We start from the raw sequence: 63,651 nt of genomic DNA, 5'->3' as shown, positions 1-63,651 counted from the left end.
TAAACAAACCTGGTTTAACCGCTTGAGATGTAACTTGAAATAAATTTAAAGAAATGGTGTAATGAGGGCCCCCGACCACCAGGGGGACTTTCTTCCTGCCCAACACCCTGAAGAGGTGAACGTTCTGCAACATCATCCAGTATGAGGTGGAGAACGTTCTGCAGTAGCAACATCATCCAGCATCAGCCGTGTAGAACGTTCTGCAGTAGCAACATCATCCAGTATGAGAGGTGGAGAACGTTCTGCAGTGGCAACATCATCCAGCGTGAGCCGTGTAAAACGTTCTGCAGTGGCAACATCATCCGGTATGAGAGGTGGAGAACGTTCTGCAGTGGCAACATCATCCAGCGTGAGCCGTTTAGAACGTTCTGCAGTGGCAACATCATCCGGCATGAGAGGTGGAGAACGTTCTGCAGTGGCAACATCATCCAGCATGAGCCGTGTAGAACGTTCTGCAGTAGCAACATCATCCGGCATGAGAGGTGGAGAACATTCTACAGCGGCAACATCATCCGGCATGAGAGGTAGAGAACGTTCTGCAGTGGCGACATCATCCAGCATGAGAGGTGGAGAACGTTCTGCAGTAGCAACATCATCCAGCATGAGACGTGTAGAACGTTCTGCAGCGGCAACATCATCCGGCATGAGAGGTGGAGAACGTTCTGCGGTGGCAACATCATCCAGCATAAGACGTGTAGAACGTTCTGCAGTGACAACATCATCCAGCATAAGACATGTAGAACGTTCTGCAGTGGCAACATCATCCGGTATGAGAGGCATCAGCCGTGTACAACGTGCTCTACCTCTCATGCTGGATGATGTTGCCACTGCAGAACGTTATCCACCTCTCATGCCGGATGATGTTGCCACTGCAGAACGTTCACCACCTCTCATGCGGGATGATGTTGCCGCTGCAGAATGTTCTCCACCTCTCATGCCAGATGATGTTGCGACTACAGAACGTTCTACACGGCTCAGGCTGGATGATGTTGCCACTGCAGAACGTTCTCCACCTCTCATACCGGAAGATGTTGCTGCTGCAGAGCGTTCTCCACCTCTCATGCCGGATGATGTTGCTGCTGCAGAACGTTCTCCACCTCTCATGCTGGATGATGTTGCCACCGCAGAACGTTCTCTACCTCTCATGCCGGATGATGTTGCTGCTGCAGAACGTTCTACACGGCTCATACCGGATGATGTTGCCACTGCAGAACGTTCTCCACCTCTCACGCTGGATGATGTTGCCACCGCAGAACGTTCTCTACCTCTCATGCTGGATGATGTTGCCACCGCAGAACGTTCTCTACCTCTCATGCCGGATGATGTTGCTGCTGCAGAACGTTCTACACGGCTCATACCGGATGATGTTGCCACTGCAGAACGTTCTCCACCTCTCACGCTGGATGATGTTGCGACTGCAGAACGTTCTCCACCTCTCATGCTGGATGATGTTGCCACCGCAGAACGTTCTCTACCTCTCATGCTGGATGATGTTGCTACTGCAGAACGTTCTACACGGCTCATACCGGATGATGTTGCCACTGCAGAACGTTCTCCACCTCTCACGCTGGATGATGTTGCGACTGCAGAACGTTCTCCACCTCTCACGCTGGATGATGTTGCGACTGCAGAACGTTCGACACGGCTCACGCTGGCTGATGTTGCCGCTACAGAACGTTGTACATGGCTGATGCTGGATGATGTTGCCACTGCAGAACGTTCTCCACCTCTCATGCTGGATGATGTTGCCACTGCAGAACATTCTCCACCTCTCATGCCGGATGATGTTGCCACTGCAGAACATTCTCCACCGCTCAAGATGGATGATGTTGCCACTGCAGAGCGTTCTCCACCTCTCATGCTGGATGATGTTGCCACTGCAGAACGTTCTCCACCTCTCATGCTGGATGATGTTGCCACTGCAGAACATTCTCCACCTCTCATGCCGGATGATGTTGCCACTGCAGAACATTCTCCACCTCTCATGCCGGATCATGTTGCCACTGCAGAACGTTGTACATGGCTAATGCTGGATGATGTTGCCACTGCAGAACGTTCTCCACCTCTCATACCGGATGATGTTGCCACTGCAGAACATTGTACACGGCTCATACCGGATTATGTTGCCACTGCAGAACGTTCTCCACCTCTCATGCTGGATGATGTTGCTACTGCAGAATGTTCTACACGGCTCATGCTGGATGATGTTGCCACTGCAGAACATTCTCCACCTCTCATGCTGGATGATGTTGCCACCGCAGAACGTTCTCTACCTCTCATGCCGGATGATGTTGCTGCTGCAGAACGTTCTACACGGCTGATGCTGGATGATGTTGCTACTGCAGAACGTTCTACACGGCTCATACCGGATGATGTTGCCACTGCAGAACGTTCTCCACCTCTCACGCTGGATGATGTTGCGACTGCAGAACGTTCTCCACCTCTCACGCTGGATGATGTTGCGACTGCAGAACGTTCGACACGGCTCACGCTGGCTGATGTTGCCGCTACAGAACGTTGTACATGGCTGATGCTGGATGATGTTGCCACTGCAGAACGTTCTCCACCTCTCATGCTGGATGATGTTGCCACTGCAGAACATTCTCCACCTCTCATGCCGGATGATGTTGCCACTGCAGAACATTCTCCACCGCTCAAGATGGATGATGTTGCCACTGCAGAACATTCTCCACCTCTCATGCCGGATGATGTTGCCACTGCAGAACGTTCTCCACCTCTCATGCCGGATGATGTTGCCACTGCAGAACATTCTCCACCGCTCAAGATGGATGATGTTGCCACTGCAGAACATTCTCCACCTCTCATGCCGGATGATGTTGCCACTGCAGAACATTCTCCACCTCTCATGCCGGATGATGTTGCCACTGCAGAACATTCTCCACCGCTCAAGATGGATGATGTTGCCACTGCAGAGCGTTCTCCACCTCTCATGCTGGATGATGTTGCCACTGCAGAACGTTCTCCACCTCTCATGCTGGATGATGTTGCCACTGCAGAACATTCTCCACCTCTCATGCCGGATGATGTTGCCACTGCAGAACATTCTCCACCTCTCATGCCGGATCATGTTGCCACTGCAGAACGTTGTACATGGCTAATGCTGGATGATGTTGCCACTGCAGAACGTTCTCCACCTCTCATACCGGATGATGTTGCCACTGCAGAACATTGTACACGGCTCATACCGGATTATGTTGCCACTGCAGAACGTTCTCCACCTCTCATGCTGGATGATGTTGCTACTGCAGAATGTTCTACACGGCTCATGCTGGATGATGTTGCCACTGCAGAACATTCTCCACCTCTCATGCTGGATGATGTTGCCACCGCAGAACGTTCTCTACCTCTCATGCCGGATGATGTTGCTGCTGCAGAACGTTCTACACGGCTGATGCTGGATGATGTTGCTACTGCAGAACGTTCTACACGGCTCATACCGGATGATGTTGCCACTGCAGAACGTTCTCCACCTCTCACGCTGGATGATGTTGCGACTGCAGAACGTTCTCCACCTCTCACGCTGGATGATGTTGCGACTGCAGAACGTTCGACACGGCTCACGCTGGCTGATGTTGCCGCTACAGAACGTTGTACATGGCTGATGCTGGATGATGTTGCCACTGCAGAACGTTCTCCACCTCTCATGCTGGATGATGTTGCCACTGCAGAACATTCTCCACCTCTCATGCCGGATGATGTTGCCACTGCAGAACATTCTCCACCGCTCAAGATGGATGATGTTGCCACTGCAGAACATTCTCCACCTCTCATGCCGGATGATGTTGCCACTGCAGAACGTTCTCCACCTCTCATGCCGGATGATGTTGCCACTGCAGAACATTCTCCACCGCTCAAGATGGATGATGTTGCCACTGCAGAACATTCTCCACCTCTCATGCCGGATGATGTTGCCACTGCAGAACGTTCTCCACCTCTCATGCCGGATGATGTTGCCACTGCAGAACATTCTCCACCGCTCAAGATGGATGATGTTGCCACTGCAGAACATTCTCCACCTCTCATGCCGGATCATGTTGCCACTGCAGAACGTTGTACATGGCTAATGCTGGATGATGTTGCCACTGCAGAACGTTCTCCACCTCTCATACCGGATGATGTTGCCACTGCAGAACATTGTACACGGCTCATACCGGATTATGTTGCCACTGCAGAACGTTCTCCACCTCTCATGCTGGATGATGTTGCTACTGCAGAATGTTCTACACGGCTCATGCTGGATGATATTGCCACTGCAGAACGTTCTCCACCTCTCATACTGGATGATGTTGCCACTGCAGAACATTGTACACGGCTCATACCGGATTATGTTGCCACTGCAGAACGTTCTACACGGCTCATGCTGGATGATGTTGCCACTGCAGAACGTTCTACACGGCTCATGCTGGATGATGTTGCCCCTGTAGAACATTCTCCACCTCTCATGCCGGATGATGTTGCCACTGCAGAACGTTCTCCACCGCTCAAGATGGATGATGTTGCCACTGCAGAACGTTGAACATGGCTAATGCTGGATGATGTTGCCACTGCAGAACGTTCTCCACCTCTCATACCGGATGATGTTGCCACTGCAGAACATTGTACACGGCTCATACCGGATTATGTTGCCACTGCAGAACGTTCTACACGGCTGATGCTGGATGATGTTGCTACTGCAGAACGTTCTACACGGCTCATGCTGGATGATGTTGCCACTGCAGAACGTTGTACACGGCTCACGCTGGATGATGCTGCTACTGCAGAACGTTCGACACGGCTCATGCTGGCTGATGTTGCCGCTACAGAACGTTGTACATGGCTGATGCTGGATGATGTTGCCACTGCAGAACGTTCTCCACCTCTCATGCTGGATGATGTTGCCACTGCAGAACATTCTCCACCTCTCATGCCGGATGATGTTGCCACTGCAGAACGTTCTCCACCGCTCAAGATGGATGATGTTGCCACTGCAGAACGTTGTACATGGCTAATGCTGGATGATGTTGCCACTGCAGAACGTTCTCCACCTCTCATACCGGATGATGTTGCCACTGCAGAACATTGTACACGGCTCATACCGGATTATGTTGCCACTGCAGAACGTTCTCCACCTCTCATGCTGGATGATGTTGCTACTGCAGAACGTTCTACACGGCTCATGCTGGATGATGTTGCCACTGCAGAACGTTGTACACGGCTCACGCTGGATGATGCTGCTACTGCAGAATGTTCGACACGGCTCATGCTGGCTGATGTTGCCGCTACAGAACGTTGTACATGGCTGATGCTGGATGATGTTGCCACTGCAGAACGTTCTCCACCTCTCATGCTGGATGATGTTGCCACTGCAGAACATTCTCCACCTCTCATGCCGGATGATGTTGCCACTGCAGAACGTTCTCCACCGCTCAAGATGGATGATGTTGCCACTGCAGAACGTTGTACATGGCTAATGCTGGATGATGTTGCCACTGCAGAACGTTCTCCACCTCTCATACCGGATGATGTTGCCACTGCAGAACATTGTACACGGCTCATACCGGATTATGTTGCCACTGCAGAACGTTCTCCACCTCTCATGCTGGATGATGTTGCTACTGCAGAACGTTCTACACGGCTCATGCTGGATGATGTTGCCACTGCAGAACGTTGTACACGGCTCATGCTGGATGATGTTGCCACTGCAGAACGTTCTCCACCTCTCATGCTGGATGATGTTACCGCTGCAGAACGTTCTCCACCTCTCATATCGGATGATGTTGCCACTGCATAACGTTCTCCATCTCTCATGCTGGATGATGTTGCTACTGCAGAACGTTCTACACGGCTTATGCTGGATGATGTTGCCACTGCAGAGCGTTCTCCACCTCTCATGCCGGATGATGTTGCTGCTGCAGAACGTTCTCCACCTCTCATGCTGGATGATGTTGCCACCGCAGAACGTTCTCTACCTCTCATGCCGGATGATGTTGCTGCTGCAGAACGTTCTACACGGCTGATGCTGGATGATGTTGCCACTGCAGAACGTTGTACACGGCTCAAGCTGGATGATGCTGCTACTGCAGAACGTTCTCCACCTCTCACGCTGGATGATGTTGCGACTGCAGAACGTTCGACACGGCTCACGCTGGCTGATGTTGCCGCTACAGAACGTTGTACATGGCTGATGCTGGATGATGTTGCCACTGCAGAACGTTCTCCACCTCTCATGCTGGATGATGTTGCCACTGCAGAACATTCTCCACCTCTCATGCCGGATGATGTTGCCACTGCAGAACGTTCTCCACCGCTCAAGATGGATGATGTTGCCACTGCAGAACGTTGTACATGGCTAATGCTGGATGATGTTGCCACTGCAGAACGTTCTCCACCTCTCATACCGGATGATGTTGCCACTGCAGAACATTCTCCACCTCTCATATCGGATGATGTTGCCACTGCAGAACGTTCTCCACCTCTCATGCAGGATGATGTTGCTACTGCAGAACGTTCTACACGGCTCATGCTGGATGATGTTGCCACTGCAGAACGTTGTACACGGCTCATGCTGGATGATGTTGCCACTGCAAAACGTTCTCCACCTCTCATGCCGGATGATGTTACCGCTGCAGAACGTTCTCCACCTCTCATATCGGATGATGTTGCCACTGCATAACGTTCTCCATATCTCATGCTGGATGATGTTGCTACTGCAGAACGTTCTACACGGCTTATGCTGGATGATGTTGCCACTGCAGAGCGTTCTCCACCTCTCATGCTGGATGATGTTGCCACTGCAGAATGTTCTCCACCTCTCAGGCTGGATAATGTTGCCCCTGCAGAACATTCTCCACCTCTCATGCCGGATGATGTTGCCACTGCAGAACGTTCTCCACCGCTCAAGATGGATGATGTTGCCACTGCAGAACGTTGTACATGGCTAATGCTGGATGATGTTGCCACTGCAGAACGTTCTCCACCTCTCCTACCGGATGATGTTGCCACTGCAGAACATTGTACACGGCTCATACCGGATTATGTTGCCACTGCAGAACGTTCTCCACCTCTCATGCTGGATGATGTTGCTACTGCAGAACGTTCTACACGGCTCATGCTGGATGATGTTGCCACTGCAGAACGTTGTACACGGCTCATGCTGGATGATGTTGCCACTGCAGAACATTCTCCACCTCTCATGCCGGATGATGTTACCGCTGCAGAACGTTCTCCACCTCTCATATCGGATGATTTTGCCACTGCAGAACGTTCTCCACCGCTCAAGATGGATGATGTCGCCACTGCAGAACGTTGTACATGGCTAATGCTGGATGATGTTGCCACTGCAGAACGTTCTCCACCTCTCATACCGGATGATGTTGCCACTGCAGAACATTCTCCACCTCTCATATCGGATGATGTTGCCACTGCAGAACGTTCTCCACCTCTCATGCTGGATGATGTTGCTACTGCAGAACGTTCTACACGGCTCATGCTGGATGATGTTGCCACTGCAGAACGTTGTACACGGCTCATGCTGGATGATGTTGCCACTGCAAAACGTTCTCCACCTCTCATGCCGGATGATGTTACCGCTGCAGAACGTTCTCCACCTCTCATATCGGATGATGTTGCCACTGCATAACGTTCTCCATCTCTCATGCTGGATGATGTTGCTACTGCAGAACATTCTACACGGCTTATGCTGGATGATGTTGCTACTGCAGAACGTTCTACACGGCTCATGCTGAATGATGTTTCTACTGCAGAACATTGTACACGGCTCATGCTGGATGATGTTGCCACTGAAGAACGTTCTCCACCTCTCATACCGGATGATGTTGCTGCTGCAGAACGTTCTCCACCTCTCATGCCAGATGATGTTGCTACTGCAGAACGTTCTACACGGCTCAGGCTGGATGATGTTGCCACTGCAGAACGTTCTCCACCTCTCATACCGGATGATGTTGCCACTGCAGAACGTTGTACACGGCTCATACTGGATTATGTTGCCACTGCAGAACGTTCTCCACCTCTCATGCTGGATGATGTTGACACTGCAGAACATTCTCCACCTCTCACGCTGGATGATGTTGCCGCTGCAGAACGTTCTCCACCACTCAAGATGGATGATCTTGCCACTGCAGAACGTTGTACATGGCTGATGCTGGATGATGTTGCCACTGCAGAACGTTCTCCACCTCTCATGCTGGATGATGTTGCTACTGCAGAACATTCTCCACCTCTCATGCCGGAACATGTTGCTACTGCAGAACGTTCTACATGGCTGATGCTGGATGATGTTGCCACTGCAGAACGTTCTACAAGGCTCATGCTGGATGATGTTGCCACTGCAGAACATTCTACACGGCTCATGCCGGATGATGTTGCCACTGCAGAACGTTCTCCACCTCTCATGCTGGATGATGTTGCGACTACAGAACGTTGTACATGGCTGATGCTGGATTATGTTGCCACTGCAGAACGTTCTCCACCTCTCATGCTGGATGATGTTGACACTGCAGAACATTCTCCACCTCTCACGCTGGATGATGTTGCCGCTGCAGAACGTTCTCCACCACTCAAGATGGATGATGTTGCCACTGCAGAACGTTGTACATGGCTGATGCTGGATGATGTTGCCACTGCAGAACGTTCTCCACCTCTCATGCTGGATGATGTTGCTACTGCAGAACATTCTCCACCTCTCATGCCGGATCATGTTGCTACTGCAGAACGTTCTACATGGCTGATGCTGGACGATGTTGCCACTGCAGAACGTTCTACAAGGCTCATGCTGGATGATGTTGCCACTGCAGAACATTCTATACGGCTCATGCCGGATGATGTTGCCACTGCAGAACGTTCTCCACCTCTCATGCTGGATGATGTTGCGACTACAGAACGTTCTACACGGCTCATGTCGGATGATGTTGCCACTGCAGAACGTTCTCCACCTCTCATGCTGGATGATGTTGCCACTGCAGAACGTTCTCCACCTCTCATGCCGGATGATGTTGCTGCTGCAGAACGTTGTACATGGCTGATGCTGGATGATGTTGCCACTGCAGAACGTTCTCCACCTCTCATACCGGATGATGTTGCCACTGCAGAACATTGTACACGGCTCATACCGGATTATGTTGCCACTGCAGAACGTTCTCCACCTCTCATGCTGGATGATGTTGCTACTGCAGAACATTCTCCACCTCTCATGCCGGATCATGTTGCTACTGCAGAACGTTCTACATGGCTGATGCTGGATGATGTTGCCACTGCAGAACGTTCTACAAGGCTCATGCTGGATGATTTTGCCACTGCAGAACATTCTACACGGCTCATGCCGGATGATGTTGCTACTGCAGAACGTTCTCCACCTCTCATGCTGGATGATGTTGCGACTACAGAACGTTCTACACGGCTCATGTCGGATGATGTTGCCACTGCAGAACGTTCTCCACCTCTCATGCTGGATGATGTTGCCACTGCAGAACGTTCTCCACCTCTCATGCCGGATGATGTTGCTGCTGCAGAACGTTGTACATGGCTGATGCTGGATGATGTTGCCACTGCAGAACGTTCTCCACCTCTCATACCGGATGATGTTGCCACTGCAGAACATTGTACACGGCTCATACCGGATTATGTTGCCACTGCAGAACGTTCTCCACCTCTCATGCTGGATGATGTTGCTACTGCAGAACGTTCTACACGGCTCATGCTGGATGATGTTGCCACTGCAGAACGTTGTACACGGCTCATGCTGGATGATGTTGCCACTGCAGAACGTTCTCCACCTCTCATGCCGGATGATGTTACCGCTGCAGAACGTTCTCCACCTCTCATATCGGATGATTTTGCCACTGCAGAACGTTCTCCATCTCTCATGCTGGATGATGTTGCTACTGCAGAACATTCTACACGGCTTATGCTGGATGATGTTGCTACTGCAGAACGTTCTACACGGCTCATGCTGAATGATGTTTCTACTGCAGAACATTGTACACGGCTCATGCTGGATGATGTTGCCACTGCAGAACGTTCTCCACCTCTCATACCGGATGATGTTGCTGCTGCAGAACGTTCTCCACCTCTCATGCCAGATGATGTTGCTACTGCAGAATGTTCTACACGGCTCAGGCTGGATGATGTTGCCACTGCAGAACGTTCTCCACCTCTCATACCGGATGATGTTGCCACTGCAGAACGTTGTACACGGCTCATACTGGATTATGTTGCCACTGCAGAACGTTCTCCACCTCTCATGCTGGATGATGTTGACACTGCAGAACGTTCTCCACCACTCAAGATGGATGATGTTGCCACTGCAGAACGTTGTACATGGCTGATGCTGGATGATGTTGCCACTGCAGAACGTTCTCCACCTCTCATGCTGGATGATGTTGCTACTGCAGAACATTCTCCACCTCTCATGCCGGATCATGTTGCTACTGCAGAACGTTCTACATGGCTGATGCTGGATGATGTTGCCACTGCAGAACGTTCTACAAGGCTCATGCTGGATGATGTTGCCACTGCAGAACATTCTACACGGCTCATGCCGGATGATGTTGCCACTGCAGAACGTTCTCCACCTCTCATGCTGGATGATGTTGCGACTACAGAACGTTCTACACGGCTCATGTCGGATGATGTTGCCACTGCAGAACGTTCTCCACCTCTCATGCTGGATGATGTTGCCACTGCAGAACGTTCTCCACCTCTCATGCCGTATGATGTTGCTGCTGCAGAACGTTGTACATGGCTGATGCTGGATTATGTTGCCACTGCAGAACGTTCTCCACCTCTCCTGCTGGATGATGTTGACACTGCAGAACATTGTCCACCTCTCACGCTGGATGATGTTGCCGCTGCAGAACGTTCTCCACCACTCAAGATGGATGATGTTGCCACTGCAGAACGTTGTACATGGCTGATGCTGGATGATGTTGCCACTGCAGAACGTTCTCCACCTCTCATGCTGGATGATGTTGCTACTGCAGAACATTCTCCACCTCTCATGCCGGATCATGTTGCTACTGCAGAACGTTCTACATGGCTGATGCTGGATGATGTTGCCACTGCAGAACGTTCTACACGGCTCATGCCGGATGATGTTGCCACTGCAGAACGTTCTACACGGCTCATGCTGGATGATTTTGCCACTGCAGAACATTCTACACGGCTCATGCCGGATGATGTTGCCACTGCAGAACGTTCTCCACCTCTCATGCTGGATGATGTTGCGACTACAGAACGTTCTACACGGCTCATGTCGGATGATGTTGCCACTGCAGAACGTTCTCCACCTCTCATGCTGGATGATGTTGCCACTGCAGAACGTTCTCCACCTCTCATGCCGGATGATGTTGCCACTGCAGAACGTTCTCCACCTCTCATATCGGATGATGTTGCCACTGCAGTGGCAACATCATCCAGCATCAGCCATGTACAACGTTCTGCAGCAGCAACATCATCCGGCATGAGAGGTGGAGAACGTTCTGCAGTGGCAACATCATCCAGCATGAGAGGTGGAGAACGTTCTGCAGTGGCAACATCATCCGACATGAGCCGTGTAGAACGTTCTGTAGTCGCAACATCATCCAGCATGAGAGGTGGAGAACGTTCTGCAGTGGCAACATCATCCGGCATGAGCCGTGTAGAATGTTCTGCAGTGGCAAAATCATCCAGCATGAGCCGTGTACAACGTTCTGCAGTGGCAACATCATCCAGCATGAGAGGTGGAGAACGTTCTGCAGTGGCAACATCATCCAGCATGAGAGGTGGAGAACGTTCTGCAGTGGCAACATCATCCAGCATGAGAGGTGGAGAACGTTCTGCAGTGGCAACATCATCCAGCATGAGAGGTGGAGAACGTTCTGCAGTGGCAACATCATCCAGCATGAGCCATGTACAACGTTCTGCAGTGGCAACATCATCCAGCATGAGAGGTGGAGAACGTTCTGCAGTGGCAACATCATCCAGCATGAGAGGTGGAGAACGTTCTGCAGTGGCAACATCATCCAGCATGAGAGGTGGAGAACGTTCTGCAGTGGCAACATCATCCAGCATGAGCCATGTACAACGTTCTGCAGTGGCAACATCATCCGGCATGAGAGGTGGAGAACGTTCTGCAGTGGCAACATCATCCGGCATGAGCTGTGTACAACGTTCTGCAGTGGCAAAATCATCCAGCATGAGAGGTGGAGAACGTTCTGCAGTGGCAACATCATCCAGCATGAGCCGTGTACAACGTTCTGCAGTGGCAACATCATCCAGCGTGAGCCATGTAGAACGTTCTGCTGTGGCAACATCATCCAGCGTGAGAGGTGGAGAACGTTCTGCAGTGGCAACATCATCCAACATGAGCCATGTAGAACGTTCTGCTGTGGCAACATCATCCAGCGTGAGAGGTGTAAGACGTTCTGCAGTGGCAACATCATCCAACATGAGCCATGTAGAACATTCTGCTGTGGCAACATCATCCAGCGTGAGAGGTGGAGAATGTTCTGCAGTGGCAACATCATCCGGCGTGAGAGGTGTAGAACGTTCTGCAGTGGCAACATCATACAACATGAGCCGTGTAGAACGTTCTGCAGTGGCAACATCATCCGGCATGAGAGGTGGAGAACGTTCTGCAGTGGCAACATCATCCAGCATGAGAGGTGGAGAACGTTCTGCAGTGGCAACATCATCCGGCATGAGCTGTGTACAACGTTCTGCAGTGGCAAAATCATCCGGCATGAGAGGTGGAGAACGTTCTGCAGTGGCAACATCATCCAACATGAGCCATGTAGAACGTTCTGCTGTGGCAACATCATCCAGCGTGAGAGGTGTAAGACGTTCTGCAGTGGCAACATCATCCAACATGAGCCATGTAGAACATTCTGCTGTGGCAACATCATCCAGCGTGAGAGGTGGAGAATGTTCTGCAGTGGCAACATCATCCGGCGTGAGAGGTGTAGAACGTTCTGCAGTGGCAACATCATACAACATGAGCCGTGTAGAACGTTCTGCAGTGGCAACATCATCCGGCATGAGAGGTGGAGAACGTTCTGCAGTGGCAACATCATCCAGCATGAGAGGTGGAGAACGTTCTGCAGTGGCAACATCATCCGGCATGAGCTGTGTACAACGTTCTGCAGTGGCAAAATCATCCAGCGTGAGAGGTGGAGAACGTTCTGCAGTGGCGACATCATCCGGTAAGAGAGGTGGAGAACGTTCTGCAGCAGCAACATCATCCGGTAAGAGAGGTGGAGAACGTTCTGCAGCAGCAACATCATCCGGTATGAGAGGTGGAGAACGTTCTGCAGTGGCAACATCATCCAGCATGAGCCGTGTACAACGTTCTGCAGTGGCAACATCATCCAGCGTGAGCCATGTAGAACGTTCTGCTGTGGCAACATCATCCAGCGTGAGAGGTGGAGAACGTTCTGCAGTAGCAACATCATCCAGCGTGAGAGGTGGAGAACGTTCTGCAGTGGCAACATCATCTGGCGTGAGAGGTGGAGAACGTTCTGCAGTAGCAACATCATCCAGCGTGAGAGGTGGAGAACGTTCTGCAGTGGCAACATCATCCAGCGTGAGAGGTGGAGAACGTTCTGCAGTAGCAACATCATCTGGCGTGAGAGGTGTTATTTTAGTGTTTGTATATTTTAGTAGTTGTATCTTTATTAAAGGAACCAACAAAGCAATATTCTTTCTTTAATATTTGAAACAATCATGTCAATTTAGTTTTTAGCCTCCATGTGTTTGATCGTGTTGCAGCAACGCAGTTGCTCGGGAGCAAATTAAACACATTTGAAGACAACGGTCAGGATTTACTGCTGCAGTTCCTGGTTTGTCCTGCAGGAGGCGACAAGGTTCCAAAGTACATTTAACATTTAACAACACCCAGTGACTGAAGGTGTTTCAGGCTGTGGTGAAACTGGAACCTGATTTTTAATATATGGAAATGATGAATGAGTGAATGATTCTATTTTGTAAAGACTCAACAGATAAACGAAAGTCTGACACATAAAACCATGAGATTTCATTCAAACACTGAAACACACGAGTTCTCTTATATTTCATCATGTGCCAAAGTTCTTTACAATTTCTACTTTAATACATTGAGGAAACTTCTTGAATGAAGTTTAAACGTCATGGAGTCTGTTTGGTTCAGTTTTGACTGAAGGATGTCACTTGTTAAAAAGGTGCTTTTTAATCAGTAATAATATTAAATCATCGGATTTTAATAAATTCAGCTCATTGAATAAACTGAAAGTTGTGATTGTGGTTCTACTCCAATAAACTGATTTTATTGATATTAAAGGGACTGAAACTAAAGTGTTAGTTCAGTTTCTTATGATGAACGGAGGAGAAAAGAAGAAGGGAGGTTTGTCACTTTCATCCTTTTATTCAGAGAATTCACAGCCCTCGTGGGGTTTTGAAGCTCATCCCGACGGTCGGCTGAGTGACCTGAAGGTTTGAAAGACCCCCGAAGTCCTGCAGGCAGAAGGAAGGAAACACCATTAATCACTTATTAACCACAGAATCCACAGTTTTTACTAATGTGCTGCAACAAATTCATTCATTTATTTCACAGAATTATTTTAAAACCGAGATCATTTGTCGAAGCAGCAGCTTTCTCTTCGTCAAACTCAAAACAAGGACTGAAACTACAACATAGAGCCGAATCAAATAGAATCAGACCCTGCAGTGACATTCCGCCACCGTTTGCTATTGAAGTCCCACGAGTGTGAAAACCTGAGAACACAAATGTTTGTGAAGCGACAAACGTGAGGCTCGTCCTCCGAGGACCAACGTCCATGTGTCTCCATTCCTCTCCACCCGTCTCCACTAGTCTCAGCTTGTCTCAGCTCGTCTCCACCCGTCTCCGCTCGTCTCCACCCGTCTCCGCTCGTCTCCACTAGTCTCAGCTCGTCTCCACTAGTCTCACTCGTCTCCACTAGTCTCCACTAGTCTCAGCTCGTCTCCACTAGTCTCAGCTCGTCTTCACTAGTCTCAGCTCGTCTCCACCAGTCTCAGCTCATCTCCACCAGTCTCAGCTCGTCTCCACCAGTCTCAGCTCGTCTCAACTCGTCTCCACTAGTCTCAGCTCGTCTCCACTAGTCTCAGCTCGTCTCAACTCGTCTCCACTAGTCTCCACTAGTCTCAGCTCATCTCCACTAGTCTCAGCTCGTCTTCACTAGTCTCAGCTCGTCTCCACTAGTCTCAGCTCGTCTCAACTCGTCTTCACTAGTCTCAGCTCGTCTTCACTAGTCTCAGCTCGTCTTCACTAGTCTCAGCTCGTCTCAACTCGTCTCAGCTCGTCTCAACTCGTCTCAGCTCGTCTCCACTAGTCTCAGCTCGTCTCCACTAGTCTCAACTCGTCTCCACTCACCAGCATCTTCAGCATCTCCTTGGTGTCGGGGTCGACCTCGATAAGCTCCTGGTCCAGAGCAGAAATCTGCACAACAACAACAACAAGAAGAAGACAACGTCAGCAGAGGACGATGGAAACACCAGAGGAAGAAGAGGAGGAAGAGGAGGAGAGCACCGACCTCGGGGACGTAGTTGTCCCTCCTCTCTCGCTCCTCCTCCTGCAGCTTGATGGAGATTCCTCTGATGGGACCGCGCTGGATCCTCTTCATCAGGTGTGTGACGTAGCTGAGAAACAATCATCTGGTCATTCACATCGTTTATCTCAGCTTCCAAAAACATCCAAGCTTCAAAACAAGTATCGCATGTCGTGAGACCGGCACAGATCTGAAACATGGCGGAGGGAGCATCATGGCTCAGGGCTGCCTGGACAGGGGGTCGTTATGAAGAGGGGAAATTAATATGGAAGGTTCAACACCCAGAGGAGATTTTAACTGAACTCCGCGGCGCTTTGTGCCACTTATAGGAAGTTAGCATGTTGCTAATTAAACTCCTGAAGCTTTTTCCTTCAACAGAGTGGAAGCAGATGTTTTGAAATCGTTACGATGAGCCGCGTCATCTCCTCAGAACTGGCGGGAAAACAATGTTGACGTGTCAAATTAGCATTAGCACGGCTCGCTAGTCAGTTTCTGACATCAGAACCTGAACAAGCTTCAGTCCTTTAGCCACCGCCGTCTCTCAGTTTGAAAATAGATTCTAAAACATCTTTTCTTTCTTCGACATCATGGAAACACACACAGCTTCATTCACGTCTCGTGAAGAAATGCAAAATATCCGAAGCTCGATCCTCCTGAAGCAACAGTTTCAAAAAGTGAACCTGCAGAAATCCTCCGCTTCTCTTCAACTTCCTGCTTCCAACACGTCGACTGAGACGAAATCTTCCTCTCCTGCTTGATTGATTTATTTATTCCACCGAGTGACTCCAGGAAATACTTTTCTGTATTGGCGAGTTAAAACGAGCTACTGTACCTTTAAGAGTTAATTCACCTTTAAACGACAGGAACACTGAACCACTGCATTGATCTCTCTTTCTAACGAGATATTTCACTCCGTCATGCTGAAGGTCAAACTCACAGCAACCGGATCAAACTCCAGTCTCTCACACACACATACTAACACACACATACTAACACACACACACACACACTCACCCTGCGATCTTGTTGCGCAGCGGCTTGCTGGGGATGATGGCGATCTCCTCGCACACCCTCTTGTTGGTGTGGAAGTCATTGCCCAGGCGTGTGTAGTATTTCTCGATGATGACCCTGGCGGCCTTCTTGACGGTCTTTGTCCTGACGCGACCCTGCGGAGACGACGGAGACAGACACGACCTTCAGCGTCCACAAACGAGACGTCGTTACGGGTTCACAGACAAACGATCTGTTTTTCTCCTCACGAGTGGCTCCACTGTGATCACTGACTGCTAATGTGTGTCTGAGTGGTTGTATCGTTGGCTGTTACCGTGGCAACAATCAAACTGGGTGTCCTTTCCGACCTCGCCATTGTTGTTTGTGTGCATGTGTGTGCTTTTATTATCACAACAACTCGTGGACTGGCACATTGTGACTGTCGTTTATGTATAAATTGACAACTTAAATAAAAGTTTCCATGTAAATGCAAAACGTTTCTGAAATGAAAATCTCTGCATTGTTGTGTAAACAAGGTATGTGCAACAAGTCAGAATAGGACAAACTAGCAGACACTAAACCTGAAACAGGGAGGAAAACAAAAATGACATGTTTTGAGTTCAGTATTGCTAAATTCGTAACGGTGCAAACTGAAGTAGACAATTTAAATTATTGTTTTTCGCCACTCTGAAACTGAATCATAACTTACTCCAACTTTAAATGTGTGAACACGTTTAGAAAGTAAACTTTAAGGCAACAAATTCCAATGACACTGCTGAAAACCAGAGAAATAACTTGAAAGCTAAAAGAAAACGGATTTAAAAAGGGATGTCAAACAAATTCAATCCATAAAATCGCTGCAATATTGATCCTGATTAAAGCTTATCGGATTTTGAGGATTGCAAAGTTCGCGGCAGTGAAACTGGTAATTAAACTTCAGTCTCCTTGTGCAATTAACAAATATAAATCCTGTTGTTTTTTTTAAACGAATGACATTAAAGACAGTGTCCGGACTTCACTCTTAGCTCCGTTAGCCGGTGATACTTTCAAACTTCTGTACGTGAAACACTGTCATCGTTATTAAAAACTCACAGTTTGCGCACTTGTGAGTCGCCCTGGTGCAGATTAATGCTTCAACCCGCTGCGGGGACCGACGCAGCGGGAGGATTGAGAAGGATTGTGAGGGAAACTGAAGTGCAGCGTTCGGCTGAGTTACCCACCATGTTGGCTCGGACCGGTGGAAGAGAACCAGCATCCGGTCACACCGGAAGTTTATACAGCGGCAGGCGGCGGCGCGGCAGAGAGCGCCGCGGAGGGACGCGCCCTCCAGCGACCGGAGGACGGAACTGCACATGAAGAAACGCAGAATTTCCAGACCTCTGCTCACTTATAAATCATAAAATCTTAAAGGCAGGTGCTGATGGCAATAAAGTAAATTATAATAGATGCAAAAATACTTTTTACTTTTTTCACAAAACAAGAATCTAAAATTACTGACTGTGCAGTAGAGGAAAGCTCATATAAAGTCCTATCCATCAATAAACATTAACAAAACTAAAAATAATAAGAAATAACGTGCCGAGAAAACAACTGGGTGAATAAAAACGGTCACCTAAACCACAAATCCTGTCCTGATTCTCCTGCCCAGAATCAGTGGACATGAGATGATTGACTATTTTTTTTAGCAAAAAACACTATTTAAATGATTTGTCTCTGGAGTTCCAGAGTTTGGGTCCACTAAATTTAATAAAAAGTTGGTGCTTGGGGATTAACTTCCATATCTTTTAATAAAATCTTTATTCTGTATTAACAATTAAGCCCAGTTGGATGTTGATGTGAATATTTTGAAGAGTTTAAAGTCAAAACGTCATCAATAAATCATTTCTAATTAATAACTATAATCAGTTAAGATTTTTCATGGATTAATGTTTAATTGAACCATTTCAACAAAAAAATCCAAATCAAACCCCAGAATAAGTCACACAATCATCCCACAAGGTGGAGAGATTTTTTTTTTTTTATTGTACATAAAAAAGGGTGCAAACTGGAGTTTCCCTTTAGGTGTGGAGGGAATAAAAAGTGATTCTTATAAGGTTCATGATGTGTGACATATTGTATAATAATGAATCCAAGGAGGGGAGAGAAAAAACAAAACAAAAACAAAACTAACCGAGGCATCTCAGATTAAAAAAAAAGTAAAGAAAAAGGCCTTTTACCATCCTGCAACTTAAAAACATGAAACCATAAAAAGAAGAAATGTGGGACCTTCATTCTTGAAGCCCTTGAACTAACTCATTCAAATACATTTTCTGAAGTGACATTCATTTTGAACACAATAATATCTATTTACAGTTTTAAGATTCCTCTTAATCATAGCTCTAATAAAAACAATAATAATAAAAAAAAAAAACGCTGAGGGGAGGATAAACTTTTGGAGCTGTACAAAGTGATTTTCCACAGAAAAATAATCAAAAGAATACGTTTTTATACGGACACCCCCCCCCCCCCCCACAAAAAAAGAAAATAAAAACAAAAAAAACGAAAACCCAGGACAATTGTGAACTCTGTACAATTTACAGTTTTCAAATAATCATCACAATATTGCAGTAAAAGTCGCCCCACACCTCTCCCTCAAAGGAAAAGATACAGTAAATCCAACACAAGTCTACAGTACAGCAACCAGGAGGAAAAAGTGCCAGAGAACCCAGAAGAACTCGGGTTCCTCCAGAAAATAAAAAAAAAAAAACCCCAAAAACAAACCGACAGGGACGATTCAGGAAAAAAACAAAAAAACAAAAACACTTTTACTGAGACTCGGCAACACTTTCCCGGTACGAGCTTCTCCCACCAAATGACACAAAGTGGAATGGTCGGAAAGAAAGAGGAGAAGAAGTGAAGAACATTCAGGTCTTCCTGGCACAGGTGAAAGGCGAGAGTCTGGAGATCATTCCATCATTTCATCAAACCCGAGAGGGAAAGCTGGAGGCCGGCGGTGCTGCGTTCCAGCTGCCGGGAACTGGGAAATTCCCAGAACCGTGAAGTTCCTCCTCTCTAATGGAGGAAAATATAGATTTGTGTTGCAACGTCAAGCAAAGACGTGTTTTTTTTTTTTTTTATTTGAATTTTGACCGACGTCTCTACGGATCGAGAACATAAGAAAAGTGAAAATCTAATTTATATTTAATGTGATAATCATGGAGTGCTTATAAGAAAAGTAAAAACAGAAAATTTTTTTTTTTTTGTCAAGCTTCAGAGAAATTAAAAAAGTTTTTTTTTGAAATATGTATTTTTAAGGACATAAACATTACAGGCATTAAAATACACAAACGCTTTGAAGTCATTAAAAATGACTATACTACTTAAGCAGTTTTACCAATTTCTTCCATTTAATGCATGTTGGATAATTTAGTCATTTAAAGCTGCTGTGACAGTTAAAGCAGCTTTAGCTCCATTCACAATTTTAGTATTTTGACTGATTTCAGCCTTTTTCATGTATTTTCATAAAGTAGTTTTAACCATTTCAGCCTTTTTCACGTATTTTCATGGAGTGATTTTAACCGTTTCGTCCGTTCTTGCTGCAGCAGGGAGGGTTTGAGCGATTTAGCGTGATGCACTAAAAAAAAAAAAAAAAAAACGTAAACGATTTTCTGAACGTTCCCCGGAGCGACATGCAGCTTTCAGACTTTCAGCTCCGAGTGAAAGAGTCCAGAGGACAGAAGCAACTGGGAAGCAGCACCGCCTGCTGGCGAGACGTCTGGACGACGTCTGTCGGAGGCGAAGCGTCAAGAGAATCGGGCGCCGGCGGCTCGTCGCCCTCCGGCCCCACTCCGGCCCCACTCCGGCCCCACTCCGGCCCCACTCCGGCCCCACTCCGGCCCCACTCGCCCAACGACGAACCACCAAGGACATAAACAAGGAAACAAAAGGTCCCATAGAGTTTCATATTCAAGTACTTTTGAAAACACAATAACTTAAGACACGCCCCCTCCTCCTTCCTCCTCCTCCTCTTCCTCCTCCCCCGGGAAGGTGTGTGTGTATGTGTGTGTGTGTGTGTGTGTTTATGTGTGTGTGTGTGAGTGTGAAGAATAAACTATAAAGGCTATACAGTGTAAACACACAGAACAAGCAGGTTTACATACTGATTCATCGATAACTTGAAACATCTACAACACTGTGTTTCTAAAGATGAAGCCGAGCCGCTCAGACCCGTGTGTGTGTGTGTGTGTGTGTGTGTGTGTGTGTGTGTGCAGGGGTGGGGGAGGGGCAAATGGCACAATAAGGGTGTTTTTTTTTTTTAAGGGAGAAATCATTTGAGAGCGTGCTGCCCCCTGTAGGGAGGGCCGAGCACTGCAGGCAGCTACAAAATAAAGTCAGAAGCACGTTTAGAGTCCAGCACTAAGAAGGCGGGGTCTCGTCTGGGGGGGGGGGGGGGGGGGGGGGGGGGGGGAGGTGGAGGGGGGGGGGGGTGTAGTGCAGTCGTGGTGTCAAGCTTCTTTTTTTTCACACCTTCGCTTTCCCCACAAAAAAACATGGCTATTTGGAATGGAGAACAAAAAATGGAGAACAAAAAAAACACAAATTCACATTAGCAGTAAGACGTAAATTGAAATTTAAAAAAAAATAAAAAAATTCCTCTCAGTTTGGAGGAAAGGTGACGTATGGAGGAGATTGTTTCAAGGCGGTCCTCCGTGACACTGAAGAAAAGCTAAATGTTGTGGACATGGGAGGGGGAGGAGGAGGAAGAGGAAGAGGAGGAAGAGGAGGAGGAAGGGGACACACGAGGGAGAACAACATCTGGAACACATTAAATCACACCAAACTTCACATTTGGCATTGCTTTTCTCAAAGGAATACATCTTCAGTGTGCGAGTGGAAGTCATTAACTGCTCTGCGAGTGTCGCTGGGAACCTTTTGGCCTTTTAATATACAGGCGAGACCAAAACCCCCCCTATCCCCCCCCTCCCCCCACCCCCCCCCAGCCGCCATGCTGCTGGCTGGTCAGCCACTCGGGGTTAAGGCATCGGACAGAAGCGTTTCAGAGGCTCTCACACCGGCTCCTCCCGTCAGTCGTCCTCCATTATTATTATTATTATTAACATCATTATTATTACAGGATCACAAGCATTTACCCCCCCTCCCCCCCTCCCCCCCTCCTCCCCCACCCTCCCCAACACACCGCTCAAGTTTTGGTCATCCGGTTTAAAATCCCAAACTGCAATTTCCTTCCCATGCACATGACAGAATATAGAAATGCTCCTCCGTCCATACATTCAGTGTGTATGTCTTAGAATTAGTAGGAAAAACAAACAAAAAAAAACAAACTGGTGGCAAATAAAGAGATAAATAGCATAAATATCTTTTTTTTTTGTTGTTTTTGTTTTTTTCTTCTGCCGGGTTTCGACCCCGTTTGTAAGCATCAGGTCGCCGCTCATCATCACAAAGACAACAGGAGCCAAAAAAAAAAAAAAAAAAAAAGTCGAGTAGTGTGTGTGTGTGTGTGTGTGTGTGTGGAGCAGAGATCCTCCTCAGAGAGCAGTGCAGGAGGCGTCTGGTCCAGTCGGGCCTCGCCCAGGAGAAGAGGACAGAATGAAAAGTGCAGCAAGGCGGCTGGCGGCCCGGTGAGGGAGGAGGCGTGACGCCGCCGCCGCCGCCATGACGCCGCCTCCTCCTCCTCCTCCTCCTCCTCCTCCACCTCCTCCTCCGGGTTTACATTCAGTTCCACGGCAGGAAACACCGAGAGGAGGCTCCGCGTCAACATGAGTCAGCAAACCAACCCGGGGGGGCCGAAACCACTGGAGCTTCATAGGAGGAGAGATGGAAGGAAAAAAAACAAACAAACAAAAAAAAACGACTCGGCTCTTTGTGAAAAGAACCCGGAGCAAAAAAACAAAACAAAAACAAAAGCTTCTCCTCGGCGCAGCCGGAGTGAAAAGGTTCCCCGTCCGGCAGACGGAGCCGCCAAACGTCCCGCCGGAGGAGAGGTGGAGGGAAGAACAAAAAAAAAAAAAAAAGGGGGGGGGGGTCTCCTGTGGAAAGCGTCTTGTAACGGCGTCGACAATCCATTCCAACAGTCCAGTCCGGGTCTTGCCGCCTCCTCCTGAACCGGGACGTATGGATTAGTGAACCACGGTGGACAGAGCCGGACGCGCCAGGCTTCTCGCTGCGCCGGGATCATTTGTGCCTCGGCGTGTTCTTCTTCCGTTTTCGCTTGAAGAAGCAGCAGCACCTGCGGACAGAGGCGGAGGGTGGAAGTCAGCGGGCGGGCGAGAGAGAGAGAGAGAGAGAGAGAGAGAGAGAGAGAGGGGGAGGGAACAAACAAACACAAACGGCCTCCGATCGGCGAGTTAGAAACGACGACGTGTCACACGACAACGCTGCTCCGAGACGCTTAAAAAGTGTTAAAAGAAAAGAAAAAAAAAAGGCTACCATGGTGGAACGATTTTTTTTTTTTTTAAACGCGCAGACTCCGTCTCCATGGAAACGGGGATAACGCAACTTTTCGGAGACGCTCCGACTCCTCAGGAACGCTGCTGCTGCACACCAACCTAGTTACTAGTTACTAGTAGAGGAGACAGTAACGGTGACGTTTCCTCCGCAGCGTCGTGACGCACGCTTTATTTTATCGTTGACAGTCGCCGTAATAACAATAATAATAATAATAATAATAATAATAATTTAACTCGGTCATCTACTCATATTGTTAATGTTAATAATGTGTTATGTTACAAAAAACCCCACCAGCACTACCCGGTGGCCCGGCATGCTAACTACATCGTTTTCCTGCCGTTTCCATGGAAACCGATATAGTTTTGAAAACGTTGCCGTGTGAACGTGGAACTTTTTCTGAACTGGTGCTCTTTTTCACTTTAAACATGACGGTGTGAACGAGGTCTTGGTTCTTCTGACGGTGAGACTTTAGTAGAAGTGAAGCGACGGTCATGCTTCCTCACACACACACACACACAGACAACACACACACACACTTTTGTGTGTGTGTGTGTGGGGGGGGAACAAACAAAAAGATGGAGCAGTGCACACAGAGCACGGGACACGGTGAGTCTGGACGGGCCGTTAACACACACACACACACACACACACACACACACACACACACACACACACACACACACACACACACACACACACACACACACACACACACACACACACACACACACACACACACACACACACACACACACACACACACACACACACACACACACACTTGAAGGATGCACCATGCAGTCACAAGTTAAAACCTTCAAGGTAAACAAGTTAGATTTCAGCCATGAATTCTCCTGGAATTACAAGATTCAGACTTAAACTTAGCTTGTAATTCGTGTCTCTATCTAACTTTGCTTTAAAGCTTCATTATGTCTTGTTTCTGTTTGTTTTTCTCTGTCGAAAACAACTTAGAATAAATAGCCCGTCTTGTAAACACCACTGAAGTGAGGCTAATGAGTGAAAAACATGTGTAGCAATGAAACAACTACAGAAGTTGTGTTTTGGGCGACATTTCACTGTATTTTACATAATTAAAATTGGCATTGTGTTGAGATTATAGCTATTTTCATCAGTAATTGTTCAGTTTTGTAAAAAAAGACATTTTCCTCACAGAAAAACGTAAAAGTTTAAATGTAAATATAGATATTTCTGGCACTATTTGACCACTGGAGATAAAATCGGGCTTCATGTGGCTCCTGTACTATAAAGTGTCTGCTGCAGTGACTCACTACTGCCACCCGGTGCACAAAGTGTGCATTGTTTAAATCTCACACTGGTTCTGTTGCTGCTTGTTAAGGTAACATGAGTCAGTGGTGAAAAGGGCAGGGTGTTGATGGTGAAAGCAGCCGGCGGGGGGGGGGGGGGGGGGGGGGGGGGGGGGGTAAGACGGCTGTACCAGTGAGAGTCTGGTTAATCTGTTAAAACAAAACACAACTCCACCGGGCCCAGCCTCGGCTGGTCCGCTCCCTGTCCCATGAGACGGACGTGGACGAGCAGAGAGGGACTCACCACAGGTTGAGCATTTTCACGCAGCTACAGAAGAAGAAGAAGAGGAGGAGGAGGAGAAAGAGAGGGCGCAGAGAGAAAAGAGAGAGAGATAGATTAATACAGCGGGACCGAGGTGGCGGGGCTGGACTCATGCCGACAGACATGCAACACACAGACATGGACGACGGGACACGTGTGGACGGGGGGGGGGGGGGGGGGGTCAGAGGAGGACAGGGTCTCCTGGAATCACAGAGAAAAGAGGACGATGCAGCTCGCTGACATTTACTACAATCTGTGTTTTTAAAGGCGGGACGCTCGACATGTCCGAATGTGTTTTTTATTAACAGGTGCATTTTTTTTTTAACATTCCTCAGTGTCAAACTCGGAATAAATTAATCCTTTGAGGGAAACAGTGGAAAAAAAAACAACCATGAAAAGAAAGAAGCTGCAGTTAATCCTCCTACGGTTACTACCTTTAAACCAGCGCTCAAATAAAACTGAATGCACCAGATAAATGTTTTTTTTTTTTACCATCACAGCAACCGAGTGTTGAATATAAACAAGATTAACACATGAGATCATTGTCGCCTGTATCAGTGCGTCCCTACTACACACACACAAAGAGATTTTGTATTTTAGTGATTAATACGTTAGTGAATTAAAACTAGGTGGTGTGATCCCCGTTCCTGTGGCTCATTAAAGCTCAGTTATGTTCCACCATTAAATCTGCATTTCTGTTGAAACAACAAAGGAAGCAGTCCCACCAGTTGAGAAATTAAGAGCGTTGGAGGAGCGTCAGTGTGACGCCTCGAGGTGTCAAACAGCCTCTTTCTCAACATCGACGATGACGTGAGGACGAGGATGTGATTTATGCTGGAGAAACGAGCCTCATGTGGCTCAAGGGCTGGAATCAGTCGCTACATGTTTGAAGATGTGTGTCGACAATGTGAGTGTTTCTGTGTTCGTTGGGAAATCTACCTTTGTTTTTTATGTCAGATTTACATTTACAAATGCTTCATATGAAAACGTTGTACAAACGGAGCCTAAAACCACATTTGATCTATATTTAAATCCCGGATATGATTGAAGGAAGCGCTGATGCAAAGTGACTCGTCAGGGTTTCATTTAGCCGCTCTAATGCCCAGGGCACATGCTACAACCTTCTTCTTCTTTTTTTTTTTTTTTTAAATCTAGGTCTGCTTTACATTACAGCAACGTCTTAATATAGTTGTTTTTTTCTCTGATATGTGCAAATCTAATTTTAGAACCTCAGAGCAGAAGAGGCCCCGGGGCCTCAAGCTGATGTGTGGTGGTTCTCTGGAGGGCCTCCGCCCCGCAGGTTGGAAAACCACAGTTTGATGGCGTCACATTATATTCGATGATAGATTTTGAAACTGGACCTGATTTAGGGTACAACCACACCACGAAAAAAACAAAAACAAAACCCCGATCTCCCCAGCCCTTTCCCAAAAGATTCCGTCCACACGTCTCTATGAACTCGACTCAACACGAGGCTTCAGGACTTGTAGTACACATGCCTGGCCTCTAGAGGCGCTGTGACTCAACAAACACACCACAACTTTAGCAGTAGATTCATGCTCATAAACCTCTATATCAGGGGCGTCAAACTCATTTCAGTTGAGGGGCCACATCCACCTGATCTGACCTCTGGAGGCCAAACAAGTCAAATATAACATGTTAAACTGCAGATATGGACAAATGTCAAAGTCTTTCCTTCTTTTGATCCTTTTCTAACTGCAAGAATTTGCCAGTCTATTCTGAAATATACATATTAAAGGAAATCAGATATTATATTTGCAAAAAGAACCCCAATCAGCTGTATCTGCATATTGTATATTTATTCATGATTGAGTTTTCGTGTCTAAAGTATCACTTCACATAAGTTGGACTCATTGCTTTATTGTGAAAGGCATTGCATTATATGACCTCCACAGACGTATTAATGTCGGGGGTCAAATTCTGACCAAGGGCGGTTTTGAATGTCATTTTTGCCAATCTAGTGTTTTTAGATCAGCTTCTTGTCAGTTTTCATTTTTATACTTTAAAAAATAAAAATCACATGGCGGCCGGATTAGATCCTCTGGCGGGCCGCTGTTTGACACCCCTGCTCTATATAATTCTAGTTCTATAGGTCTATGGTCCTCCTGCTGCTAGCGGCAGTAGCTTCTGCAGCTCCACCGGAGCTTGTTGTCCCTGATTGTTGTGGTTATTTGATGACATCACAGACCGTGGTGGGGGGGGACGATTACCTCATCTTTTTTCCACAGATGATCGTTTTTGCCGACAAGCCGGGGTTTTAGAATTTCCCCAGTTTCCTGGTGTGGACGGACCCTTATTCATCAGACTGTTACTAAATCTGCCTCAAAATTCCACGTGTAAATCTTTTCTAACACCTCGTGCAACAGGCTCTAATGGGATTGTTAGTCTTGGTCTTTGCACGTGAAAGAGAAGACGAGGAGCCGCCCGATCGCGGCTCATTAAATTTAAAAGCGTTTGCCCGAAAGGCGAAACATGACGTGAATCACACCAGAGCAGCGATTTGTATTCATGACTTCACGTTCGTTCTCATCTCACGCCAGAATCAGACCTGCGTGTCCGAGTGTCGGAGCGACGAGGACGACGATCATCACACCGAGTAATGAAACGTCGAAACCAGCGGCCAAAAAAAACAGAAGCAGACTGAATATCGGCTTCAATGACAAAGTTTATGCGACAGAAAAACTCTACTTTACTGGCATTTAATGTGTAAAAATAGTTTAGATATTTTTTTGTATACATGTGGCAATAATCTGCTATTTTACATACATTTTGTATCATTGGCCGTATGAGATTTTTTCTTTCTCAGATTTTTTTTTTTTTTAAACATACGCTGATGTGAAAGAATAAACTGAATAAGATTACGGGGAGATGTGGAGGAAAACAGTGTTTGTGAGAAATAATCCAATTTCTAACGATGCGGTTTAGATCAGCGGTGTCAAACTCACTTCAGGTTCCACAATGTGACCCCAGGTGGGTAGACAATTACATTTTGATATAGAAATATAACTACGATTCTAAACATCCGTCTTTGTTTTAGCGCAACAAGGTTGGTAGTTTCCAGCCGACACATCAGTGGATTGGGATTCAAGTATTTGCGTCTTTAATCCTCCGTCTCAAAAATATAGTTCATATCGATTCCAGAAGTCAGAACACTTTATTTTTTTACGTCGATGCATATTTCCATGTGTAGTAATCCTCATAGCCTGAACTGACTCATCATGCAATACAGACTAAAGTGCGCCCCTGGTGGCCAAATAAAGACATTGCAGTTTATGTCATAATTCCATAACAGCTGGAAACGCAGGTTTAGATGGTCGCTTCATTTATCTGAAATTGGATCATTATTGAATGTTTAGTGTGTGGGTACTATGACTCGAGTTTCTATTCTACAAGAGATCGTATTTATTAAGACACTGAGTGAAATATGAAGCCTAAACCTTAAAAATGAAATTTTTAATAAAGTGACACTGGTGCAAAATTACCTTCAACTGGTTAGTTTTTGTGCTCAGGATCAAGGATCAAACCACCTCATTGTTTTTAATCAAAATTTAAGATTGTTTGATTGAAGAATGGCATCATCCAAAATATTAAAGGTTGTTTTTTTGTTTTTTTTTAAGTGTAAGCTACCTGACAAAGTTTAGACCTTTAACGTATCACAGAGGTCGAGTTTTAGAGGACAGTTAAAAGCACATCTGTACAGGCCGGCGTCTCATCTGCCCTCCGCTTCGCTATAACTCAGTCTGCTTTAATGCTCCTTTATTGCTCCGTCCATATATTCAGGTTTTATTGAGCTTTTATGGTTTTCATTTCCTCAGATTTTATTGGGTCTTTTATTCGACTTTGGTGTGTTCACTTTGTCGTTTCCATGGGACGCTGCAGCTTGTGGAGAAAACGTGTAGCACTTTCAACTGTTAACGCCGCCCGGCCAGAACATTACGACCACATGTCGACCACCGCTTTCTTTGGCAGTCGTGCGCACTGTGTGTTCTGGGCCGCCTTCTTTTTTTTTAAACGAGGGACAGCAACTTGACCTTCAAGACTCGACCTTCCACGGTTCATCGTTTATGGCAGATGCTGATCGCCGCAGGCCGGGAAACGACCCACATGAGCCGCAGTGGAACGCAGAGAAAGCAATTGTGGTCCTGGTTCCTATTTTATCTGGAGAAAAATAGTGGAAAGTCTAAACTCGGGTTGGATTCAGTTTGTGATTTTATCAATTAGGAACTTTTTTAAGTCATAGTTAATAAATTATTAATAATAATCATCCTTCTCATCCTGTGTTGGGTCTTAAGTCGAGGCTGTTTGGGTCCCAATAACATGACAAAGTTCCAGAACAATGCAAGTGGCATGCCAGGCCACAAGTTGGCGCTGTAGTTTTCATAATGAAGCCACACGCTGCAGAGAAGGATGTGTTATAAACATCCACAAAGGGAGTTCATGGACGTCATATCGACAGACGACCATGTTGGATTGCTGTTCAGACTAGTGAAATCAAAATAGTTACTTTTAATGGTTTTAATGGCATTTATGGGCAATCTTCTATTATTTCTATCATCTATTCCATTGTATCATTTTTTTTTAATTTGATTATCTTATTACCTCCTACACTGCACTCTTTAGATCTTGCTTTGATTGCAATTGTTGGTAATTATTATTATAGTCTTGCTTTACATGTACATTGGTTTTTTTTATGTATTACTATTTAGCATTTTTAAATCAATGCAGCGTCCAGTGGCAGCCATTTATATTTTCTCCATAACCAACATGTATGATGGAAATGAAGCTATTCTTTTCTTCTATTATGAGTGATTTAACTGTAAATCCGCCAGGTCCCAGGAGAACATGGACCAGGAGTCCCGACACTCTGGAGGACGCTCGGTTGTTATTGTCCATCTACTGAGCAGAAGAAGTATTTATTGGTGCTCAGCAGTATTTAACCTTCTCCTTAACCTTAACTCCTCCTTTATTCTTCAAACTGGCTCACGCCTCGTCTCAGCCTCCACGTATTGCGATTCAGAGCGACAGTGACAGGATCAAAACACCTGATGGAAACGTTTGTCGACACTGAAGCAGCAAAAAGGAGACGAATTTAAGAGCGACGAGCTTAACAACAACAATAGTTATAGTACATGTGATCGCACCGTCATCACAGAAAATATTTTTGCATTTCTGCACTTTGGCACATTTCGGAATCTGTATTCTTTTACTTTTACTTACTGACATTACGTATACACTCAAATTAATTCACCAACTTTGGAAATATTCACCAATTTGTTAACGTCATCATGTGAATTTCATTTATTGGGATTATTTGTGATCCATTTATTTAAACGTGCGCAGCGTCAGGACTCGCCTTGGAGATAAATACACCTATTGAAGCGTCAGTGCTGGATATTGGGAGTATTTCGTCTCGTCGAAGCTCCTCCACCATGTGATGCTGATCTTTCACTACAGCGGGCAGATCTGAGATAAACTGATCAAAATCAGAGCTATTAACAGTGGTTTCAATGTGGTTATTTATTTTTAAAGCCCCATGAGCAGCGAGAGACGTGACGCACGCTGTGACATCACGCCCATAATATTAATACGTGTGACTCAGAAGAACACGCGGACGGTCAGCTGCCTCTTACTACACTGGAAGATTCAGCGTCGCCATGGCGAGAAGGTACAAGTGCAGCTAATGTGTAGTGACATTCTGTCGTTCCAGTAATGAAATTGAGAGGAAGAAGCAGCGCCGGGATCGAAAGCCCACAGAGCGAGACAGATAGGAGGGTCTGGGTGACAGCTGGAGGTGGGTGCTGTCACAACTCTGCACCATGTGGGGGGGGGGGGGGGGGCAGCAGTGGGGGGGGAGGAGGAAGCCACAGATGGACATGAGGAAAAGAAGCGTGCTCGGTGTTTGACACATACTTGGCCTCGTCAACCACTTCCACCTCGGCCTGGGCGGTGATGGGCGCGTTGGAATGAGCCGCCAGCGGGTCGTCGGCGTTCAGCTCCCCGTTGGTCGAGCTGACCACCTGCGGCACAGAGCGGCGTTACTTCACACCCGCCCCACGTTCCGTATCCATCCGCACCACGGAGACGACACGGCAAGTAGAGCGGCGAAGACCTCGACGCGTCACTGCCATTAAAGCTGCGTTTGTTTCTCGGGGCCCGTCGACGCGACGCTTCGTGTGAAAACTCGTTTTTTTTTTTTTTCCCCATCTCAGAAAAGTTTTGCGTTTACACGGCAACGTTTTTATAAAACCATGTACGTTTACACAGAAGCGACAGGAATGCTGGATATTCTTCTGTTCTCGTGTAGAGCCACTAGTAGTTTTGTAATGGAACCACAAAAACAACGTGCATTCAGAGAACAACACATTATAAACATCAACAATGATCGTTACCACAGAACTGGGAAAACAAAGATAAGTGTTTGTTTAGTGCCTTGCTGGTAGCAAGCAAAAAAAAACTATAACTAAGAAATGGTCATCCTCGGACATACCAACTTTAACATTATGGTGGGAAACCACAGTGGAAATCTATAGGATGGAAGAGTTGACTGCTTTGGTTCATGATAAACATGGTTGGTTTGATGCATGTTGAGGTAAGAGGGCGACACACACTAATGCAAAAAGGCCCAATTACATACTCAAAATGTAGACTATAGCTAGTCTTTCTGTTTCTCTCTCTCATCTTTACTGCTGATATCTTTTCTCTAATTGAGAATTAATGGTTATCTACCATTCACTCCCTGTTCTACAATGTTCTGTATGTTTTATTGTGTCAAAATATAAAAACTCAAAGAATTAAAAAAACAAAAAAAAACAATGGTCGTACACGGACGACGACCAAGTTGGATTGTTATTATGACGACTGTCAAAATAAAACAACAAAGTCCAGGAGAATCTGGAAGTCGTGACGTTCTGGAGAGAAAACGTTGTCATTTTTCTCCATTAACTTGCGATTATGCAGAAGAACCATTCATGATGGACGAGGTGTGCAAGTCCGTAGTTAATATTTCTTCTGCACATGCTCAGTAGATGGAAAATAACAACATTTGCCATGTGTGTGTGTGTGTGTGTGTGTGTGTGTGTGTGTGTGTGTGTGTGTGTGTGTGTGTGTGTGTGTGTGTGTGTGTGTGTGGGGTTAAATTACAAAAACAACCAACAGCACCCCCTATTGGCCGACTATCATTTTCAGCGTTTGTGTCATTTTTGTGGAAACGAACGTAGTTTTCAAAACGTTGCCGTGTAAATTCAAAACCTTCCTGAAACGAAAATGCAACAACGATGCGTTTCAGTTGAAACGCCGTTGGAAAACCACCAAAAAATTCTCTATTCTCTGTAAAAGTGCTAAGAAATGACAGTGTTGTGTTTGCCGTTATAAAAATCAAATTCAATTGAATGCTTTTGTTTTCAAGTCATTTTTTAAAAATGAGATAATAACAGACTCTTTTTAAAGAGTAAAAAAAATAGTAATTTCCAATAGAAATGTCCTTAAATTGGCTTCCCGGGGTCTAAAGACTAAAAGCCGTGCCTAACAAATCTAAGCAGCGCTCTCTGTGATGTCGGCCGGCCGCCACTTCATTTCTTCCTGCATCCTCCGAGAAGCGACACACTCGTGCCAGGAGCAAACCCAGGAAGTGGATCCAGACGCGACGATGTTCGCGATGCCTGGAACTGCTCACATTCGTCATATTGTCTCAACATGGACGGCATCCAAAAACACATTTTCAAACAGACACAGATAAACCTTTGTGAGGAACAGTACAACCTTTTAGTGGTGGCAAGAGAGTCACAACACCACTCCGGGATGTTTCTGTGTGTGTGTGTGTGTGTGTGTGTGTGTGTGTGTGTGTGTGTGTGGACTCTTTACGGCTTAAGAGCATGCACTTAGCCGGGTCACCCCGCCATGCAAGAGGCGTCTTGTTCTCTCAAGGCATGTCCAAGCGTCATGGAGAGTCGGAGGAACCGGAGATCGACTCGCTGCAACCAGAGCCGCTGTTTACAGAGCTGAGGAGTCACTGGTTTACCATCTGGGGTGGGGAGCACCAGATGACATGCATGTGGCGGAGCAGAAAAATAACATTTCCCAGCCAGGGGGGTAACGGGGGTGGGGGAGGCGTGTGGCTGTAGATCTGTCTCACAAACAAGGCTGCGTTACTCAAAAACAACGGTAAAATGTGCTAAAATCTATTCTATATTTACGCTGGGACCAGAGATGTGAACTGTAATCAGGGAAGAAGACTACAAAATGACTTCAACATTTACTGCATTAAAGCATGTTGTGGTTAAAAACTGGTTTTTAACACCGCAGAGCTTTAAGCCTCTGATTACCGGTAGCAGGGGAAGTCGCTAGCATGACGTGTTGTAAAAATGGTGGTTTAGATCAGTGTTTTTCAACCACTGTGCTGCGGCACACTGGTGTTTCCGTGAGATCTAGTCAGGTGTGCTGTGGGAAATTATCCAATTTCACATTTTTTTCTAAAAAAACATTTGCTCTCACAGCCGCTGTCAGCTGTGAGAGCAGTGTGTTGCAGAGTAATCATGTATAAATAATCTTCACCACTAGAGGGCAGCACAGAACTTTGCAGGTGAAATGTAAAGTGACAGACGTCAGTCTGGTTCATCTCCACCTCCTGCTACCATCTTGTATCAAAGCACTGTGTCAGGGACAGTGATGGAGAAGTTTTTGAAAAGGAAGAATGTGAACCAGGAGGTTTTTTTCTGTATTTATTTGATTCCTGTTGATAAAACGTTGATGAGAATGACTTTATATTGTTAATATAGGCTATAGAGTTCCACATTTTAACATTTTTGGGTGGTGGTGTGCCTCCAGATTTGCCTCCAGAAGAAAAAAGTGCGCCTTGGCTCAAAAAAAGGTTGAAAAACACTGGTCTAGACAAGCGACTGTGGGATGCAGCGACACCGTTGCTAGCACTGGATCCGATACTGCACCGTATTACGTACCAGCAACGCGGCGAGTGCTCCGTGAATCAGCAACGTCTTGGAGATTCTTTAATATTGATGAGAAAAGTAAGAGACTGTAAATCCTGTGGCGAAAGCCAGTTCACACCAGAAACTTTAACTTTAACTATCAGTGGATCAGGAGGATTTTACTCTGAGCCGCGGTACATGCTATTATAATTCAAGGCTCACGCACCAGTAACGCTCCATGCTAAACTCCAATTGTTTTAACTTTTTATGTTTTGTTTATTGTTTTACCATCTGATTGTTTTTATTGCTTTAACTTTTTCAATTGTTTTTATTGTTTTAATGTTTTTATGTTGCCTCTTATATTTTTATTTCAATGTACAGCACTTTGTCTCAGCTACGGCTGCTTAAAACGCTTTATGAATAAAGTTGAGTCGAGTTAAACGTGATTAAATTGGGCGCGATCCGGAGCGCGTGGCGGCACACGGCAAGTTCGAGGTCTTGGTGTCGGTACTTGTATGGAGTACGGATTACTTTCGTTATTGAAAGACTCACTATCGGTATCGATGCATCCCCACAAACACCCTCCTCGTTCAGGAATCTTTTTTTAATCTCCGTATAACTGGACACTACAAACTAAGCTGATCGACTCAAACTGACCTGAGGAACCTGCAGACAAGCTCATTGTCTTCTTCTGTCAACAGACACCGAGAGGAGAGTTCCTCCTGGACTAGACGCTATGAGACAGATCTGACTCCATGGAGACCAGGGGGTGGGGGGGGGGGGGGGGGGGGGTGAGGGGGTGAGGGGGTGTATACCTGCACTGAGCCTCCGTGCCTGTCCGCCGCCAGGTGGGAGGTCAGGTAGGAGGAGTTTGCTTGGCGTGTGGGCTGCACCTCCCATGCTCCTCGTCGGTCTGAGACTGCTGTCTGCTCGCGCGTCACGGGGGGGGAGGGGGGGGGGGGGGGCGGCGTCGGTGAGGTGAGGGGAGGCGGGGTTAGGGGGTGCGATGGGAGAGGGAGTGATGGAATAATGGCGTTAGGAGAGATGGGCATTTGGGGTGTGCGAGGCAAGGTACCATGCAAAGCGGCATGAGGCAATGAAGAAAACAAAAACGTAAACAAAATAAAGGGAGTGAATTAAAATCAAAAGCAAGGCTCCAGCCAAGAACTCAAACAGAAACTGATGAGTTAGAAGCCAAACTGCGGCCTCAGTCTCATTATAGTCAAATAAAAAAGCTTAGCCTTTTAGAAAAGAAAAGAAATATGGTGGTCGTATTCATTGCAGCATTTAACGGCAGCAATCGACCTGTGAACCCGCTTCAAGACTTTTCACCGGGACAAGAACCTCCTGAAGCAAAGAACTACTGAGACACAAGCTGGAGCGTCAGATCACAAATATCATCACGACAAACCTGCACCTGCAAAGTCAGCACATTTCCTCGTGACAAAGAAAAATAACCTGCTTTTTTTAGAACTCGTTTCAATGTCATACAGTTAAATTAATCACGCCTCCATCACCTTTATGCCATTTCACTTATTTCAGAACCGAAACGACAATCAGGCCGCAATAACTAGTTCAGAGGTGTCAACATCATTATAAAGACGGTAACGTCTCTGCTTCTGAATTTTCCGAATGCAAAAATTAAACCCGAACAAATTTCAGTGGCTTCAAACAAGGATTTTTTAAATGATTTTCTTTCATTTACAGTAAAATACAAAGCAGATATCAATGGAAAATGTCATTATGAAGAAGAACGAGGCAAATCGCTGCAGCAATTTGACTTTGTGTGTGATTTTTCTGCCGTTCAGCTCTCAAACTGAAAACTGTCACGACTTCTCTTATTCCAATAGTGAACAAATCAGGAACGGCAGTTGCTTTTATCAAATATTTCAGTTAGAACTTTCCGTGGCGAGCCTTTTTGGGTCAGCAGGCCACATGTTTGACACCTCTAAACTGGATTGTACGGCACAGAACGGCAAATCTAATCAAAGGTTTTACAAGAGCCATGATACCCAATTTAAAGAAAAGCAAATTGAGGGCCCAATTTTTAAATTCATTGAGATAAACCCAATAGTAAAGTAATTTGGACTCATTTCAACTCATAACAAGTTCAAATGTGCTTGAAATGAACGTCCTGCTCCCAACGTGAACCAATAATCTATTAGTGTTTTAACGTTTGCAGACAAAAGACCAACTGCATGTGCAGTTTTGTCCCAAAGATACCTGGAATTGATTTAAACAATGTTTTATGTGGGGGTTTATTTCGGAACTAAAACAATAGAAATGGCACAAATGACAAAAAAAAAACCTTTTTCTTTTCAAAGATTCATCCAATATAAATATATATATATATATTAACCCTTGTGTGGCATTGGGGGGAAAAAACGTTCACTAGGTGTCATTTTTCCTCTTAATTTGACCATAACTTTCACTGTTTTGGCTCAAATGGCATGATTTTTGCCAAGGAAACTTACTTTTACATGCAATTTAAAAATGTTGTTTTAAATTTTTCACTCGGTCAATAATACACTGTCGGCAAAAAAACTTCCTCATGTGGCGTTGGTGGCTGTTTTCATCCACTAACTTTGACCCCTGTAAAAATATATCAGATAAATATTTTATAAAAATTTTTTTTTACATAAATCTGTTAATCAACCTCAGTCCTGATACCAAAGAGTATTACTTTTTTAAAATTAACCTTTTAAATGCCAATTTAGAAGATAAAGTCACTGATATGGGAAAAATACACTTTTACAAAATTTTACAATTTTGTGTTTTTTCCCTCCCAAAATCAGTGACTTCATCTTCTAAATGGGCATTTAAAGGGTTAATTAAAAAAACATATATTTTTTAATATTTGGTAGTTTTGATCAGGACTGAGGTTGATTAACAGATTTATGCAAAAAAAAAAGTTGAAAAAAATATTCTTCTGATATAATTTTACGGCTGTCAAAGTGAGTGGATGAAAACAGCCACCAACGTTAAGGAACGTTTTTTTTGGACGCCACACAAGGGTTAAAAAAAAATACCCGACTGTCATACAACTCCAAAAAATCCCTGAATAAACAACAACAACTTCCAGTTGATAAAAAGTGTTCCACTGTGCTGAACCGGACCGACCTGGTTCCTGATGGGTTGGTGCTGGGAGGGCCGGTCCCTGTGCTGATGACTCTCTCTGGTGACGGCCGACGCTCCCGAGTCTATGTGGACGGATCCCACCGGCGTCGGCTGAAGGGGAGGGATAATCAGGTGGCGTCCAATAACAAGAGAAGCTCTCAATAAGATAAGCGAGTCGGGCTCCGTCTCTTACGATCTGCCTGCCGACCCAGTCGTAGGTGTAGTCGAAGGTGTAGCCTTTCCTCTCGAACAGCTCGGTGAACAGCGTCCGCAGATACTCGTAGTCGGGCTTTTCGAAGAAGTCCAGCCGCCTCACGTATCGCAAGTAGGTGGCCATCTCCTCTGAAGCACACAAGAAACAAGAGAGGGATTTAACAAAGAAATACTTGATCTGTTGTTCATTTTGATCAGAGCAGTGGTGTCGTGGTCCCGGGAAACGAGGGCATTTACTCCATTTCTGCCTTTTTTTTTATTAATTAATATCCGGCCTGTTTTGCGGTCGTGTGAAAGCGCCATTGTGATTTTTTTCACGCCAGATCCAGGCTTCGTTCCAATTCCCGTATCTTTCTACATGTGACTGCTTCATCACTGACGTCACGGAGAAGTGCTGGCTCCTCCTTTTCCTCGTCACGTTGCCAAGATTTTGTCGCTCCTATTTAACAACCACTGGAAAATGAATCTACACACTGACCCGCGTTGCCAGATATGTCGGTATCCCCCTATTGGGGAGCCAAACTCTCATTTTCTAACTTATCTTTTTTTTTTCCCTTAACTTCTTTACATTTTAACTTTTGTGCGTTTACAGCACGTTATTTAGCACATATTTAAACATTTTTTTTTTATTATTATTAAAAAAAAGACATTTTTAAATACATTACAGTCATTCCAATTTGCTTTTATAGATAAAAAAAAAAAAAGAAAAGAAGAAAAACTCCCCAACAGGGAGAAACTTTGCAGAAACCAGACTCAGAGGTGGAGGAATTCTGAGGAACGGTTGGGGTGAAAGGATGGAGGAGAGGAGAGGAGAGGAGAGGAAAGACAGAGAAAGACTTGGTGGGGAGAAACATACAATACCCTTGTTAGTGCTAGATAAATTTTTTTTTTTTTTTTAATAATACAGTAATCACAGTGATCTACATATTTTCCAACTGCCATGAGATTAAACCAGCCTGAGCAACAACAGAGCAAAAACTAAAATAATCACAACAATTATAACAAAAGCAAAAACAAAAGGACACAAAACAAAGAAAGAAAAAATGTATCAAAAAAAAGAAGAGAAAAACAAACAGAACAAAACAAAAAACAAAACAAAAGCAAAAACAAACAAAAACGGAAAAAAACCAAAAAATATTTATAGTTTTAACAGTTTTATCATGATTTCTACACAGGCTGAGTTTTGGCCTGGTTTTTATTGAGGTGTGTGAGTTTTACAGTGTTTGGGCTGGAAACTGTGAGTCACATCTGGCAACCCGGGTGTTGACCCTGTTGATTGGCGAGTTCTAAAAAGGACAGGTTGTGTTTGAAATGATCCCAGCAAGAAAAATGTGGAATCGAGCATCAAGACCTGCGGTGTGGGCGGAGACCTGCGGTGTGGGCGGAGCCTGAGAGCAGCACAGAAAGGACTTTTTTTTTTCCCCTCCAGTTATTGAAAATAGAGAGAGTAGAGTAGAGAGCTTTATTCCTTCCCGGGGGGAAACACAAACTTGCAAGAGCTCAAGGTAAAAAGGTGCAGAACTTATAAAGTTAAGGAATTAAAATATGTAAACATATGTAAAAATCTAAACAAGAGCAAAAAAGAGCACAAAAAATTAAAAAATTAAAATCCAGTAAAAAAAAATACATCCATAGTATTTGATCATTATCATTATTCATGGGTTGGTCAGTATCTATTAATACTGACGGGAGGAAGATGAACCTGGAGACCAGGTCAAGGTCTTCCAGGAGTGACGCTGGTTTATTATCTACAAGTGGCAGAAATAGACTTGCAGTGTAAAACTATGCGTTGTGGGCGTACCTGGGAAGTTTTCACAGAGCACCTCGATGGGAGTGTTTCGTTTCGTGTCCCCAATCTTCTGGTATCGTTCTTTCAACGTGTCGGCCTGCAGAGTCCAAACAAGACGCGTCACAAACAGTTTGTGGAGTCGAGATCAACGACCCTGATCAGACTTTCTGCTCCTCGTGACAAGTTGCTCATGAACGGAAATTAAAGCAGGGGTTTTCCAACAGTCTGGTTGAGCTCTACAGACGAGGAAGAAGGAAGTATAATAAGCTATAAATAACTCACATTTTTTTAAACGAGAGATACAAGAAAGTTCAGAAAAGGTCGTATTCAACACGACAACAGTGCTCATGGTTTCTGGTGTTTCTGTGGAGACGGACATCGTTCTTCAGGACGTTGGCGCATAAATGTTAAACTTTTTTGTTTTCACTGCGGTATTGCCGCGTTGTGTGAGTAATTAGAAAATGTGATCATTTTTACTGGGAACCTGCAGTTAAGATCTTCTGTCGTTTACATGTCACACACACGGTTTGACACCCCTGCTGTAAATACAATTAAAATACACTTAAAGCGACTGAATTTGACCTTATTTTCTACATTTAGCTGTTGTCATTTCTTTCCTTTACAAACCTGAAGAGCACGAATGAAGACAGAAAAACACACTGGAAAACCATCGACATGTTTACTCATTTCCAAGATTACACACATTTGTTTTCACTTATCAAAGTACTTCAATATAGCCTCTTCGGAACGCGCCAGAGTATCGGTCTCACCTTCAGTCCTTGCCACGGTAGACTCCCACGAAGGAAGTACATGAACATGTGGCCCAAGGCCTCCAGGTCATCTCGCCGGCTTTGCTCTGCAGCAGACGATTTAACAAGCTTTTACCTTGAAAAGCTTCTGAGAACAAAACGCCAGCAGAGCCGAGGCGCTGAGGTTTCCCCTTACCTTTGCCTAAGTGTGTGTTGATGGACATGTACCGGGCGGTGCCGGTCAAGCTCTTGTGCTCCCGGTACGGAATGTGTTTTTTGGTCTCGGGGTCGATGTACTCTTTGGCCAGGCCAAAGTCGATGATGTGAATGATGTGCTCCTTTTTGTTCCCTTGCCGCCCGATGAGAAAGTTTTCGGGCTTCACGTCTCTGTAGATGAGGTTTTTAGAGTGCACGTACTCCATCCGGGAAATCTGGCGAGGAAGGGGAAAAAAATACAATTAAATAAAATCAATTACCGTATTTTCCGCCCTATAAGGCGCACCTAAATACCTCACATTTTCTCAATAGCTGCCAGTGCGCCTTACAGCCCGGTGCACCTTATATATGGAAGAATTGCTCTACTGGAGACTGCTATTTGACAGCTGAACAACCAGAAGCTTTTATTTTGACAACTCTAACTTCGCAACCGGATCTTCAGAGCGGACGACACTCCACACAACACATTCATCACTCATGGTTGCACACCAACATTCTAACAAACCAAAATAAACTAGATGAAATAATTACTCCCTAAACTGGGGAACAAAAACACAACATAAACACAATCAACACAACACCTCCTCCAACAACACAAAACATGAATTTGTCGCTGCGACAAATTCATCCTGAGCTCCTCAGTGCAGCCGATAGAAACTCCCATAATTCATTGCAGCTGTTTGTGGTGTTTTAAGTGCAATTATTGGGGGTTATATTTGGTTTGTGGTGTCGGTAATAATTGTGTTGTGTTGTGTTTTTGTTGCTTAGTTCATGTAGTTTAGTTTATTAGCGGTAGTTGTAAGTTGTCAACCAGCAGTGAAGAAGGTTTTGTGTGTAGTGTCCTCCTGGCATAGGCTGCAGGTAGGACTATCAAAATAAAGCGTGTGCACCTCTCTGGGTGTTAGAATCAGTGGAAAATGTAACCTAATGGCTTTGAGCTATAAAGGTTGCTGACCACTGGTCTATTCCATGCGCCTTATAATCCGGTGCACCTTATAGTGCGGAAAATACGGTAGATTTAATCAAACGTGGAAATCAACACGGCAAACTTGAGCGATTTTGTGTTGAATTCGTAACACTGTGAGCGAATTGGGATGGTTCACCCTCGCAGTGTCGTATCTAACAAAAACAGTATTAAACGCCAGATTTCAAGCCCCCGTGAAGCGGAGCCAGCCTGCTGAGACTTAAAGCTACAAGCACCATCAAAACAACTGTGTTTTTATAGTAGTCAACCTTTAACCAAGTACTTAACAGTTGCTAAGAGGTTTGTGGCGGACTAGAAAAACAGCATAAAGAGCCAGTGAGTATATAAAAAAAGATTAATGAAATCCTGTATTTGAGGTTACAGCAGCGCTAAAAGCAGAGTCATTCATTTGTGCTCTAAACTAAAAAAAAGAAAAGAAGAAGATTCACACGTGCAGAGACACCGGGACGCTGAGTCGCAGTGTGCACCGGACACTTTGTGGGCCGGAACGCTTCGCTCACGTTTGTGCTGCTTTGTGGGTTTTCTTGACAAACTTGCAGAAGCGCTCCAGATTACAGGAGCTCTGCAAATTTTTTTTATGCTGACAAAATGAAATGCTAGAAAATTTTCGAGATGTGCGAGGGGAGCCCGCGGGGGCCGGGGGCCGGGGCCCAGCCGCCGGGCTCGCAATTAATGAGATTCACTGGCAACTTGGCTCTTTTTGACAGGTTCCAGCCTCCCTGGCCGCCGATCAGAGGGAGGCTGATGAGGACAGATCGCTCGTCTGGTAGACCGTGAGAGGAGAGTCATGTTGGGTGACTTCCCCCCCCACCCACCCCCCACCCTCACCCGACCTGCTCTCCGGGGTGTGTGGTTTGCTGGAACTTTTACATGTCTGACTGTATTCATAACTGTATTCGTAAAGGAAAGTTGTCCAACAGACAGACGGACAGTTTATCCAGCGTCAACACAGCGAAGTCAACGTAAGAGCCAAGGGGTCGTCATCGGGTGGAGGCTGTGGGGGGGGGGGGGGGGGGGGGGACAAGCACCACCCAATTGTTTTTGCATTTTTGTTTGTTTGTCATTAACAAACGAGCCTCAAAGCTTTTTTTTGGACATTTCATTGCATTTTGCATCATTAAAACTCGTCTTAAAACCCATTTTTATTCTTTGGCTTTTACCTCAGCGTGACACTCTGCCCTGGTTTTACTGCCTTCGGGTTTTTTTTTTTATTATTATTATTATTATTTATTGATTTAACTTTTTATGTTTTGTTTATTGTTTTACCATCTGATTGTTTTTATTGCTTTAACTTTTTTATTGTTTTAATGTTTTTATTTTGCCTCTTATATTTTTATTTCAATGTACAGCACTTCGTCTCAGCTACGGCTGCTTAAAGCGCTTTATAAATAAAGTTGAGTTGAGATTGTACTCGTTTTCTAGTAGTAATTGGCTTTGAGAAAATCTATACATTTTTATCACATATACTCTGTGTAAAAACTATCACGGCACCATTTTACCAGTTCGGCCCACAGAAGATGTAGTTTGGGTGGAGGTGACCGCTGAACTACAATGCGTTTGACAATCCACCTCTATTATGTGCAAAACTGCAGCGATCGCGGAAACACGTGGGACAGTCGGTCATTATTGATTAAAAACACCTGGTCTGGTTAATATCCTCTTAAAACTGGCCTCTAAAAAAAAAGCCAAGTATCTCCTCCCAGTCTTTCATATCGATGGGCGCCGCCATTTTGAATGGTGACGTCACGGGACTCGGCGACTTTTTTACATTATGTTTCACGTCTGTTCTGACAGTTTGTGATGTTTTTTTTATTTTTTTTTTTATTAAAAAAAAGACATTTTTAAATACATTACAGTCATTCCAATGTGCTTTTATAGAGAATAGAGACAGTTTGTGATGTTAATAAACTTCATTTGACCGTAAACCCGTCCGATTCACCATAGTTTTGCAAATAAACAATATCTTGGGGAGAAGTTAAACATTTTCATCACACTTTGCTTTGCTCCAGTAAAAACTGCGGGATTACTGGACCGGTGTCTGGTAATTTTGGCATTTTGCATTTTGCCATGTTGAGTTTTCATTCTATCCAAGTGGATCCTACTTGTGATCGGTGTGAATCTGCAGAGGCCACCTTAAATCCCACGTTCTGTTCTTGTCCCAACATCTTTGGCGAAGATGTCGGCGAAGCCTTTGACTGTACACTCGGGATCCGAATACCTTTAAACCCACTCGTGTTTCTTTTTGGGATCACTGCTGAGGGTTTAACGTCGCCTGCTGGGGGCCAAAGGCTTATTGCTTGTCGCCTCTGTTGGCGTGACGCCTGATCCTCCCGAAGAGGAAGGACGCCGCCCCGCCCACAGCGTCACAGTGGATTAAAGACCTGCGATTCCATCGCAAACTGGAGAAAATGTGATTCGGCTCCAGAGGATCAGAAAAGACGTTTGACCAGGTGTGGAGGCCTTTCCTGAACTTTACTGATCAACCATCTCCCGAGGAGCGAGAATGATTGTGTTATACATTATATCCTGGTCGACTCAAGGTCTATTCTCTTTGTATTTAGAATTTACTTTTATTTCTGTAATTGGTTTTGTTTTGTTGTTTTTCTCACATCTTTCCAAAATGCTTTTTTTGCATTTGGGACCAACGTTGTTGGCTTTTATTTAAAGAGGCATTGATTAAATACAAGCAAAGATAACAAACACGACTGAATGAATGGATTTGCAACTTGAGTACTTTAATCTAAGATGTATTAAAACTTAAACCCAACTAACTAGTGTTGAATTATGAATCTTTTTTTTTTTATTATTTATTTATTTTTTGTTATTAAAAAAAAATACATTTTTTAATACATTACAGTCATTCCAATGTGCTTTTATATATTGTGTTATACACTATATCCTGGTTGACTAAAGGTCTATTCTCTTTGTATTTAGAATTTACTTTTCTTACTGTAATTGACAGTGGTTATTGGTTTTGTTTTCTGTGTGTGGAGAGTTTTAAGTTTGTTTTGGTTTTTTTGTAACCTTGTTCACATGGCATTTTCATTAATACATTAAACACATCTGCTGTTTTATAAGCACTATAAAGCTGGACTGCACTTTAGCTGTGAAGTTAAGGTTTTGTATGGTTTTACCTCAAAAAAATTCTAAAGTATTTTTAGATGAACGTATCACACATGTTTCTCCCTGGACTCACCAGCTGAATGGCGATCATGAGGACGGTCTTCAGTGAAAACGTCCGGTCGCACAGGTCAAACAGGTCTTCTAGACTGGGGCCCAGCAGCTCCAGGACCATGGCGTTGTATTTCCCACACGGACCGAAGTAGAACACCTGGGGAACGCCTTCAGCTGCAACACAAGGAATCACAAAACCAGAAAAAGTTGAAAAAATGCGAAGGAAAATTTAAATTATCAATAAGTGAACTGGGTCAAACGCCACTCAGATGAAGAGATAAGTGTTTTTTTTTGCTTTTTTTAGTTGAATAAACGACAGGAAATGAAATAGCCGGAGGTGGCAAACGTGTTTGTTTTCCCCCGTCTCCCTTAACTGATGATACATCAAACCGAGGTTCAAGGTGAACTACACAAGGACTCGGAGCCGTGCCGACGGGGGGGGGGGGGGGGGAGGGGCACCTCGAGGTCGCCGAGGACACGGAGCGCTGCTCAGTGAACGTTAACCCTTGAGGAGTGCCAGGAGGACGAGTCCCGGCCGCCGCTTGCCGCAGAGCAATGGTCACACGGCTTCGTGTCCCGAACCTCCCCGACGGAATCACCGACTCGCCGCTCACTCGCTCTTAATTGCTCCAAAATCCCGTCCCATCTGTCACCTTGGCTCGTGTTGTGCTCCTCGTCGCCGTGCGGCTCAGCGTTTCGTGGTCAGTCCCGTGCGGTCGGGGCTGGACGATTGGCCGCTGCCCTTTATACCACAGGTGGACAATTAATTATCCTGCAAACCTGCGGAGGGGCCGACTTCTTTTGATAGAGGGTCGTCTGATGCACGGTTCTGAACAGTGCGTTTTGTCTCTTAACCGTGATTCAAATCCATTTCTTCAACATGGCGTCTGGAAAGAAATCCACATTTGACATTCAGCGTCTTGTTTTTACGGCCCGAGGCTCAGGCAGCCTTCTCGCTCCCAGGTTGACCTCTTGTAAAGGGAAGCGGGTCGCTGGCAGGTGGTTAGAAACGCAGCGCCGTCTTATTCTCCCTCTGTGTGGTTTGGTGATTTGTCAATTAAAAGCGCAGAGTTGAACTTGAGCCTTCAGCATTAACGCCACTGTTGGACTAGATTAGTGATTAGAGAGGAAAAGGTTCCTCTCGGACCTCAGCTCACTTCACACTCACGTCACATTCATACATTTTGCAAAGTGAAAACGGGAAACTTCAGTTACGTTTTGTCGGCACGTCGACACGACGCTGCTCGGAGGGACAGTAAAAAACAACCTTTTGAAAATCCTCAGACTCCCTGAAATGGGGGGGAGAATACAACTTTTCTGATGCACACATGCCAACAATGTGTTCCTCCAGATCAGGGGTGCTCAATACGTCGATCGCGATCTACCGGTCGATCGCAAAGGTAGCAATAGCAGATCGCATGACATTAGAAAAAAATAGACGCTGGTGTAATGAAACTGATTTACCTTTCTGAGCTACGAGTACGATCGAACGCAGCGTCAGATGACGGCTGAGTTTTTCTGACCTATAGGTCACCGCACATGTGCAAACGACGACGCTAAGTGTGGCTAAGCTAACAAGCTAGTCAAGCGAGTTAACGCAAATTTGAAGCCCTCGCTTTTTTCTTTTAAACTACAAAAAGCTTTGGTCGTCAAAAATGAGTGGGGGAGCTTTCACGAGGAATGGGAGCTGGACTTTTTTTTCACGATGTCATTTTCGAAGTGCGTTTGTCTCGTCTGCCAGTCGACCGTCGCAATACCAAAGAAGTAAACTCGGGTAATTACAAAAAATTTTCATAGTTAATTATGTTGTGTTGCACAAAATTGGCTCATACGGTTTTGCAAGGTACATCATTATACATTGTACATATAAAGAATCCTCAATATATTTGAAAATAAATATATGTTTTGCATTTTTGTAGTTTTGCACTTTGACTTGGTCATTTTATAAGTAGCTCGCATGCTGAAAAAGTGTGGGCACCCCTGCTCCAGACTGTCCTGACCCTCAGGGAAGATTCTCCTGGATTTGGGAGGTTTATAGTCGACAGTCACCGCATCAACAATGCAACTGGGTCGTCTGTCAATATGGATGTCCCTGTACTCGCCATTGTTAAGGCTTATAACGTGTTTTCATTACAATATTTAGTTTTTACCAGAAGCACTGTTGTGTAAACGGGGGTGAGGTGTGCGAACAGTTTGAACTAAACCGGAAAAGCTCAATTCAAAGGGGTGCTTACTTCTGGAACTCAGTCCACCTCAGTAGTTCACTGGTGAGAGAAACATTTTGGATTCCAGGTTAATATCGGGGTTGGAAGTCGGGATGGAGTTTGTGAAACTCACGGGGGGCAGGGACTTCCAACACTTCATAATTAAATGCTTATTCTTCAACTTCACCTGGACACTGAGTTCAATGGAGGTTATACTCGCGCAAACAGCACTTTGGGACCCTTCATTGTTATTATGTGCAGACAAAGTGTAACCATGGTGCAAATGCAAGGAACTGCATTTAATAGAAAGTTGTGTTTCCCTTCTTCAGGTGAGTCAGAGGCAGTTCGTGAGCTATACAGTTTTAGTTTAGTGTGTTTATGTTATTAATAAAGGTTTTGAGTGACATGTGATTCAATTTTTGAGTAAAAAGTTGACGTTTTTACTTGGTCGGTGCTTATATGAATATTTCAAAATCTGTTTATTCCTCTGGAATGATCGCTTGTGAAAAACAGGCAATATCGCGTGCAGGGTAAAAAAACGTACACATAGAAATCTCATCTCAGAACGAAACAAGAGGATAAACTATTATTATGCGAGGACAGAATGATGAGGAAAGCTCAATTTTACTTTACCCGCAAGAGTTTTAAAAGAAAACTTCTGAATTTATTAATCGCCAAAAAAAAACCCTCCCCATCCAAACCAACGACGTATAATATCTGTAATTTGTTTCTGGATCTCAGCTCGATCTCCAGTTTAATTGTTTGTTATTGGCCATATCTGTATGCTTTGTTGTCTCCATGACCACATCCTGAACTCCAGTTTCAAAGAAGAGGAAATCAGGTCAAACTTCCCCGGAGGCAATTAACAAAGTTTGCCTTCGCTCACTGCGAGTCAGAGTCCTATTAAAAAGGGTCCTCAAAGAATCTTCAAAGAAAGCTTCAATCATACAGACCTCGCTTTATCAGGCCCCTTAAACTGTGCTCAGTCCAGGAAATATATAATTGCATGCAAGAAAAAAAAATAAAAATAGACATGTATAGAAGAGCTTTATGTCCGTCCCTAATTCTGCATTCAATCACTCCAATATGTAGCTGCTTTTTTGTAAGTTCTGGTTTTAATGGTCGTCTGTATAGGTTGTTTTTACACATCGATTTAGGCCCCGTTCATACGACAACGTTCCAAGTGAAAACGCATGTTTTTTTGGTGGGTTTTTTGTGTGTTTTGGGTTCAGAAAAGATTTTTTTTGTTGTTTAAACTGCAACGTTTTGAAAACAATGTCAGTTTACGGCTGAAAACGATGTTCGCATGTCAGGCCACGGGTTGGTGCTGTTGGTTGTTTTTGTAATGAAACCAAACACATATGTGGGCAGACAACAACACGAATTGGCAGAGAATCTGTAAAGTCACATTTTCCGCGATTTCCAAGGGGTCAGAATTTATTTTATTTTTTTTAAGTTCCACCTTGGGAGCTGCTCATCATGTAAATGGACTCCCAAAACACATTTAATAAAATAACAGTGACACCATATTTGTATCTATGTGCTAAAGACGTTGGGATTTTTCTTCTCGCCTCTCAGTTTAAAGACGAAAGGTTATTGAAAATTTGGACTCGTGTTCTACTACTATGCAATTACTTAAAATAGTGTTCAATCAAAAGAATATCATGTCGTTGGAATATTGTAATAATTACCTATAATACACAGAGTATGTCCACAAATTGCAGACAAACTGAGACGTATGATCTTTAAAGGAGGAAACTAGATTGTGCTTAAGAGTAAAATTCCACATGAGAAAAATGAGGGAAGAAAGCACAAGTACTGGAAAGCACTCCCTAATCACAACTGGGGAAGTATTTGGAGTGATTGCTTCCACCCCCGGCACCCCCCCCCCCTTGCGCTTGGTTGGTGTTTTATAAAGCATGAAGACGTAGACCGAAGAAATCAGCCTGAACACTGAAGTGATCGAAGTGTCATCGTAAACCCATTACACTCTGCGCCTCCAATTTAACCAGACACCGACAATAAGGCTGAATACGAACCCCTGAATCCTAATGTGGAGGAACTCGTCACATGTTCATGCTGAATATGTTGCCGGAGACGTCGGCCTTGCCAGCCGGGTACTGGGAATCAGACTGCAGCAGGGAAAAAGTGGCGTGGACACCGTCAGCCAAGCATATGGGCACGTAGGAGTCCCGCTGTGCTCCATCCTGCCTTTCTGGACACCATTATGTAGTTCTGTGGGTTGCTAATTGTACCATAGGAATGAGTGCTTTGAATCCCTGGGTGGCTGTGGGAGGCCTGAAAACGTGTCAGATTGGAGACGTGCTGTAAATAAGTCCATAAACAGGAGCTTTTCTGCAGGGAAAGGAACTCTGGGTGTTGGTGAACCACGCGGCACCACAGCAAAAAAATACCCATGAGACACTGGATCTGTGTGTCCTGTGCTGCAGAGTATACTTTATCTCAACGGCAGGCCTCAAATTTTGATGGAAGCTACCAATTTCGGAGGCACTTTTAACTTATCACGTCCAATTTTCTCAATCATCACGAGGGTAGAGCCTGGGTGGAGCACCACACCGGTGTGTAAAACTTTACTGGCAGTTCTGGATTTGTATGAAACACACGTGGCGAAGATGAAGGTGGACATTTCAACAAAATGACTGAAGCAGGGGCGAAGGGCAAATTTATTCAGGAGTAGCGGATACAATACTACACTTGAAGCAAAACTAAAATATTGGAACGGTAGAGCAGAGTGTCGTCTGCATAGCAGTGAAACGCTGCATTGTATCTATAGAAAATATGGCCAAGGGCGGGTGAGACCATGAAGCGGATGGGACCTAGAACGGAGCCTTGGGGGACACCGGAGCTTAAAGATCTTTACTGAGTGCGACCAGAGACGTACGACTTGTCCAGGAGTGTGTTTGATAGTCCGATGGATGCCGAGGACGGAGGAGGAGGAGTATGAATAAAAATCCGAAGTCAGTTGCAATCAGTAGGTTGGTGACTAAAAACAAATATTCATCATCTCAAACATTTTTTTTTAGACCTGGATTTATTGCAAATTTAATGGAGAATTGTGTGAATTATAATAATGTTTCAAACAACATTATTCAAAATAACCTTGTGGTTGGAAAGATACTCTTTTTAATTTGAATATCTCAAAAAAATATAAAAATACATTAAAAAAAAAAATATATATATATGTATATATACTAAAAGTTTAGTGTTGCCTTATGCATCGCTGCAACTGAGTAAACCAACCGGGATACATTTTCCTTTGCATTACTGTAATCTCATAACGCTTCTGGCAGCTGCTCTTTAGAACAAAGAAGATTAGATGAATGAATATGAGGTTCTGAGCCAGACTGAAAGACACATTACCTCATTTGTCCTGTACACTGATAAGCATGAGAAAAATAAAACTGTGTCCCGTGCACAGCCTGGATGACTTGAACTGGAAATGTATTTTATTATTATTTTTGCCATAATCAATCAGACGTGTTGTGGAAAAACAAGCTCATTTAGTCAAAGCCACGTCTGATTGTCTCCATTCTGCAGTTTCCGCACTGTGAATGTGTGTCGGCGTCCATGTGGTCAATACTTCAATCCATACGAGGCGAAAGCTCCCACTCACCCGGAGCATGCTGGGAAAGCCCGGCTCCCCGCGGAGATTGATGGGTGGAGAAATATTTGCGTTTGGAATTCACAGCGTGTCGTACACCATCGCGTGACGGAGGCAGAGACGTAGAGTGTGGGAGAGGTGGAGGTGGGAGTCTGCGACCAAAAGCACTTTAAAGATTCCTCAAGTGGCCAAATGCTTCTCGATAGGAAGTCCATTTACCAATTCACTGTTTTTAAATGCCGCCGAGCCCCGGCTGACATCAGGTTTCACACCGAGCTGCTGGTTTGACTCACGCCGGACATGATGAGAGCTAAAACTGTGCTGATCGCCATCATTCTCATCATTTGCTGGATCATTTACTTGACTAGTGAGCCATTTTCTTACAGCCTCTAACATCCTCTGGTTTACAGACTTGTAAAACCAAGCAATTAGGGTTTTTTTTTTTTATTCTTTATTATCGTCACAAAATAATTAAAACAAAAGCAATGAATTCATTGACATTTTTTAAGACTGGAGGTTTTCAGTCACTGCAGCAAAACGGTAACTGAAAAGGTTGCTGCACTTCAAAGAGACATAAAAACAGCATTTATAATCACGTCGTCTGGTGTTTGCGTTTTCCTTTTTGGAAGAAAATAGTCACTCAAACTCTCTTCCTTCGACTCAAACGGCTCAAACATGAAGCGCTTTCATTTCTAAATGCACATTTAAAAACTTGCTTTCTTGTTTCCATGGCCCAGATCCAAAAAACAAAACAACTGAGAAGTTAATTTTCTTCTACAATGATCATGAATTGATGTGTGAATGAACAGACAGTGGCGCCAGCAGAATCAACATGGAGAGCCTCTTCAGGCCGCCACCGCTTTTCCAAAGTGATTCTTAAGAGAAGAAATCATAATTTAAAAAAAAAGGAAAAGCTAACAGACTTCATACAATTATCTTTTGGAACTCAATGTAACGTTTGCAATGTAACGACAAATTTCAAACTATATGTTGAACTATAGCGAAAAAAAGAGTCACGGGTGAGGAAATATTCATAACGTTTCCGCCACATTTCATAAGAGAACGCGTCGTTTTTCTTTCAGAAAGGTTTTGCACTGGCCTGAGGAGCACAGAAAACATTATAACACATTGACAATGGCGAGTGCAGACATTCGTATGGAAAATCTGCATTTTCCCCACTTCCAATTAGACTAATTCACATCCACACGATTACATTTTTTTTCGTTTTTCCTCCCAAAAAGGAGGTTTCAGAGCGTGTAGTACACCTGCCAGGCCTTTAGGGGCGCTGTGACTCACCAAACACACCGAAAATACAGAAGAAGACAGAGCACATAGAAATTTAGAAGTAGATTCTTGTTCTATAGCTCTATGGCCCTGCGCCACCTGCTGCTAGCGGCAGTAGCTTCTGATTGTTGTGGTTATTTGATGACATCACGGACCGCGGCGGGGGATGACATCATCTTTCTTTCCATCCACACCTGGGAGAATATTTCAAAGCAAAACCTCTTAACTCCTCATCATGCGGCTGTGTGACGACCTGCCTGGCTCCTCTGCGAGCCGGCAGGATGTAGAATCATTTACTTGATTCACTGTGACTTTCCTGCTTTTCCTGGCAGAGCCGGCGAGCAAAGTGATGAGCCACTTCTCCATTTTGAACGTTTCTCTCACCGGTAGCATGCTGCTCATGCAACCTGGCGTGAGATAAACAAAAAGGTGCGGTTTCAACAAAGCCGTCGGCCTGGACGCTGAAGGGAACGACTATAAAGAACAATGAGGCTGGTTTTCTTTTACGCGTCTGGGAAATCCAGCAGGCCGTGTCACTGTTTACTCCTCGGGGCTGCAGAGGCTACAGGGACGGTGTCACGTTTCACCGCGTCCGTCCACCCTTGAACAAATCGTCCTTCTCTTGGGGAAAAAAAAAAACTAAAAATTCTTGTCGTTTTCACAAGCTAATCTCTCCTGTAAAGCCGACACACGACTCCTCCCGCCCCGCGCGATAAAAGTGGAAGGAGAAGCTTGATTTGTTGAATTGAATCATCCTCATTAATATCCAGTGACAAGCTGGTTATGCATCGGACAACAACACCTGCCTGAGCATCTGAGTCAAGCCGCATTAATTCCACAAAAAAAAAAAAAAAAAAGACCCCCGTGACCAAAAACCACGTCGGCTGGGAGGAATGTGGCGCCGCACGCAGCCGGGAAAGAAATGAGGCCACGTTATCCCATCTGGAGGAGAGAGGACGGCGGCAGGTTAGCACCGAGAGAGAGGCAGACCCACTCGCTAAATATTTAATGAGTTTCCGCACAGTTGGCCTCTTCCAGCCCTTGCCTTTGCAAAACAATAGCCATTATACTCTCGGTCAGCCGGTCTCTCTCTCTCTCTCTCTCTCTGTCACACACACACACACGCACGCGTGCGCGGATCCAAAAAGCACATCAAGGATCACGTGTTACAAAAGAGGCCTTTAGATTCTGCAACCGTGACCGGAGTGTATAAATGTGAATTAAAGTACAGGCGGCCGCAGACGTTCAGGTTTTCTCGCGGCAGCATTAGATAACTATTTCAAAACTCTGCTCCATTGTCTGCGGCGCTCCCGCCCATTTCCTCTAACGCCAGGACGAAAATAAACCGGCACTGATTCGATTCTCAGCAGTGGTCATCGAATCGTCACAAGGTTCTCGTCATCAGCAGACCCTGACTAATCTCTTTATGACAAACTGGGAAGTTTTCAGAGGCACGCAAGTGGAGGGATGGAAAAGTCAAGCGGCGAGTGATTAATGCATTGTCTTTTTATTCCCCCCCCCCCCCCCCCCGAATACTGGAGAGTGAGGTTTACAAGGACACTTTGGGGAAGAAAACGACATTCGAGGCAGTGTGGGAGGATTAAATGCAGCCTTTGTTTGTTGTGTTCAACAAAAGGTTTTAAAAGTTAAAAGTGCCAAAAAAAAAAAGGAAAGGAAAACAGGAAACACTGGACGTGGAAGAAGCTCCAAGTCAAAGTCTTAAAAGTGGCAGATAAAACAAAACACTGCGAATCCAGATGAGATGTCGGTGACGCCAACTCACTGATATAGTTTGTAAAAACACGCATAATGCAACAACTATAGGAAAAGTTTTGGGTTTTTTTTTACAGTTCACACCAGAAGGTTTCATTAAAATTGGCATCATGTTCAAATTGTAGTCAGTAATTTTCGTCATGTAAAGTAAAAACGTCAAAGTTTAATTTTAAAAGGTTATTAAGGCACTATATTAATGGTTCGGCCCACTCAAGGATGTAAATGGGCCATAAAACTAAAATAGGGTTGAAATTTTTTCTTTGATGGAAGTATAGGTTATAACTTATATTGAGACTATTATTATTCATCATTAATGTCAATGAGTATTTTCATTTATGTATGTACTGATTTATTTATTTTCTCTTCATTTATTGCTTAGAATTTAGTGAATATTTGTTGGTGTATTTTCTTATTTTTTCAATAATGCCATATTTTTAAATTGTTCAAATTGCTGGTTGCTGTATTGTTGTACGAATATTAAAATAATAAAGGTATGCTTTAAAAAAAAATAGGGTTGACACCTGTTTTTAATAATATGGAATATTGACTTTGTATTATACGTGCTGGTAAAATCTATATAATGGTTTGTTTTGTTCAAATACTACAACTTAATGTGGAGTCCAGAGAAGTGCTGGAAAGTGCTTGTGGGACTTCAATGTGCTGCAAGTATAGAAAGATGAGTCAGTATGAATGCTGATATTTGTGTGTGTGCTGGATGTGTAAACTGTGTTTCAGTGTGTCGGCCTCGAAATACACATCAGTGCTGTGTTCAGTTTGTTTCCACTGAAGACACTGAAAACCATTCATGGCTGAAAATAGTGAAGTGTTCTCCACACCCTAATCGACGTCTCCATTGGAGAAGTCGTTTGATTTTCAGCGAAGGGAGAAACACTGGCCCGACGGAGCAAACAGACGTACGTCAACATGAATCCAGTGTAGCAAACATAGGAGGTTGTGAACGACATCACCGACCCTGCTGACCTTCTCTCCATCACACACGATCTCTTTTCCTCACACAAACACTCGAGCCCACCATAATCGACTCGGAACTTCTTAACAAACTCATGAACGTCCACCTTCACCCTCCTCACTGTGCAGTTGGATCTAAACCAGGGGCGTCAAACTCTTTTTAGTCGAGGGGCCGCATCAACCTGATCTGACCTCTGGAGGCCCAACAAGTCAAACATCACATGTTAAACTGCAGATCTGGACAAATGTCAAAGTCTTTCCTTCTTTTGATCCTTTTGTAACTGCAAGAATTCGCCAGTCTATTCTGAAATTTACATATTAAAGTTAATCAGATATTATATTTGCAAAAAAAGAAAAAAAACACACAAAAAACAAACCCTCAGTCACCTGTATCTGGATTTCGTATTTTTATTCAGGATTAAAACAATTTGTCATCATCTGGAAGTTGTTTTGAGTTTTCGTGTCTAAAGTATCACTTCACAAAAGTTGGACTCGTTTTATTGTGAAAGGCGTTGCGTCATGTGACCTCCACAGATGCATTAATGTCAGGGGTCAAATTCTGACCAAGGGCGGTGTTGAATGTCATTTTTGCCAATCTAGTGTTTTTAGATCAGCCTCTGTCAGTTTTCATTTTTATACTTAAAAAAAAAAAAAAAAAACCATGGCGGCCGGATTAGATCCTCTGGCGGGCCGCTTCTGGCCCCTGGGCTGCATGTTTAACACCCCTGATCTAAAGCTTCCTGCCACCTTGTGACTTCGTAACACCGGTGTCCCTCAAGGCTGTGTCCTCGGTCCCCTCCTTTATGTATACATGTATGTCACGCTGTATACATGAGTGGAGCGATCCTAAACCTAATCTCTGATAATGAAACCTCAACAGCCTGCATGAGTTTTTTTTTAATAAAAGAGGTGATTCTGAAGATCTTTCATACTTTACATCAGGGGTGTCAAACATGCGGCCCGGGGGCCAGAACCGGCCCACCAGAGGATCTAATCTGGCCGCCATGTGATTTTTTTTATTTATTTTTTTTAAAGTATAAATATGAAAATTGACTAGATGGGCAAAAATGACATTCAAAACCGCCCTTGGTCAGAATGTATTAATGCATCTGTGGAGGTCACATGAAGCAACACCTTTCACAATAAAGGTGTCCAATTTATGTGAAGTGATACTTTTAGACACCTAAACTCAAATTTTTTTTTTCCAGATGATGACAAATTGTTTTAATCCTGAATAAAAATACGATATCCAGATACAGGTGACCGAGGGCTTTTTTTTTTTGCAAATATAATATCTGATTAACTTTAATATGTATATTTCAGAATAGACTGGCGAATTCTTGCAGTTACAAAAGGATCAAAAGAAGGAAAGACTTTGACATTTGTCCATATCTGCAGTTTAACATGTTATATTTGACTTGTTGGCCCTCCAGAGGTCAGATCAGGTGGATGTGGCCCCTCAACTGAAATGACTTTGACACCCTACTTTACAGAGTCGACTTTCTAGCAAGTTGCAGCTCTCGCCATGTTTTGGCTGCACACAGGCGCTGATGTCCACAGAGTCCCGGGGATTAAACATCGGTCGCTGACCCAGCTTAATATCAACGTGCAATCTGGGTTTGAGTAATCACTTGTTGTGGAAATGATGCAATCTCCCGGCTGATCTTCCACAACATCATTACAGCGTCACGATGAAAACAAGGGCGAGGAGGAGAAGGAGGAGGAGTGTGTCCTTACCTGTGGTTCCAAGGGTTTTGTAGAACCGGTACTCTAAATGCAGCTGTGGCGCCCTCGACTTCACCGGTTCCTGTGCAGAGAACACATCAAAAGTTAAAAACACTGTGAAAATACATCGTTTCTTTTTTTTTTTTTAATACTCAAAAGAACAAAATGTATCGACGCCACGAACGTGTTAACAGCTTTACACATCCAACGTTCCAGGGATGAAAATCGATAAAAAAAATACGAGTGAGGTATGATTTACAGGCCGGGGGATGGTGAAGTGTTTATCCGTCTTGTAAAGCAATAAGAACATCCCTGGTATGACTCTGCAGGTTCTCCACAGTTCTTCCCACAGTTCAAACTCCAGTGCAGACATGTCTGATACATTTCAGTTGCAGGGCCACGTACAGCCCAACGTCACCTTCAGTGGGTAAAATAGCACCAAAATAACGTGTAAATTCAAACTTTTTCCTCACTTGGTAATGAAAATGTCTGTAGTTTCACAAAAACTAAATATTTGCACCAAAAATATTCCAACAATAGCAACGTAAATCCAATTTTAATGAAATCTAAGCGTGAAAAATACACCCTGGTGACACTGGTCTCTTGTCTCTAGTGCTGGGACCCGTCTCTCAGACGTATAGATCATCTTCCTCACTTCAAATCTCCAGTAACTCGATCCTGCTTGGCTGAGTCAGCGTACGTCTTTGTTACGGGAGAAAATGACAAGCCTCTGCTGAGCAATGACAGGAGGTACGAGTCAGGAGGAGCAGCAACCAAAGTGAGCTTCAACGCTGGGGAGAAGCCGCTTCGATTGTTGGAGCCACAAAAAAACACACAAAAAAACTAAATAAAAAAGGTCCTGCTCTCTGGCACGGGGCCAAATAGTGACTGAGCACATCTTCATGTTCCCATCAGGAGATAACTGGTTCTGATGTTGTGACTAGTTCGCACCCCGGTGATTTCCGACCATAAAACCACATGGCAGTCACTTTGCAAACACATTAAAAAATTACGTTACATCTTTGTTTTGTACCCAAAACAGAAACGACCTTTCCGTGGTAACCGACAACACTAAACCCGTTTCCCTCTGGCGGTTCTCCATCACGGGGGTCAAACGTCCGCCGGCCTGCAGGAGGCTCTAGAGCAGCCAGCAAATTGTGAACGTTTCAGGAAAGACGATGATTTTTAAAAAAAACAAAAAAAACAAATTTCTCAAGAGTTGCGAAACAACGCCGAAGTCCCGAGCTAAGATATCGGTTATGCTGCCGTGAAAGCTGGCAAACCAGCATTCGCCCCAAAGCGAATGCTCTCAGGAACGAGTTTGTAAAAAGATGCATAAAGCAACAGCTAAATGGGTTTTTTAGGACGCTTTGCACTGCAAGGTTTTATTTAAAATGGTTTTATGTTGATTGGAGGGATTTTCTTGGTAGGAATTGTTTTGTTTTTGTGAAAATATAGACACGTATACCCGACGCCACGACAAGGAGAAGTTATAACGTCACTATTTCACCCGTCTGAGCCACTGGAGAGGAAGCGAGGCTGCCTGACGTCCCTACTAGCGTCTCAAGGCGGCTCCGTTTTTACGTTGGTCGCCACATTAAGTCCACCGGCAGCTTCGGCCTGTGGAAGTAAAACTGTGCCATCGGATTCTGAATTCGAATTTGTAACTCTGAATTTTTTTTACCATCGAAATCAGACTTTGAATTTTAAAAGCTGTCGAATTTCAAGTACGTATCTTTTTTTTGCTTCTGATTTTTTTTTCAACATCTAAAAATATTCAGTGTGTAAAAATTCAATGTGTCTAAAAATTCAGCTCTAAAAGAAATTCAGCTGCAAAACAGCCAGAATCTCTGTGCCATATTGAGAATGAGACGGGTATCCATTGCATCGTCCTGATGGCACAGATATTCTGGCTGTTTTGCAGCTGAATTTGTTTTTGCAGCTGAATTTGTTTTTGCGGCTGAATTTGTTTTTGCGGCTGAATTTGTTTTTGCAGCTGAATTTTTTTTGCGGCTGAATTTGTTTTTGCAGCTGAATTTGTTTTTGCAGCTGAATTTTATTTTGCGGCTGAATTTTTTTTGCGGCTAAATTTGTTTTTGCGGGTGAATTTGTTTCGCAGCTGAATTTGTTTTTGCGGCTGAATTTTTTTTGCGGCTGAATTTTTTTTGCGGCTAAATTTGTTTTTGCGGCTAAATTTTTTTTGCAGATGAATTTTTTTTGCAGATGAATTTTTTTTGCGGCTGAATTTGTTTTTGCAGCTGAATTTTTAGACACACTGAATTTTTACACACTGAATATTTTTAGATCTTGAAAAAAAAAATCAGAAGCAAAAAAAGATACGTACTTGAAATTCGACAGCTTTTAAAATTCAAAGTCTGATTTCGATGGTAAAAAAATTTAGAGTTACAAATTCGAATTCAGAATCTGATGGCACAGTTTTACTTCCATAACTCCCTGCTAGTTCTTACTCTCTGACATTTCTGATTAAAACCAGGAAACCCACAATTCAGTTCAAGACTTGCATATTGCTATTTGCAGACCTCGAGAAACTCGACAAGAGCAGCAGTGTGAAGATGCTCAAAATGTCCAAAATACTAAATATTCAGCTCTTTTATAGCCCTTTGAGAAAACGTCTTTTTAGCTATTTAGAGTCGAACCCGGGTCCTCCGCACTCAAAAGAAAGCCTCACCCGTCAGCGATGCCTGCACCTCATTACTTTCTCTTATAGAGCAGTGTCATTTCATCACCGACTGAGTTCCACAAAATAACGAAGCGCTTTAAAAACACTTTTTCAGGTGCAAAGGTAAACAAAAGGATTCACACTCACCAGTTTAATGGCTACATACTCGTTGGTATAGAGGTTTTTACCTGGAATCAAAAAGAAAGGTTAAAAACACATTTTAGGTGCCTCCTGGAAATACAACTTGAAACGCTTTACAAAATATTCAGTGTTTAAGTGGAGAACTTGTTAAAACTATTTCCTTTGGAAAATCGATTCACAAAACAAAAAAGGTCCACAACGGATGACGCGGGCTCAATAAATAATTAGGAACGGCTCCAAAAAGTCACTTCCTTGAAGCGGTGAATTATTCAAACGCATGACTAAACTTACCAAGCTTCAGTTCGCCAAAGTTTCCACAGCCGATCTTCTTGCCGACGCGGAAGTTGGGCCCCACCATGAGCACCCCGGAGGAGCTGGACGAGCCGGACGGCCGGGACGAGTGTCCACTGCGGCTGCCCTGGGACACCTTGGTGCTCCTGGCCGGCCGGTCGCCGTACTTGTCTCTTGGCTGCTCCATGGAGGCGAGCGGCAGCGGCAGCGGCGCAGGTCGGCGTGATGCAGAGGGAGGCCTCCTGCTGGGCCGGGGCCCACCACGGCCACAGCCCCGGTCACTGGCGGCGCCTGGACGGCGGAGCCACTCTCATGGGACGGACGTCTCCTGGACGCTGCTCCCACTGTCCTCACCCCGTCTCCGCCTTCACTGGGGGGACGGCGACATTTGTCCCAGGAGGGAGAAGGTGGAAAACCTGGAAGAAATGGAAGATGAGACGAGAGGGACTGTGGAGTTTTGAAGGACGGTTGTTGGTACTTTCATCTCTAACAATTAATTAAAAAAACAACAACAATGCAGCATGGAGGCTGCAGCAGAAAAGACAAGAAGGCCGTTGCTCGGCTAATCCCCCGCCGGAGGGCTTTATATTTTCTCACAAAGCCAGCTCTAAGGCAGCACACTTGGTACACTAGAGGGTGTTCCATGGGTCCTAGTAGATAATTATGTAGAATCTGAAAGGTCTTCTTCATAAGCTATGTCAAAATACGTCTCCAGAGCCCAAAAGGTGTTTTTATGCACTTAGTGACCCTGTGACCTGATATGCAAATGAGGTCATGGTCACCATGGTGCCCCTTCTCCCCAGGTGGAGTGTCCATGTGTGAAGTTTGGTGACTGTGGGCCCAGGAACTGCTGAGAAATGAGGAGAAATGTTTATATGAAAATACATGTATTTTGCAACCATGACGAGCAAAATTCAGACCCTACCAATCGTCAAGGTCAGGCCACTTGGTATGCTGGAGGGTGTCCCCAGAGTACTAGTAGGTGTGTATAAAATTTCAGAGCCCTAGCTCAAAAACCTAGGCCTCCAGAGCCCAAAATGTGTTTTTAAGCACTTCGTGACCCTGTGACCTACTTAATATGCAAATTAGGTCAAGGTCACCATAGTATCCCTTCCCCCTCTGAGATGTATCCACATGTGAAGTTTGGTCACTGTGGGCCCAGGGGTTGCCGAGATATAGGTAGAAACGTTCGAACGGACGGACGTACGTACGTACGGAGACTGTTTCAAGATCCCCCTTCGGGGCCTATCGGCTACGGCGGGGGATAAAAAACGGGCATATAATGAACCTGCTGGAGCAACGCAGTCTAAAAACGTTCAAGTATGTCAGCATCGTGACAATAAGCTCACAAGATCTGCTTCAAATCCACTTTGTTGAAGGTAAAGGCTTAAAGAGCGCAACGCACGCAACATTAAAAAAAAGAAAAAGGAATACAAAATAAAAGTATTTTTTATTATGAAACGTTTGCTGGTTTTTCATGCGTTGTAAGATTTATTAAATATGAACCTCTTCATGATATAAAAGAGAATAAGAGCTGTAGTTACCTATATAATAAAATGCTTATATTTATATGATAGTTTTTATACCTTTTTCTCCGACGCATTTCACAATGGAGGCATCGTCGTAAACAACAACGTTGGCAATAAACTAAATATGGGATTTTTTTTTGTGCTGCAGGATTGTTGACTGAGTGGGTCTTTCCCATCTTTAATGGTTCCTATGGTAACCGTTTCAGACATTAAAGTAAATGTTATGCAAGATGCCAAGTTTTGGGGGGGAAAAAACTAAATTTGGAGCAAAAAGAAAAAAAAAAACTGAATTCATAAAACCATAAATACAATGAATCCAAGTTTAAGGACATAAACGTCAATGACAGCATAATTATCAAGGCTATATTGGCCTAATCCCAAAAAATATTATAAATCTAACACACATGTCCTTTGAGAACCTCAATGTTCTTCTATTAAAAGTTTGAAGAATACAAACACAGCAAGTAGGTTCGGTGCCCCGCTTTAAACGAAAACTTCAAATATTCTTTAAAAGCTGGCACAATAAAAACACTAATCGTAAAAACTATGTCATCAACAGTACAATTTAAAATTGTCCCATTATGATGATAAAAACCTTCCGTTAATAGCTCTTGACTGGAATGACACTGCTGATTACACAAGATGTAACATTGCTCGGCATAATCGACATTTTAGCTGCTTTTTATTAAAAAAAAGAAAAAAGAGAAAAGAGAAACTGCCTCTCTGACTCAAAATGTCAGTAAATGCAGCACAATAAAGTCAAATGAAGCAGAAAGTGGAACTGCATTGAGCTTCAAGTATTTAATAAAGATAAAGTGCTTTGCTCTCAGACAATGGCTGAAGGAACACAAAGCAGATAGAACGCTATTGAAGTTGCACTGCTATTAATATAATGAGAAAAATGGTGGCGCACATCTTAATGGAGTTGATGCAGTGCACAGACCAACAGCGACGAGGTGGCAGACACACGCTGCTTCCTTTATGGGTTCGACAGTTCCATCTGAGGAGGTTTGCGAAATGATTTTAAACTTATTTACTGTGGTCAAACGCTACGGACAGAAGTATTAAACCCTTCGAAAAGAAAAGCTACAAGTCAATCGTTCAATACGAAAGACATCCAATTGGGTCCAGATTTACTGCACAGCAGCGTTAAGACAATATCCATCCATATGGCCAGTTAGAAAAGTCAACTAATATATCAAAATATATGGTCTATACCAGTGTTTTTCAACCACTGTGCCGCGGCACACTGGTGTTTCCGCGAGATCTAGTCAGGTGTGCCATGGGAAAGTACCCAATTTCAAATTTTTTTCTAAAAAAACATTTGCTCTCACAGTGTGTTGCAGAGTAATCATGTATAAATACTCTTCGCCACTAGATGGCAGCACTGAACTTTGCCGGTGAAATGTAAAGTGACAGACGTCAGTGTGGTTAATCTCCACCTCCTGCTACCATCTTGTATCAAAGTACTGTGTCAGTGACAGTGATGGAGAAGTTTTTGAAAAGGAAGAACGTGAACCAGGATCTCAGCTCTTCATCCATCAGGTCCAGGTTTCACACTGAGGGAGGCACTATTAAAAAAAGAAATTGGGAAATACTTTTTTTCTGTATTTATTTGATTCCCGTTGCTAAAACTTTGATGAGAATGACTTTATATTGTTAATAGAGGCTACAGAGTTTCACATTTTAACATTTTTTGGTGGTGGTGTGCCTCCAGAAGAAAAAAGTGTGCCTTGGCTCAAAAAAGGTTGAAAAACGCTGGTCTATACCATCTGGGACCAGTAGATGTCACTGTAGGACAACAGAATGCTGCTATAGTACCAGAAACGGCAGAAAAAGTTCAGACGGTGTGAGAAACTTGTGAGGGACCGGAGAAAAGCAGAGAAACTGCGAGCTGAATGAGCGTCGCAATGGCAAAATGGATAGAACTGAAAAATCTGGATAAACAAATACTCGTGACGAACTTCTAAATCACATCGGTTTGCAGTCCCGAGCAAGTTCCACGTGTGCGGCAGCCTTCAGAAGTGGTTTGTGGTCCTCTGGAAGTTTGTTTACACTTGGTCCGCGGACAATACGTCTATTATGCACAGAGAGTGACGATCAAGCTCGAACAGAATTTAATAATTTCATTAATCCCAGAGGGAATTTCTTGGCAGGAAGTGGGCAAACAAAAGGCATCCTGAATCTGGTCATTTTCAGAATCGACGAAAACGGATGTTACGTCACTGTTTCACACGCGGTGGGCAGAGGTCTGATGCCAGAATCGCAAAAAATCAAGGAAAAACAAACTGCTCTGCTTCTAAAATCCTGATTCCTGGGGGCCTAAAGTGAGGGAGGCACATTCCAAATGAACCTCGAAGGTTAATTCAACTGTGTGTAAAACGGATTCCTGTCATTTCTATCTTGAAAAGTTCACATTTAAATCAAATCTGACAGTTCATATGAAAAAGCTTCATCAGATGAAGCCTGATATTGACTCATTTGTGAAGGTCATGAGTCTTTTACTGGCTAAAAAAGAAAAAAAGGACTGTTTACAAGTAGCCGGTGTGAAAACAGGCCAGAAGAAGCGGCGCTGCCGGGCCGGACGGAGAGTAATCGAGGGAAAACACCGCCACCAGTTTCAACACAAGCTTTTAAGTCAGAGTTTGTGATCGTGACGGCAACACAACGCCCACGGCGAGCCCGGCAGACAGAATATTATGTAAACAATTACATAAAAATCTACGTCTGCTTGCAAGGACACTGAAGCTTAACTTCACGGACGCTGGTCGGATTTTATCAACTGCTCAGCAGAACACCTTTTTGTTTTTTTCCCCCCCAACTTTCCTCTCATCGAATGCAAATATCGACCCTTTTACCACTTGATTAATGGTGTTTTTCTTTGTAAAAAGTGAAATCGGTTGACGTCCGAGACACTTCAGCAGATAAGTTTCAATATCTGGCAGCAGCTGGTTGTTGTGATGTACAGAGACGCTCCGGTTACAACTGAACCGTGTGACTCTTGTGATTGGACGGCGACACTGAGGAAGTTCAGAAGGCCACAGTAGTGGCGACTACGACTTCTCCATTTCTCGTTGCTTTTGGACTTTCCTCGAGGCCGTAAAAAAAATTGAGGTACAGAAATGCTGAATAATTCTACGCAGTGACGGGAGCAACAGGTCACGGAGGCAGTCGTTTGTGGAAAATCCCACTCCGTTTGTCGTCTTGTGCAAAATTTTGGGACACGAGACAATAGAAATCCTGTAAATGAAGCCATTCAGCAAGAAAACGATTTTTCTTTAAAGTCCTAGTGAAATGAAAATTCCACCTCCAAAACACTCTGGCTGTCGCTTCTAGGATCCTTTTCATGCTAACTGGCCAAAGGGTAGAATGTTAAAACACGGCGATCTGCGAGAAAATAGCCGATAAACATCTGTATATCCTCCGCTGGGCGGAGCTTCTGACAATAATCGAGTGACGTCACGAGTTGTGCACACGCCCAAGTTGTGTTTACATTATGGAGGATCAGAGTTTTGACCACGAAGAGGCTGAATTTAACCATATTTCATCATCATCATCATCTCAAACCCAGTGATTGATGAAGAAGACACAGAAGTGTCGTTCTGCCATCGGTGACCCCGTCTGGAACATGTTTGAGGAAGCAGAAGACGCTTCGTCCTCCATTCGTCCT

At 44.5% G+C, this 63,651-nt stretch overlaps 2 protein-coding genes across 4 annotated transcripts; both read right to left on the bottom strand.

Annotated features, from left to right (window-relative positions):
• Nucleotides 1-14,372: 14,372 nt before the first annotated feature.
• LOC308132403 (small ribosomal subunit protein eS17-like) lies at nt 14,373-17,797 on the bottom strand. Its single transcript, XM_080499491.1, has 5 exons — nt 17,765-17,797; nt 16,569-16,720; nt 15,540-15,645; nt 15,380-15,445; nt 14,373-14,481 (listed from the first exon to the last, which is right to left on the bottom strand). The coding sequence occupies exons 1-5, from the start codon at nt 17,765-17,767 to the stop codon at nt 14,404-14,406; spliced, it is 405 nt and encodes a 134-aa protein (XP_080355617.1). The 5' UTR covers nt 17,768-17,797; the 3' UTR covers nt 14,373-14,403.
• A 4,864-nt stretch (nt 17,798-22,661) lies between these two features.
• Nucleotides 22,662-58,639, bottom strand: csnk1g1 (casein kinase 1, gamma 1; the record flags this gene model as incomplete). Of its 3 annotated transcripts, XM_080496490.1 has the most annotated exons (13): nt 22,716-22,770; nt 24,561-24,584; nt 30,510-30,616; nt 34,336-34,446; nt 36,641-36,748; nt 36,831-36,979; nt 38,652-38,736; nt 39,410-39,495; nt 39,585-39,819; nt 43,786-43,937; nt 55,353-55,422; nt 58,168-58,208; nt 58,453-58,639. In XM_080496490.1, the coding sequence occupies 13 exons, from the start codon at nt 58,637-58,639 to the stop codon at nt 22,716-22,718; spliced, it is 1,410 nt and encodes a 469-aa protein (XP_080352616.1). The 3 variants fall into 3 exon arrangements, with proteins under 3 accessions (XP_080352615.1, XP_080352617.1, XP_080352616.1); XM_080496489.1 differs by lacking the exon at nt 24,561-24,584 and having other exon boundaries at nt 22,662-22,770; XM_080496491.1 differs by lacking the exons at nt 24,561-24,584; nt 34,336-34,446 and having other exon boundaries at nt 22,662-22,770.
• Nucleotides 58,640-63,651: the final 5,012 nt, after the last annotated feature.

The sequence above is a fragment of the Blennius ocellaris genome (genome assembly GCF_963422515.1).
Source record: "Blennius ocellaris genome assembly, chromosome: 1".
NCBI lineage: Eukaryota > Metazoa > Chordata > Actinopteri > Blenniiformes > Blenniidae > Blennius > Blennius ocellaris.
Note: the sequence above shows the minus strand (reverse complement) of the source record. Positions and strands in the feature narration are given on the sequence as shown.

Excerpts from the sequence above, each read along its gene's own strand:
- LOC308132403 (XM_080499491.1), bottom strand. Across the intron at positions 15,646-16,568 it reads CTGCGCAACAAGATCGCAGG|CTACGTCACACACCTGATGA; the intron begins GTGAGTGTGTGT and ends ATTGTTTCTCAG. Across the intron at positions 15,446-15,539 it reads GGGACAACTACGTCCCCGAG|ATTTCTGCTCTGGACCAGGA; the intron begins GTCGGTGCTCTC and ends GTTGTTGTGCAG.